At 48.3% G+C, this 72,089-nt stretch overlaps 1 protein-coding gene and 1 pseudogene across 1 annotated transcript; one reads left to right on the top strand and one right to left on the bottom strand.

Annotated features, from left to right (window-relative positions):
- Positions 1–36,073: 36,073 nt before the first annotated feature.
- On the top strand, positions 36,074–36,858 carry LOC149346019 (uncharacterized; annotated as a pseudogene).
- A 30,721-nt stretch (positions 36,859–67,579) lies between these two features.
- On the bottom strand, positions 67,580–69,886 carry LOC149346018 (uncharacterized). Its single transcript, XM_089541235.1, has 2 exons — positions 69,742–69,886; positions 67,580–68,084 (listed from the first exon to the last, which is right to left on the bottom strand). The coding sequence occupies exons 1-2, from the start codon at positions 69,884–69,886 to the stop codon at positions 67,648–67,650; spliced, it is 582 nt and encodes a 193-aa protein (XP_089397361.1). The 3' UTR covers positions 67,580–67,647.
- Positions 69,887–72,089: the final 2,203 nt, after the last annotated feature.

Raw genomic sequence — 72,089 nt, 5'->3', positions numbered from 1 at the left:
TAATACCTACTGACAGGTCATTAACCGTATCATTAATAAATATTAAAAACAGTAGGGGGCCGAGGATGGATCCCTGGGGAATGCCAGAATCGACAGGAACGTGATTGGAGCATGTTTTATGTTGTTCGACAAGCTGATGGCGATCAGACAGGTACGATCATATCCATGTTAATATCTGTTTACTATTTGTAACAAAACTTAGTTTATGAAGTAGTTTTTTATGCAAAAATTCAGGGGGGCACTTTGTTGACCTAAAGTGCGGTGAGGCGAAAGCCTTACTGCGCAGTGTTGCTGCTTGTGTCACTGATGTGTGGTTAAAATGTTAGGCGTCGCCTCTGAGAGTGGAATGCGACAGCGTCTTGCAATGCTGCCAGGGAGTCCACAGAACACCATCGCCCGTTCGGCTGTACGCCTTGCTCGTCAGTAAATTGGTTTTTGAGGAAAGTAAATGTATCTGTCTGGCATATCTCGGTGGACACCTGAACCTTGTGGTAAGGGAAGGAAGATGGGAGTGAACGAAGACACAGTATTCACTAGACGCACCTTTGTTCATTCCAAACCATCGAGCTGGCATAGCGGAGTGGTTAGCGTGCTCGTCTCGCACTCCGGAGACCCTGGATCCATTCCTCAACTCAACCAATTTCCTACTCAGTTTTGTTTATTTATCTGGTCTGACTAGAAAGGTTAATTAAACTAATCGGTTAATTAGGCAGTTAACTAAACTCAGTCCCAATTACTTGGAGCATCACCACACCATCCCTTTAATTGATTGCATGGTTACTAGCCAAAGTAAAATTGGCCCAGTTTGAAATTCACGCACTGTGACGTCACGACCATTTCGACCAATTGAAAAGCGTGACATTTCTGTCCACAGCTCCTGCTTACAACGATGAGGCATTAAAGGCTTCGGCCTTAAAACCTTATCGAAAGCTTTTCGAAAGTCCATGAACATAACATGTTTGTTTTCATTCGTTGATTGCTGTTGCAAAATCATGGATCGTCTAGACCAGCTGAGTGCATGTTGAATACCCTCGTCTGAACCCATGTTGAACATCTGCCAGTACATTATGCTCGTCGAGGAAACTAGTTAAATGCTTATGAAAGATATGTTCTAATAATTTGCATGTTGTCGAAGTTAGTGAAACAGGGTGATAATTTTCAATACACATCCTCTCTCCACTTTTATACAAAGGCTTAATTCTAGCAGTTTTCCAATCACACGGTAAAACACCTCCTTTCAAAGATCGAGTGAACAGGACGCGCAAATACTTGGAACACCACTCTGCATACTGTTTATGAAAGGCATTTGGAATATCATCTGGTCGAGGTGATTTCTTAACATCCAGTTTTAACAATAGATTTAAAATGCCCTCTTCTGAAATTATAACATTGATATAATTTGAGTTGAGGGTGATAACAGCAATTGTACTGACAGAGTGCACAGAGAAAGAGCTAGAGTGCTCCTCTGCAGAGTCACTTCGGAGGATGCCTGTGCCTGCTGACGTCTGCATGCACCATGTCGTCCTGCCATGGCACTGCACCCTGCGCACTGAAGTATCCACACAAAGCATCACGCACTGCACAAGCAGCTGCTCTTGGGCGGCTACCTTGAGCAAGCTGCACAGGGAAAAATGTTTCCTGCGGCACTGGTCCACCAGATTCTGCACTGCACAGCACATCTGTGCCCAAGAAATTGTGCAGGGCACATGCGGCACAAACATACGTGCTGACGCGTTCAGGTTTGGCTTCTATGGTGGTATGAAGGAACCTGAACCGATTTGCAAGGATCCCAAAGGCATTCTCTGCCACCCGGCGTGCTCTTGATAGCCTGCACAAGAAAGTCATCATAGCTTAGTTGTAAAGTAGTGCATACAGCTCACAGTTTCAAATATATCTCAATAGAAGTGAGAACAAGCTCTGAAATGCAGAGCCAAGGCACAAAGTAGTATGCAAAATAATTCCATATACAACAGGCTGATTGATTACCTGTAGTTGAAGATTCTCTTCTCCAACGGCAAGGTGTGCCCGGCGTATGGCTTCATTAAATTCTCCGAAAGCGGGAAAGCATCGTCTCCAACGATGACTGAAGGCATGTTCAGTACGGGGGAGTGCCCTATTTCCACTGAAGGTGGCAGTCCCGCTGTCTTCTTTTCAATTGCTTTCCGCAAAGGGGTTGTTTGCCATATGCCCCCATCCCCTTGTGAGCCTGGAGCACCCACATCTAAGTAAATGAATTTATAGTTTGCGTCCACAAGAGCGAATAAAATGACACTGAATGATTTTTTGTAATTGAAGTAAACAGATCCAGATTTTTTGGGCTTTATGATGCAGACGTGCTTGCCGTCCATGGCACCACAACAATTTGGGAACTGCCATTTTTCAGTGAACCCCTCAATGATCTTCCTCCACTGCTCTTCAGTTTTTGGTGAACTGAGGTAGTCAGCTTTCAACTCCTGGTATATGGCCAAACAGGTTTCCAGTAAAATTCCATTTACTGTGGAATGGCCTAGCCGGAACTGGTGGCTAAGGGAAAACTGAGATTCCCCTGAAAAGCAAAGAAAGCATTGAATAAGTCACATGCAATGTCAGCAAAAACCCACCACACCAGTGCAATACCATCACAAGCTAAAGTGAAAGAAAAACCAGCTCAGCTGTTGAGATGGCGAAAGAACAGAATTTTATGCTATCGAGAAGTGTGCCTGTACTCAACACTACCAGCAGTCGCAATTCAACTCTTGTCTTTCACGTCTCCCATCCCCCTTTTAATTAAATTAACAATATATACTTGCTACAGTCAACCTTTCTTTTTAAAGGCATATCCAGTAATAATGAGCTATAAACGTCTCGAATTATTGTAAATTTGTAGACATACCTTTCATGAAACTCGGTGATTTGACTCACTAGTGAGAAGCATGTCAGCTGGTTGCATGCATAATAAATACTACGGCCGCGTCTGGCAATCATTCCCTGTCTTGGTTGATCTGATGCTGAATTATCGTTTTCTGCCTAGTCTTTCCTTATTCATCGCTTGCTCCTCGTAGCGCCTGTGCACAATCCGGGAATATACGCTAATACATTCCGAAACTTCCCGAGGCTATCTTCTGCTCACGTACGGCCGGCGATATCGCTCACCTGATGCCAGGAAACGCAGGGTAACTTGAAGTCGCGTCTTTGCTGGCACTGCACCCCGCATCACTGTGTCCTGGCGCTCGATCCTTGGCTGTACACGAGCCAAGAGCTGGTAGAATTGGTCGCTGCTGAGCCGAAGCAGACGCTTGTATTCGTCTGGGTCAGTAGCCAGCAGCTCCTCATAGAGCTGGTTCTGAACGCCTAGCGATTTTCTCGTTAGCCATGGCTTGACCCAGCATGACCTCTTGGAATGTGCAAATGAAGCAGTCTTTTCGTCATCTTCCGTAACATCGAGAATGACAGCCAAGGCGGCCAAACGACGCTTCCGCTCGGTGTCCATGTTGGCAACTACTCTCGAGACCGCGCGCTCGGGCGCGCGTTGTCGGCGCGCCGGGCACTGGGGGTGAGAGTATCCGACTGGCTCGTCCGCGCTGTCGTCTGCTGCTTCCTCCCGTCGTGTGAATGCTCGGCGCGGACGGGGGGACCGCGCGTCAGACATCACGTGACCGATTGGTCCGTGAAGCGGTCCGTCGTGTGAATCCACCTTTAAGTGTATAGAAGTTACATTATATTAAATTTAAAACATTGGCTTTCTTTAGAAACTTACAAACAAGTGAAAACTCAACGAGTGTTTGCTCGCCTAAAAGTAATGCGGGATGAAATGGAATGTGTTCATTGTAAAATACCGTAAAAATTTTCTTTCGAAGTTCTTCGAGATGCGAACAAGAGATTAAAATGTGATTCACTGTGAGCTCCCGCATCTCCCACGTACAGCGGCACACGAAAAGCCGTCACGTGGACCACGGCGGATCCCACGCAGGCTACTGGGACGGAAGTGCCGTTCAGGTTGAAGGCGCCTTCCACTAGCGCTCCCTCAGCGGACGAATGGGGGCAGGTTCCCGGTCAGTTCAAGAAAAACAACCCCACTAGCCCTCATCACGCGAGATCAAGAGGTCGCCTCCGACTGGACGCCAACCTGTACTGGCTCCAGCATCAACTAATCCCTTCCCTTTTGTGGCAGTAAAGTTGTAACCCCCCCACGTCTGCGCTTCATTTGTGCTGCGAATTTTTTTATCCTAATTTAGGTGATGAAGGTGCAGAAAATCTGAAAGGGCTAAGTTTTCCCACAGAAAGATGGACCCAGTGGTCGGGAAATACACCGTCATTGCATCCCTCCTACTTTAGCTTGCCACTCGCTCTAAGAAGTCATCTTTCACGTGCAGGGGCTCACTGAGCCTGCGTGAAGCCGGCTTAAAGTCATCTCTACAGACAACTGAGAATTCAAGCTGGCTGCGGCAAACACGACAGTAACTTTGCGCAAGATTGATTTCCGCGGTCTCATTTATCGACGGCGTGAGTTCAAACCAGAAAAGCTATACGTACAGTCAACCATAGACTGAACACGAATGACGGAATTCGTCGCCCGGACTGCCGTCAGCGCCCCGAAGAGATAGTCATCGGTGCGGGATAATGCTCTCTATGTTCACTGTTCACGGTGGCTGACGTCAGCTGGTGCGCAGCTCGCTCTGACTGCTTTTTCGATTCTGCCTGATCGCCGCGAGGACAGCCCTCCAGGATGTGTGAGCACTAACGGTCGCTGAGCTGACCCGCGAACAACTCCAGAAAACGAGACGGGCACGCTGGCGCCAACTGACCTCAGCAGCGCTTCCTGCAGATGTCAGGGACTTCGGCTGGCTGCGAAGCTGGCGGGTCGTGCCCACAAGAGACCGCCTTGCGGTGTGGGGCGTGGCGCCCTCCGCCCGATGCCCGCCGTGCGGTCTCCTTGAAACTTTGCAGCACGCAATGTTTGAGTGTGTAGTGGCGCGAACCTTTTGGATATTAGTGTCACGCATGTTTTTAAGCCGCCTGGAAGCGCGCACTAGTTCACCCGAAGTGTTTCAAAATATGCTCTTGTGTGTCGGCATGTTCGTTTTGTGGCGGCAGCGTGGAGAGGCTTCATTAAATGGGCGTCCGCAAAGAACAATGTTTCCAATGTTGCAGCGCCTCCGCACGCGCCTGTTTGAACAAGCATGCGTGGACGCTCTGTCAATGAGCGAGGCTGAGGTTTTGCGCAAATGGTCGACATACTTTATCGTCCTGCGCGGCGGTCGAGTGTCGGCTTTCTTACTGCCTTACTGACGTGCTCAGTGCTGCGTCATTGCGCATGCGCTTGACTGATCAGAGCATTGAGTTCAGCTGCTTTGTTTTCTATTTTTTATGTTAACACAGAACAAAATAAACTTCTCTTACCACGCACATAGTCACCACGCGCTGATCTTACGATGCTGTACAATCAACCATGTAACAGCACAAATAAATGAGTGAATAAACGATGCCACCACGCGTGGCGGCTGTAGTGAGTGGGCGAAAATTGGAACCGAAAGTAGCTGCAGACTATTTTCCCGTGATTACTTGCGTTCACTGCAAGAACGCCCCTCAACCATTTCGCGCGTTACTCATTCATGAGACATCGTGCGCCCAGCGTCCCGCTCCAGTCGCCATCCTCTCGTCAAGCCAGTACAAAGTCGATGTTCGCGCAGCGCGGGCACGAACACTGCTGAAGAGCTTCGCGAGGAGAACGCTCAGCTCAAGTCCAGATGTGGTAAGCCGATGGTTCTGTCCAATGCACTATTTCATTCTTATGCAGTGTTCTATAGAAAGAAGCAGCTGTTCTCCTGCCGCTTCGATATCAAGTACGCTTGCACCATGAGATGTTACTATCAGATGTACGTTTGCAAGAAATCAGATGTCACAACAGAGCTAACTATGAAAAAAAAACCGAATTAGAAATTTTTTCCGCCAAGTTCATTGATCAATACTTATTGCGCATTGTTCAGCAAAACTGAGATTTATTCAAGAGTACTTTTAAGAAACTTATCGAATACTTCGTTCCTCTATTGACCATTAGATGTAGCAGCAGTGCACCATGGTTTACTCAGAAGTTGCGACGTGCGAATAACAAGAAAAAGCGATTTTGCCAGCAGGCAGTGAACAATGGTGTTTTAAGCGCGTGGGAAAAGTACACTGCGACAAGGACTACCAGTCACTACTGAAATCCACTCGACGTCACTTTTTCAATCATGACCTGACATCTCTGCTATCCAACAACCCTCGTAAATTCTGGCGCATCATAAATCCTGGCTTTCAACCCGACATTTTGCTTTCCGACAGCGACAGCGTCTTAATTAAAGAGTCAGCATGTGCACAGGTATTCAACGACGGCTTCTCATTAGTATTCACCAAAGAAGACATTAGCTCATTCCCTGATTTAGATATAATCCAAGATATTTGCATGCCTGAAATAGTTATTAATGAAACAGGTGTTCTAGCTTCATTAAACAATTTTAAATTAAGTAATAGTTCGGATCACCTCGGCTTCAACAATAAGTTGCTGAAGAACACATCCCAAAGCATTGGCGTTTGTTGTCCTGTTTGTGTTCGCAATCATTATCACAAGGATTAATCCCTAATGACTGGCTGGTAGCCAAAGTAATACCTATATTTAAATCAGGTGAGCCTTCCTCTCCATTAAACTATTGACCCATCTCGTTAACCAGCTCTGTTTGCAAAGTCCTTGAACATATAATTCACAGCCAAATCATCAGCTATCTCGAAGATCATAACATTATTTTCAGTTATCAGCACGGTTTTCGCAAGGGATTTTCTTACTCAATTAGCTGGCTTTATTAATGACTTACAATTATCACTTGACGCGGACTTTCAGGTCAACGCAGTTTCCTGGATTACCCAACAGCTTTCACAATCTGTCTCTCGTTCCTTCTCTCTTCCCTTTTTATCCCCTCATTCCCTTCCCCAGTGCAGGGTAGCCAACCGGAAACCTTTCTGGTTAACATCCCTGCCTTTCCCCCTCTCTTTATCTCTCTCTCTCTCAACAGCTTTCGATCGGGTTCCTCATCAAAGACTTCTACTGGAACTAGCACAGCTTAATATACACCCTAACGTGCTCGCTTGGATTAAGGACTTTCTATCATCTAGAACTCAGTTTACCTCCATTAATAATTCTAACTCTTCCTCTGCTAATGTGACATCTGGGGTACCACAAGGAAGCGTACTAGGGCCTTTGCTTTTTCTAATCTATATTAATGGCTGACTCTCCTGCGTGTGGCCAGTGTGGTTGTGACGAGACGATCAGCCACCTCCTCTGTGACTGCCCTCGTTTTGAGCGAGAGCGCGGTTGCCTAGTTGCTTCTCTGCTCCGCTTGGACTCGCGTCCTTTAACAGAGTCTAACGTTCTGGGGCCTTGGACGCAAACTTCCAGACAACGGAAAGCGGTGAAAGCGCTCCTGAATTTCCTAAGTGACTCGGGGTTGCATTCCCGCCTATAATCTAAGTTTTCTGTGCGCGCCCTCTGTCCCTGTGACATAGCGGTCGATGGACACTTGACAGACTCATTTCTTTGCCGCTCTTTTGCCTTTTTTCCCCTTTGTTCCCCTCCCCAAGTGTAGGGTAGCCAACTGGGCATCGCCTGGTTAACCTCCCTGCCTTTCCGTCCTTTTCTCTCTCTCTCTATATATATATATTAATGATTTACCTGCCTGTGTAACATCTAGAGTTCGCCTTTTCGCTGATGACTGCGTAATTTACCGTAACATTACTAGAGACAGTGACCGCCAATCCCTACAATCTGACCTGAACGCAGTAAGCTCTTGGTGCTCATCACGGTTAATGACATTAAACGTTTCTAAAACTAAACTGATATCTTTCACTCGCCGTTCAGCTCGCATTCTAACCACTTATATTCTAAATGACAATACTGTGGAACTAGTAACACGTTCTGCTGGGCGAGTTGGTTCATCTTGGTAAAGTAAAGGCTTTTAGCGCAAAACGACTAAGAAAGGACGGGTATAGAACACAGACACAAAGCGCTCCTTTGTGTCTGTGTTCTATCCCCGTCCTTTCTTAGTCGTTTTGCGCTAAAAGCCTTTACTTTACTGTGGAACTAACGTCAACATACAAGTACCTTGGGGTGCACCTTTAGTTTGACCTAACATGGCATCACCATATGAACCTCACCCTAGCATCTGCTAACCGCTCACTTGGTTTTCTTAAACGTAACCTCAGATACGCCCCTATACATGTTAAAAAACTTCCTTATATAACTCTAATACGCCCTAAAATCGTATATGCTGCGGCCATTTGGGACCCTGTTCAAGCTTACGTTATCGTTAACATTGAATGCTTGCAAAACCGTGCTCTTCGTTTCATATTTTCATACTACTCACCCTTCACAAGCGTTTCAGCATTAAAAAAACGGGCCGAACTGGAAGATTTGTCATATCGCCGTAAACTTGCTCGCTTAACCCTTTTCCATAAGCTTTATCACCACCCATCCCTTCGCAGTGATTTTTTTGTCACCTTATTCTATCTTTCCACACCGTGATCATTCTCTCAAAGTTAAACGCGGTAACTGTCATTCATCGTCTTATGCCAATTCATTCATTCCACGTACTATCACTGAATGGAATAGTTTTCCATCAGTCATCGCCACAGATGCTGACAAAAAATTTCAAGAGCTTTTTCGCTGTGACGGAAATGTGTAAAAGTTTGCTGTTTTTGTTAGTGTTCATTTTTTCTTTGTGTGATGCCTCATGTTTTAATTAACATTTTTCGTTACACTTATTTGTTCAAATGTATCGCGATTACTTATGATTGTACCCCCCCCCCCTATGTAATACCCTCTTCTGGGGGCGTTTAGGGGTAACTTGAATAAATAAATAAATAAATAAATAAAAAGAAATGACCGCGCTTTGTTATAGTACCGCGATGTCCACATCGAGCTATATATATTACCTACAAGAATCAAACTACTTTCGCGCCAAGGAATTACTCGTCATTCCTCATTAAGCATCTGATGAGATTAATCGTGCGCACCAAGTTGTAAAGCTAAAGAGCGTCTTTTCATCCCTTTCTTTGAAATACCAGCTCTCACTACAACCTGTTGGCCGTCTGCAAGTCTAAATTTACTCCGGTCGTAACTCCCCTCCTTTTAGTTTAGTTCCTGTTCGATTGTGTTGACGGGTCACTTGTATAGCCCCTTCTGTCCCGCATTCTGTTCTGTCATCGAAAAAAAATGCATATACTTAAAACACCGAAGGTGAGCGGACAAGGACTGCACCGCCTCCCACGCTCGAGAGCGGTACGGCAGCGGAATAAAAAGAGATAACAGCACGTACAAACAGAAAAAATTGGCAGAGGCTCAGCTTGGGTAAGCCCGGAAATTGCGAAAGCACCTTCATCCGTTTCTTAAAGGGCCCGTGCCCACCCCAGCGCAGCAGACACTCTCTACCTCTCTTTGAGCGAGCCTCCTCTCCTTCCATTCCCTCCTCGAAATTCTTCTCTCCCGCTCCTCGTCGAGTAGGCTCGGCAAGGCAAAATCACCCCTTCCTTCTCTGGTGTAAGCGGGAGGCGTGGTGTCTGTGGAGTGCGTCACAGGGCGACGTCATGGCCCCGCCTTCAATAGAATTCTTTTCTTGGTTTTTGCATTTTCTCCGCACACTGAACGATCGAGAGGCGCGATCGGCTCGACCACCTAGACTTGTTAGCGAGCGCATCCTTTCATACATCTGTTTGTCATTCCCAGTTAACGAGCCACCTTTTCATTTTCTTTTAGGCCCCCCCACCGTTTCACGAGCGGAGGGGCGGAAGTCGGTTGTGTTCGAAACACACGGCGAAGCGCGGACCCGGCAACCGCCCGTTTGCTTTTCTCCATGCGTGTTTGTGTTCTGTGTGTTTGTCTTTTCTGCGCTCCAAAGCATATGTCATTCATTGGAGTCAAGGCGTACGCAAGATGCACGAAAGATAAGCGGTGTGTGTGCGGAGCGGTCAAGTGGGCGAGCGAGGGAAAGGCTCTGCTGCACTACTAATTAAAACCTTGTTTTGGGGGGCTCGCATAGAAGAAAAGAAACTGAGAAGGGAGCGCGCACGCAGAGCGTCTCGTGACGTGATCACGGCGGGGGGGGGGAGGGGGGGGCGAACCAACTCCCTCAGTTTTACTATTTTTTTACTTTTTATGGCTAGGGTTCAAGGCTGTCGCCGCACGCTCCCTCCGCAGTTTTTTTTTCTTCCTTCATGCGGGTTTGTAGGCATGAGCCAGAACAGAAGGCGCTGCGGAAAGCCTTGTGCAGACGACGCGACGCCAAGGCTACGCCCAACCTTCTTCCGTCAGTCAGAACGATGCACCAATGGAGTGCCTTTAGCGAAAGTAGCCCCCCTTGACGTCAGCGGGGTGCAGAGTAGTGGGCCGGGCCCGTTTTTGAAGGAAGGAAAGAACGAACGGGCTTTGATTTGAATTTTCGCAGCTTTTCGGGGCGCGCATGGCTCTAGTATTTTGCAGAGGTTATCTTCGATGCCTCATCTATGCAGTGGGCTTGTTTTTCAAAAATGTCCGGACCCTGGGCAGTGGCCCTTTAAGCCCGCCGTCGTTTCCTAGATTGAGCGAATCGTTGCAGCCTTGCCTTGTACATGAAGGACGACATGGCCTGGCTGAAACGCACAGCGTGGTTACGCCGGGACGACTGCGGTTGGTTGGTTGGTTGGTTGCGACTGAGAGAAGGATGAAAAGGAAAGTGCACGGGCCTGCCAACTGGCTCAAGCCGAGCCACCACCGCTGCCACGTGCAGATAGAAGAAAGTTGAAAGATAAGAGGACAGAATAAAAGACAGAGTAAATACGCGCGTCGCAACAACCGCGTCCGCCGGAACGGACGCTGGCTGAAAAATAGATACACAGCCGCAGCCCGAAGGCTGCAAACCGAATACCACAGATATTCCGCGACTGCGACGAGCCGGGTAGCAGCCCGATATATCTCCGTTTGGCGTGATGTCATCATAGCGAGCGCCTCCTCGCGGCAGCGGCGCGCAGCTGCTGCTCGGCGCACCGTGGTTACGCTGGAACGATCGGGACGAGAGGAGTTGGGGCTCTGTCTCTCTCCGTCTCGCGTGACGTCATCATAGCGAGCGCCTCCTCGCGGCAGCGGCCCGCAGCTGCTGCTCGGCGCACCGTGGTTACGCTGGGACGACCACGACGAGACGAGTTGGGGCTCTGTCTCTCTCCGTCTCGCGTGACGTCATCACAGCGAGCGCCTCCTCGCGGCAGTGCCGCGCAGCTGCTGCTCGGCGCACCGTGGTTACGCTGGGACGGCCGTGACGAGACGAGTTGGGGCTCTGTCTCTCACCGTGTGGTGCGACGTCACAGCGGAGGTCATGCTAAAGGTCAAACGTGGTTACGCCGCCCGGACGACGGTGAAGGGCTCAAACTGCGAGCAATATTGCTTTCGCTAAAAAAACGAACAATGCGACCCAACAAGACAGAAGAAAAGCGCCACCATCCCGTGTAGCAGAGGAGGGCGGGACATTCAAACACACCACGTCCGCAGCTTTGAAAGGCTCGGGAAAGGACGGAAGTACTCTCTGAATTCGACTCTGTTCGCCAACACGACGTGCGTTTTGCTCCGATGATGTCGGTCGAGGAACTATCGTGTGCAGTTTTTGCAGAAAGAGCTTTGGTGCGGTTTCGGGCCGTCGATTCTGACTTGGAGACCGCATGCTGGTGACTGAAAATGCGCTGACACATTTTGCCTTCTCAATTCAAAAGCGAGCATAGTGAGTGCGGTGCAGATTGCGTTGCCTGCGCGAGACGTGCTCGGTCAAAGAATTTCAAAGTTGCGAGACAGCAGGACAAGCACCTCGTGTTCACATGTGCAATGCAGGGTCAACCTTGTGAAGATCTCTTCAAATCATCTGTCGTTGAGATCACGGAGTTGGTAATTACAGCGCATTGTATCCCACAAGAATTACCGTTCTTCGACCATCACTACAGGATCGCTCTCTTGGCTGGTCGAAAAGAACGCCAACGTTTTCGCACGAGCAACTCTAAAAATTTTCTGCCGTGGTCCGAAACTCGCGGGGAATCATTTCTGGCTGTCGGGCTCATCCCGCGAGGCATCCAGACCGCAGAAGACGAGGCGGGAAGAGAGATCGAGTTCCTTCATGGCCGCGGGCGTTCTGTAGTCATGGGTGGGCTTTCGAACTAGACAGATGTTAGAGCAGTCGCTGCCTGGAGGCAGGGTTTCTCGCAGTAGAAGAGCTGAAAGCGCCGCGAGTTATGGGTCGTTTTAACATCAAATTGAAACACCCGCTACTCACGTTCCTGAACGCTTTTGAATCCGCAATTTAATGTCTTCAGTGCAATTAATAACCTCTTCACATTGACATGTATGCTAAGGGGTAATTGAATATAGAATTGACATCCGTTCAGTAATGTGGAGAAAGAATTTGAAGGTGGCTTTTTTCGACGGCCGTGTTTACTGTACACTGCACACACTGCATTCGTACCGATATACTACAATAGATGCATCGCTATCCAGCGTTGGCTGAACGAGGTGATAAGCGACGCGACGCGCAATGGCCTGGGAGCTGCTGTCGCTGATGGCGCCGGTTCTTCGGTTCTGGGGTTAAGGAGGATTTCGGTCACTGCCCGGAAGCCATTCGCGAGGCAGAAAGCATTGCGGGTGCCCGACTTCCGATCTGGTTTGCGAGAAAAGTTCGTTTTTGTGTCATAGCTTCAGCGGAACGCTGCGTGAGGCTCGCTTCGTCGCGGGTATGGGTCCGAGGGGTTGCAGTTTTCTATATTGAATGGCCAACAATTCAGCGGGCTTTTTTCGGTGTTTATTTGGTTTTTTAGGAAAATAATAATTTCTACATGTAAAACTGCGTTTTTTTCTCGCTAATATCGCATTGCTTACGATATGTTGAAGTCACTTGGAGTTTATCATGACCTTTTTATCAGCACGAGCAGTCGGCTTTAAAGTAATTAATGCACAAAGGGTCCTACCTACTGCTGTGCTTACAGACTGGTGTTATCGCTATTTTAAATGTAATTAAATTCAGTGATGGTGCCTACCGATAATAATGCAAGTGGAAGGTTGTTATCTTTCATTGTTCTGCCAAAGTTCTTGCAAAAAATGAATTATTTTTTTATTTATGTACATAGTGCATACCATGGTTAGGTCCAAGCCGGAAGGGCAGGTTCACAAAAAGAAAAATGAAAGCAACAAACAGACAACATTACAGCAACAATAATGTAATAATAGAACAATACAGCAGTGCAAGACAAAGGAGGAAAAAACATAATACGCAATATTAAACATGGCTGACAAACGCAAGTCTCATTTTTCAGGGTTGATTAGGTTCGGTTAATGAGTTCCAGTCGGATATGGTGCGTAGGAAAAAGGAAAACTTATACGAATTGGTACAGGCAAAATGTGGTTTTAAAAGTTAGTTATAAGTGTCTTGGCATTAGCCTTCAATCCGACTTATCATGGAACCATCATATTGTCACGGAACCAAGGCTCACTCTTGCCTCCGCTAACCGTACTTTCAGACTTCTCAAACATAATTTAAAAGAGGCCGTGACACAGGTAAAAAAAACTAGCGTACACCACATTAATCCGTCCGAAACTCGAATATGCGTCTGCCATTTGGGATCCTCATCAGAATTCTATCGAAGTAAGACATGATGTTGGGCTAGTCGGTTCATGGTTAGAGCGAAACAAAACTGCGCGAAGAAGACGGGACAAAAGAAAGGCACGAATACACACACACAAAGCGCAGACTTCCAACTGACTTTATTTTGTAAAAGCAGGGTGCTTATAAAGGCAATCACAGCAAACTAGGAGACAAGCAGAAGCAACGTGCGAACGGCATAGACAGAGTCAACAATACCACGTGTGATTACGACGCATGAAAAGTTCGAATGTGACCATCTAAGAAATTGATTTCTTGACATGAAAGAGATAAAGAACGGGCGCTAACACACTTATCACCCCTTTTAGAAATGAAATAGGCCTCGATAATTTCTCTTTCGGTTTTTGTTTTGGCTTTAGAAAGGAACTTTGTTTTTTCCAGGTAAGGAGAACAGGTTTTCGTGTCGCAGCTCTTACAATGCAAGGGTAGATTGCTGCCAGTGCCACTGCTAAGGGATCGCCTGTGTTCTAAAGCGCGCTAATTAAAACAACGGCCAGTCTAGCCTATGTAGGAACGACCGCATGACAAAGGTATCTCGTAAACAACTTCGGAAACACAGTTTGTAAACTTGTTCCGGTGGTTCTTCTTGCAAGTGGTGGGTTGCTTTCTTGTTCCAGCCAGTAGAGGGCACACTTTTTTCAGCTTGCAGAGAGCCGAAAAAAAACAACGCGTATCCCATACCTTTCTGCTACCTTCTTGATGTTATGGGAAAGGCAATGAAAATACGGCATGACAAATGGTGGCTTGGGATCCGAGCATCCTTTATCTGTTTCATGTGAAGATTTTAGCCTTTGAAGCAGGCTTTCGCAAGTGCCAAGAAGTAGATGACGGTGATAGCCAGCGGAAAGAAGGCGCTCAACTTGACAGTGAAAACTGGATGACATGGTGTGGGTACAGGATTTCTGCAGGGCAGAGAGGCAGGCAGACATGATGATGCCACGTTTGACTAGCTTAGAATGAGCGCTTTTATAGGGTAGTAGACTTTTGTTCGACCTTGGGCTATACGACCAGCAAACGTGGGCATCAGTGAAGTGCAGATTTAAGTCTAAAAACTGTATGCGGTTGTCCTTTGTCAGTTCATGAGTAAAAAGTAAGCCTTGCCCCTCAGAGGAGAAGGCGTTAAGAATGTTAGTGACAGCACTGTCAAGGTGATAGTTATAAGAATTGTCTAGAATCACTAGAAAGTCATCGACATAACGAAACACACGTGATACAGGGTGGTTTAAAAGCTCTTTTTCTAAGCGTCTGTCTAAAAAAGCCATAAAAATGCCACACAGCACTGGAGCAACCGAAGACCCAATGCAAATTCGGAATTTTGAACCTAAAATCGTCCTTCGTAAAAAGTGGCTGTGGAACTCAGGTAAAACTGTAAAAGCTCTAAAAAATGCTCGGTACTGATGCCAGCCATATTGCGAAAAACTAATTCACCATGCTCTTGAATGCAATCCCTCACAGCAGTGTACAACCCTTATGCTTATTGTTTTTTACCGCGCTGAATAAGCGAATGGAACGCTTTACCATCAGACCTTGCCCCAGAATTTGACCTAGGTAAGTTCCAACACCTTATTCACTCATGTTTCAACAACTAAAAAAGTTTTTTTCCAGCGTTCTTTCTTCCGCCTTGTCTTATTTTTATTTTATATTTTTGAGTTGTATTTCAGCGCTCTTTTTCCGGTGTCGCCTTTTTCTTGCGGTGCTCTTATTTATTTCTCAAATTTGATTTCATTTTATTTCATGTACTGAAAGGACAGGAGGGGGCGAGAGAAAATGCTGCTTTACGGGCAGCTTGACAAGCTCGCACCCCCTATTACATATGGACAAGGTTAGACCCAGTACATGAGTGGAACAGTAGAAATTATATAAATTGTAAAGAGTTAGAGTAATTAGATAACAATTATTATCAAAACACATGACAACTCTCTAAATACTGTAATACAATGCAATTTTTACTAACCAGAAAGTGGCAATTTTCCATTGCCGTGTAAAAACTGCCGGCGTAAAACGCACCACTTTCACACACACATATACATATTGTTACAAAGAAGAGGGCAGTGGCGCGGGACGGAGCGCTCGCGCTAGGCCCACAGCCATTGAATCATATCATCTGTCATCATGTCGCCCTTTTTCTAGGCTTGCCACCTCTTAACATTTGGTGGAGGTGCGGGGTCTTCTTCGTAACAATATTAACATTAACACATTAACACAGACACACATTACACATTATGCACACATATACATCAGAATTCATATACAATAAATAAAATCAACTGTAAGGTTCCTGCAGCTACGCCCTGTACCATCCACACCTCCCTGCTCCTGAAACCCACACCAGCGGGCCGTATCTACACCCTCCAGACGCATTGTCCCTCGAGGTTCTCGCCATTGCGCATGCCCTCCAGTCATTTGCCCTCCTTCCCTCTCTCCAAGAGTACACAGTCTATTCAGACTCACAAGCCGCTATACACCACATACAGAAACGCACCCTGACCCCTTCTCTCCAACAGCAGGTCGAACGAGCGGTCTCCGCACTGCAGCCTTCCATCGTTTTCCTCCGCTGGGTCCCTGGGCATTCAGGGATTGACGGCAATGAGCTGGCCCATCAGCTTGCCCGCGACACACTTTTCCGGGCACCGTTGATCCCCTGGCCCAAGCTCTCGGAGGACGGTGGGAGACTCACCCTTCGCCGCACCATAAAAGAGGTCTACCTTGAGCTCCGCCTCGACAAACGCCTTTACCCTCCCCCTCATCCATCACTCACGGTGCCGGAGTCTCGCCTTCTTCGGCACATTCAGATGAATGCAGTTATCACCCCATCCCGCCTCTTCCTCTATCGCTATCGATCGGACCCTTCCTGTCCCAACCGCCCCTGTATCTATGCGGACCTGGCCCATTGCCTCTTCTATTGCCCGGCTGCTCAGCAGTCGGGTTCCTTCCCCCCCACCCTCTCTATCCATCCCCACCTGGCTCGACTGGCTTGACGCTGAAGGGGAAGACCAGCGGCTTCTGGTCGCCCAGGCGGTCGAAATGCTCGGCCTATAAATTTTGGTCGATAAAAGTCTTACTACTACTACTACTACTACTACATTTTGTTACAAAGAAGAGGGCAGTGGCGCGGGACGGAGCACTCGCGCTAGGCCCACAGCCATTGAATCATATCATCTGTCATCATGTCGCCCTTTTTCTAGGCTTGCCACCTTTTAACATTTGGTGGAGGTGCGGAGTCTTCTTCGTAACAATATTAACATTAACACAGACACACATTACACATTATGCACACATATACATCAGAATTCACATACCATAAATAAAATCAACTGTACAAGACGTTATTGTTTCTAATATATTCATGCATTGTATGGTCTTTATTAAAATTAATAACAGTCTTGGAATTACATTGCACAACATTTGCATTACATTGTTCGTGATGAGGGAACTTCCCAGTGTTCTGCGTGTCGAGTGTGATATGGGTGAATGTTGTGACCTGTGTTTGCTAACTGTGAGAGGAAGTTACTTTGTTTTAAGCATGAAATGCTTTTAGCTCCCTTATAGGCAATGTGGTGACGTCACGCCGAGACCGAGAGCCATCATCCGGGCACTGAATTCCACTCATCCGGGCTCTGAAACGAGAACATCCGGGCACCATACGAGATGTATCGAGATTCAACGAGACTCTCTAAGCCCTCCTACGGGACCGGCATACAAGCGCCGGTTGCTCTCCAAACGAGTCACAAAAAATAACTGCTGCCAGTGTCTTCTCAATGTTTATCAAGATATCAGTCGAGCTGTGCATTTGATAATGCACGGAATTATAATTTCCGATTTCTAATAGAGAGAGAGAGAGAGAAAAGGACGGAAAGGCAGGGAGGTTAACCAGGCGATGCCCAGTTGGCTACCCTACACTTGGGGAGGGGAACAAAGGGGAAAAAAGGAAAACGAGCGGCAAGGAAATGAGTCTTCTAAGTGACCAGCGACCACTATGTCACAGGAGCAGAGGGCGCGCACTGAAAACTTCGATTATAGGCGGGAATGCAACCCCGAGTCCCTTAGGAAATTCAGGAGCGCTTTCACCGCTTTCCGTTGTCTGGAAGGTTGTGTCCAAGGCCCCAGAACGTTAGACTCTGTTAAAGGACGCGTTAGACTCTGTTAAAGAAAATTGTAAGAATTATTACAAACTCACCTCCAATATGTTCATCTATTGCACTTCTTAAAGAACTTGACTTAGTAAACATGGAACACTGTTATGATATATGTTTATGCAAGGCCCTAGTGAACGATAAAAAATTGCGCCTGTCCCGTAACCGAGAGTAAAGTAAGCATGAAATGTTTACGGGCCTAATACAGGCTCCATTACTCGGCTTAAGCAGCTGTGACGGTGGCGGCATTGAAATCCAGGACGATGCAGAAGCGTACGCGGACACGACGAGACGCAGGCCTGACAAGAATGTATATGCAGCGCGTTCCAATACTCCGCGAGCGTGTATACATCCGCCTGCCAGAGGGGGAAAGGGCATGAAGGCCCTGCGGCCGATCTTTTACATGCGTGAGTGTAGGACCGCAGCGCCATCCTTGGGGAGCGCACGAAAGGACGCCCTGGAGCTCCCTTCTTTCTCTAAGCGGCCTTCTATCAAAGCCCATAACAGATCACGTACGACAACGAAGTGTATTGTGGCATGTATGTGCTTTTTGCACGCGTTATTAGAAATCGAAACGTTTGTCAGTGGCACTCTTTCTGGATGTAAAAGGTGCCTACGACAACGTGACCCATGAGGCCATCCTTGATGCGCTGGAAACTGTGGGCATCGGTGGTCGGATGTTTGCGTGGATAGAGAGCTATCTGTCCAAAAGATCATTTTTTATCCAATGTGAACATGGCCCGACGCCTGCGCATTGCACCTACCGTGGCGTGCCCCAGGGCGGTGTCCTTTGCCCTACATTATTTAATTTGACTCTCATCGCCCTCCCTGAGAACCTCCCCAACACCGTCCAGGTGTGTATGTACGCCGATGATATCTGCATTTGGGCCTCCTCTGTGACGCGTCCCCAGGTGCGTGCAAGACTTCAGCGGGCAGCATCGATCACTTCTTCCTATGTCCAGAAGAAAGGTGTCTGCGTTTCACCGGAAAAGTGCGCGCTAGTGGCATTTACACGTAAATGTATGACTCCATATCCGGTACGCATCGACGGTCAAGTCATTTCTTACAGTAAATCTCATCGCTTCCTAGGGATCCTGATCGACCGCAATTTATCATGGAGCCCGCATTGCACTCTACTGAAAAAAACGCTAACATCTATCGCTCATTTACTTCGATTTCTGGGAGGAAAATCATGGGGCTCGTCGGTCCAGTCAATGCTGGACTTGTACAGAGCTCTATTTGTGGGATGCTTGCGGTACAGTACACCGGTACTCTCAAACACGTGCAAAACTAACATGCGTGCCCTCCAGTCAGTGCAGGGTCAGGCCCTTCGCACATGCCTAGGTCTCCCTCGGAGCGCATCAACACTGGGTAGCATTGCACTCGCCAAAGACCACCCGATCTACTTATATTGTCCTAGACTGCTTGCGAATGCACATACGTCATATCTCAAGGATTCCACAGCATCACCTTGCGCCTTTTCCACTGCAGAGGCCACATTATGCATTTGCGAAGGTGATAACGACGCAACAGTCGTCGATCCCACAACAGTTCACCCCGGCAGCACTACCTCCCTCTCCTCTGAGGTGTACGCGGCTCCCATGTGTGCGCCTTGCTATTCCGGGGATAGCGAAGAAGTCAAATTTATCGACGCCAGCCATTAAGCAACTGACACCGTCCATGCTCCACTTCGAATATTGGGACCGTACTCACGTCTATACGGATGGATCAGTAACCTCTACTAGTTCTGCTTGCGCTGTGGTCGTTCCTGCGCGACAGACTCAAATTCACCAACAAATTTCGCATCTGACTACCTCTACTGGAGCAGAGTTGGCCGCACTTCTTGCGGCGGTACAGTATATCTCACAACAATCACCTCAAAAATGGGCTGTTTTATGTGATTCAAGAGCTGCCCTACAATGTCTTCAATCTGCCTGGAGACATAGCGACCATGAGCAACTTATAGCGGAGACACGATATCTGCACCACCAGGCAATCGAACAAGACCATGAAATCATCTTCCAGTGGGTACCAGGCCATAGCGGCATTGTTGGTAACGCCTCAGCTGACGATGCTGCTCGATATGCTCACGAGACAACCAACACTGTCCGCATACCACTGACAAGAGCTGACGCAGCAAGGCACCTTCAACTGCTCGCCCGAAACCTGACTGTAACGTCGTGGTCTGCCCCTGGAGGTTGGACACCCCGCTCGCATCACTTCAACCTCTTGCTCCAACATCATATACCATTCGGCCTCCCCCGCAGTGATACTGCGCTGTTGTGCCGCCTGTGGCTGGGAGTGGCGTTCACAAATGCCTATTCCCATCTCATCTCAATGGCTGACTCTCCTGCGTGTGGCCAGTGTGGTTGTGACGAGACGATCAGCCACCTCCTCTGTGACTGCCCTCGTTTTGAGCGAGAGCGCGGTTGCCTAGTTGCTTCTCTGCTCCGCTTGGACTCGCGTCCTTTAACAGAGTCTAACGTTCTGGGGCCTTGGACACAACCTTCCAGACAACGGAAAGCGGTGAAAGCGCTCCTGAATTTCCTAAGGGACTCGGGGTTCCATTCCCGCCTATAATCTAAGTTTTCAGTGCGCGCCCTCTGCTCCTGTGACATAGTGGTCGCTGGTCACTTAGAAGACTCATTTCCTTGCCGCTCGTTTTCTTTTTTCCCCTTTGTTTCCCTCCCCAAGTGTAGGGTAGCCAACTGGGCATCGCCTGGTTAACCTCCCTGCCTTCCGTTCTTTTCTCTCTCTCTCTCTCTCTCTATTAGAAATCGGAAATTATAATTCCATGCATTATCAAATGCACAGCTCGACTGATATCTTGATAAACATTGAGAAGACACTGGCAGCAGTTATCTTTTGTGACTCGTTTGGAGAGCAACCGGCGCTTGTATGCCGGTCCCGTAGGAGGGCTTAGAGAGTCTCGTTGAATCTCGATACGTCTCGTACGGTGCCCGGATGTTCTCGTTTCAGAGTCCGGATGAGTGGAATTCAGTGCCCGGATGATGGCTCTCGGTCTCGGCGTGACGTCACCACATTGCCTATAAGGGAGCTAAAAGCATTTCATGCTTAAAACAAAGTAACTTCCTCTCACAGTTAGCAAACACAGGTCACAACATTCACCCATATCACACTCGACACGCAGAACACTGGGAAGTTCCCTCATCGCGAACTATGTAATGCAAATGTTGTGCAATGTAATTCCAAGACTGTTATTAATTTTAATAAAGACCATACAATGCATGAATATATTAGAAACAATGACGGCTTGTACAGTTGATTTTATTTATGGTATGTGAATTCTGATGTATATGTGTGCATAATGTGTAATGTGTGTCTGTGTTAATGTTAATATTGTTACGAAGAAGACCCCGCACCTCCACCAAATGTTAAAAGGTGGCAAGCCTAGAAAAAGGGCGACATGATGACAGATGATATGATTCAATGGCTGTGGGCCTAGCGCGAGTGCTCCGTCCCGCGCCACTGCCCTCTTCTTTGTAACAAAATGTAGTAGTAATAGTAGTAGTAAAAGACTTTTATCGACCAAAATTTATAGGCCGAGCATTTCGGCCGCCTGGGCGACCAGAAGCCGCTGTTCTTCCCCTTCAGCGCCAAGCCAGTCGAGCCAGGTGGGGATGGATAGAGAGGGTGGGGGGAAGGAACCCGACTGCTGAGCAGCCGGGCAATAGAAGAGGCAATGGGCCAGGTCCGCATAGATACAGGGGCGGTTGGGACAGGAAGGGTCCGATCGATAGCGATAGAGGAAGAGGCGGGACGGGGTGATAACTGCATTCATCTGAATGTGCCGAAGAAGGCGAGACTCCGGCACCGTGAGTGATGGATGAGGGGGAGGGTAAATGCGTTTGTCGAGGCGGAGCTCTTGGTAGACCTCTTTTATGGTGCGGCGAAGGGTGAGTCTCCCACCGTCCTCCGAGGGCTTGGGCCAGGGGATCAACGGTGCCCGGAAAAGTGTGTCGCGGGCAAGCTGATGGGCCAGCTCATTGCCGTCAATCCCTGAATGTCCAGGGACCCAGCGGAGGAAAACGATGGAAGGCTGCAGTGCGGAGACCGCTCGTTCGACCTGTTGTTGGAGAGGAGGGGTCAGGGTGCGTTTCTGTATGTGGTGTATAGCGGCTTGTGAGTCTGAATAGACTGTGTACTCTTGGAGAGAGGGAAGGAGGGCAAATGACTGGAGGGCATGCGCAATGGCGAGAACCTCGAGGGACAATGCGTCTGGAGGTTGTAGATACGGCCCGCTGGTGTGGGTTCCAGGAGCAGGGAGGTGTGGATGGTACAGGGCGTAGCCGCAGGAACCTTACAGTTGATTTTATTTATTGTATGTGAATTCTGATGTATACGTGTGTATAATGTGTAATGTGTCTGTGTTAATGTGTTAATGTTAATATTGTTACGAAGAAGACCCCGCACCTCCACCAAATGTTAAGAGGTGGCAAGCCTAGAAAAAGGGCGACATGATGACATGATATGATTCAATGGCTGTGGGCCTAGCGCGAGCGCTCCATCCCGCGCCACTGCCCTCTTCTTTGTAACAATATGTATATGTGTGTGTGAAAGTGGTGCGTTTTACGCCGGCATTTTTTACACGGCAATGGAAAATTGCCACTTTCTGGTTTGTAAAAATTGCATTGTATTACAGTATTTAGAGAGTTGTCATGTGCTTTGATAATAATTGTTATCTAATTACTCTAATCTCTTTACAAATTATATAATTTCTACTGTTTCACTCATGTACTGGGTCTAACCTTGTCCATATGTAATAGGGGGTGCGAGCTTGTCAAGCTTCCCGTAAAGCAGCATTTTCTCTCGCCCCCTCCTGTCCTTTCAGTACATGAAATAAAATGAAATCAAATTTGAGAAATAAATAAGAGCACCGCAAGAAAAAGGCGACACCGGAAAAAGAGCGCTGAAATACAACTCAAAAATATAAAATAAAAATAAGACAAGGCGTAAGAAAGAACGCTGAAAAAAAACTTTTTTAGTTGTTGAAACATGAGTGAATAAGGTGTTGGAACTTACCTAGGTCAGATTCTGGGGCAAGGTCTGATGGTAAAGCGTTCCATTCGCTTATTCAGCGCGGTAAAAAACAATAAGTATAATGGGATGGCTGGCAGTTAATGCGTCTGACTTTTCTAGGACGATCGCGACGTGAAAAGATAACTGGAGGTGGCGGAAAGAATTCATCATGGAGGGAAGAATAGTTATAAAGCTTGTGGAAAAGTGATTGTGGATATTTCCCGTCTAAGTTATCTAACTAGGACTTAGACATCAATGAGGTGACGCTGGTGTAACATGAATAACCAGAAAAGATCAATCGCGCAGCACGATTTTGCAGGGCTTCGATGTTACTGATGATAGAATTCTGAAGGGGATCCCAAATGGCAGACGCATATTCGAGTTTCGGACGGATTAATGTGGTGTACGCTAGTTTTTTTTACCTGTGTCACGGCCTCTCTTAAATTATGTTTGAGAAGTCTGAAAGTACGATTAGCGGAGGCAAGAGTGAGCCTTGGTTCCGTGACAATATGATGGTTCCATGATAAGTCGGATATAAGGCTAATGCCAAGACACTTATAACTAACTTTAGAACCACATTTTGCCCGTACCAATTCATATAAGTTTTCCTTTTTCCTACGCACCATATCCGACTGGAACTCATTAACCGAACCTAATCAACCCTGAAAAATGAGACTTGCGTTTGTCAGCCATCTTTAATATTGCGTATTATGTTTTTTCCTCCTTTGTCTTGCACTGCTGTATTGTTCTATTATTACATTATTGTTGCTGTAATGTTGTCTGTCTGTTTCTTTCATTTTTCTTTTAGTGAACCTGCCCTTCCGGCTTGGACCTAACCATGGTCTGCACTATGTACATAAATAAAAAAATAATTCATTTTTTGCAAGAACTTTGGCAGAACAATGAAAGATAACAACCTTCCACTTGCATTATTATCGGTAGGCACCATCACTGAATTTAATTACATTTAAAATAGCGATAACACCAGTCTGTAAGCACAGCAGTAGGTAGGACCCTTTGTGCATTAATTACTTTAAAGTCGACTGCTCGTGCTGATAAAAAGGTCATGATAAACACCAAGTGACTTCAACATATCGTAAGCAATGCGATATTAGCGAGAAAAAAACGCAGTTTTACCTGTAGAAATTATTATTTTCCTAAAAAAACGAAAAAAATTAGGAGTCACTTTGGCGACTAAAGTGGTGCAAGGCGAAAGCCTTAGTACCGCATTCTGTCACGAATGTGGCTGTGAATGATGATTCAAGTGCTGCCAGCGAATGACGCGTCCATTGGCTGCCTGTGTGTGTTACTGATGTGTGGTTAACATGTTAAGCTTCGCCTGTAAGAGTGGAACGCGACAGCGTCTTGCAACGCTGCCAGGGAGTCCACAGAACGCCATCGCCAATTCGGCTGTACGCCTTGCTGGACGGTAAATTTATTTTTTGAGGAAAGGAAATGTATCTCTCTCGCATATCTGGGTGGACACCTGCACCTCGCCGTAAGGGAAAGGGGGAAGATGGGAGTGAACGAAGACGCCGTATTAGCTAGACGCGCCTTTGTTCATTCCAAACCATTCAGCTGGCATTACGGAGTGGCTAGCGTGCTCGTATCGCACTCCGGAGACCCTGGTTCGATTCCCCAACTCGACCAATTTCGTTCTCGGTTTTATTGATTTATGCGGTCTAACTAGAAAGGTTAATTAGGCTATTTCATATTTATATTATTGCATTTCTATCCATCGTGTTCTGTCATTAACCTGTCAATTGTTGGAACTGTCTAGGATGTTCGACACAACGTATATGAAACGAGCAACGTCGAACTGAGTGGGGAAGTGCGTGGTGGTGGAGCGAACGCGGCTTCGTACTTATCTGTTTTTTTCAGCAGCGTCTCCTTCCGCGGACGCTGTTGTCGCTGCGGCGCGCGTCTTTCTTTTCTTTTTCCTCTTTCTTCTGACCTCTTCATTATCCTCTATCTTAATTAGGCTAATTGATTAATTAAGTAATTAACTAAACTCAGTCCAACTTAGTTGGAGCATCACTATACGGTCCCTTTGATTGGTTGCATGGTTACTAGCCAAAGTACAATTGGCCCCATTTGAAATTCGCGCACTATGACGTCACGAGCATTTCGACCAATTGAAAAGCGTGACATTTTCTGTCGACAACTCCTGCTTACAACGATGAGGCATTAAAGGCTTCCGCCTTAATAAACACCGAAAAAAGCCCGCTGAATTGTCGGCCATTCAATATAGAAAACTGCAACCCCTCGGACCCATACCCGCGACGAAGCGAGCCTCACGCAGCGTCACGCTGAAGCTATGACACAAAAACGAACTTTTCTCGCAAACCAGATCGGAAGTCGGGCACCCGCAATGCTTTCTGCCTCGCGAATGGCTTCCGGGCAGTGACCGAAATCCTCCTTAACCCCAGAACCGAAGAACCGGCGCCATCAGCGACAGCAGCTCCCAGGCCATTGCGCGTCGCGTCGCTTATCACCTCGTTCAGTCAGCGCTGGATAGCGATGCATCTATTGTAGTATATCGGTACGAACGCAGTGTGAGCAGTGCATGTACAGTAAACACGGCCGTCGAAAAAAGCCACCTTCAAATTCTTTCTCCACATTACTGAACGGATGTCAATTCTATATTCAATTACCCCTTACCATACATGTCAATGTGAAGAGGTTATTAATTGCACTGAAGACAACTATTAAATTGCGGATTCAAAAGCGTTCACGAACGTGAGTAGCAGGTGTTTCAATTTGATGTTAAAACGACGCATAACTCGCGGCGGTTTCAGCTCTTCTACTGCGAGAAACCCTGCCTCCAGGCAGCGACTGCTCCAACATCTGTCTAGTTAGAAAGCCCACCCAGGACTACACAACGCCCGCGGCCATGAAGGAACTCGATCTCTCTTCCCGCCTCGTCTTCTGCGGTCTGGATGCCTCGCGGGATGAGCCCGACAGCCAGAAATGATTCCCCGGGAGTTTCGGACCACGGCAGAAAATTTTTAGAGTTGCTCGTGCGAAAACGTTCGCCTTCTTTTCGACGAGCCAAGAGAGCGATCCTGTAGTGATGGTCGAAGAACGGTAATTCTTGTGGGATACAATGCGCTGTAATTACCAACTCCGTGATCTCAACGACAGATGATTTGAAGAGATCTTCACAAGGTTGACCCTGCATTGCACATGTGAACACGAGGTGCTTGTCCTGCTGTCTCGCAACTTTGAAATTCTTTGACCGAGCACGTCTCGCGCAGGCAACGCAATCTGTACCGCACTCACTATGCTCGCTTTTGAATTGAGAAGGCAAAATGTGTCAGCGCATTTTCAGTCACCAGCATGCGGTCTCCAAGTCAGAATCGACGGCCCGAAACCGCACCAAAGCTCTTTCTGCAAAAACTGCACACGATAGTTCCTCGACCGACATCATCGGAGCAAAACGCACGTCGTGTTGGCGAACAGAGTCGAATTCAGAGAGCACTTCTGTCCTTTCCCGAGCCTTTCAAAGCTGCGGACGTGGTGTGTTAGAATGTCGCGCCCTCCTCTGCTACACGGGATGGTGGCGCTTTTCTTCTGTCTTGTTGGGTCGCATTGTTCGTTTTTTTAGCGAAAGCAATACTGCTCGCAGTTTGATCCCTTCACCGTCGTCCGGGCGGCGTAACCACGTTTGACCTTTAGCATGACCTCCGCTGTGACGTCACGCCACACGGTGAGAGACAGAGCCCCAACTCGTCTCGTCACGGCCGTCCCAGCGTAACCACGGTGCGCCGAGCAGCAGCTGCGCGGCACTGCCGCGAGGAGGCGCTCGCTATGATGACGTCACGCGAGACGGAGAGAGAGCCCCTACTCGTCTCGACCCGGTCGTCCCAGCGTAACCACGGTGCGCCGAGCAGCAGCTGCGCGGCACTACCGCGAGGAGGCGCTCGCTGTGATGACGTCACGCGAGACAGAGCCCCAACTCGTCTCGTCGCGGTCGTCCCAGCGTAACCACGGTGGGCCGAGCAGCAGCTGCGCGCCGCTGCCGCGAGGAGGCGCTCGCTATGATGACGTCACGCGAGACAGAGAGAGAGCCACAACTCGTCTCGTCCCGGTCGTCCCAGCGTAACCACGGTGCGCCGAGCAGCAGCTGCGCGCCGCTGCCGCGAGGAGGCGCTCGCTATGATGACGTCACGCGAGACGGAGAGAGACAGAGCCCCAACTCGTCTCGTCCCGGTCGTCCCAGCGTAACCACGGTGCACCGAGCAGCAGCTGCGCGGCACTGCCGCGAGGAGGCGCTCGCTGTGATGACGTCACGCGAGACAGAGACAGAGCCCCAACCAGTCTCGTCGCGGTCGTCCCAGCCTAACCACGGTGCGCCGAGCAGGAGCTGCGCGCCGCTGCCGCGAGGAGGCGCTCGCTATGATGACGTCACGCGAGACGGAGAGAGACAGAGCCCCAACTCGTCTCGCCCCGGTCGTCCCAGCGTAACCACGGTGCGCCGAGCAGCAGCTGCGTGGCACTGCCGCGAGGAGGCGCTCGCTGTGATGACGTCACGCGAGACAGAGAGAGACAGAGCCCCAACTCGTCTCGTCGCGGTCGTCCCAGCGTAACCACGGTGAGCCGAGCAGCAGCTGCGCGCCGCTGCCGCGAGGAGGCGCTCGCTATGATGACGTCACGCGAGACGGAGAGAGACAGAGCCCCAACTCGTCTCGTCCCGGTCGTCCCAGCGTAACCACGGTTCGCCGAGCAGCAGCTGCGCGGCACTGCCGCGAGGAGGCGCTCGCTGTGATGACATCACGTGAGACGGAGAGAGAGACACAACTCGTCTAGTCCCGGTCGTCCCAGCGTAACCACGGTGCGCCGAGCAGCAGCTGCGCGCCGCTGCCGCGAGGAGGCGCTCGCTATGATGACGTCACGCGACACGGAGAGAGACAGAGCCCCAACTCGTCTCGTCGCGGTCGTCCCAGCGTAACCACGGTGAGCCGAGAAGCAGCTGCGCGGCGCTGCCGCGAGGAGGCGCTCGCTATGATGACGTCACGCGAGACGGAGAGAGACAGAGCCCCAACTCGTCTCGACCCGGTCGTCCCAGCGTAACCACGGTGCGCCGAGCAGCAGCTGCGCGGCACTGCCGCGAGGAGGCGCTCGCTGTGATGACGTCATGCGAGACAGAGCCCCAACTCGTCTCGTCGCGGTCGTCCCAGCGTAACCACGGTGCGTCGAGCAGCAGCTGCGCGCCGCTGCCGCGAGGAGGCGCTCGCTATGATGACGTCACGCGAGACAGAGAGAGAGCCACAACTCGTCTCGTCCCGGTCGTCCCAGCGTAACCACGGTGCGCCGAGCAGCAGCTGCGCGCCGCTGCCGCGAGGAGGCGCTCGCTATGATGACGTCACGCGAGACGGAGAGAGACAGAGCCCCAACTCGTCTCGTCGCGGTCGTCCCAGCGTAACCACGGTGCGCCGAGCAGCAGCTGCGCGCCGCTGCCGCGAGGAGGCGCTCGCTATGACGACATCACGCCAAACGGAGATATATCGGGCTGCTACCCGGCTCGTCGCAGTCGCGGAATATCTGTGGTATTCGGTTTGCAGCCTTCGGGCTGCGGCCGTGTATCTATTTTTCAGCCAGCGTCCGTTCCGGCGGACGCGGTTGTTGCGACGCGCGTATTTACTTTCAACTTTCTTATCTTTCAACTTTCTTCTACCTGCACGTGGCTGCGGTGGTGGCTCGGCTTGAGCCAGTTGGCAGGCCCGTGCACTTTCCTTTTCATCCTTCTCTCAGTCCCAACCAACCAACCAACCGCAGTCGTCCCGGCGTAACCACGCTGTGTGTTTCAGCCAGGCCATGTCGTCCTTCATGTACAAGGAAAGGCTGCAAGGATTCGCTCAATCTAGGAAACGACGGCGGGCTTAAGAAACGGATGAAGTTGCTTTCGCAATTTCCGGTCTTACCCAAGCAGAGCCTCTGCGAATTTTTTCTGTTTGTACGTGCTCTTATCTCTTTTTATTCCGCCAGCCGTACCGCTCTCGAGCGTGGGAAGCGGTGCAGTCCTTGTCCGCTCACCTTCGGTGTGTAAGTATATGCATTTTTTTTCGATGACAGAACAGAATGCGGGACTGAAGGGGCTATACAAGTGACCCGTCAACACAATCGAACAGGAACTACACTAAAAGGAGGGGAGTTACGACCGGAGTAAATTTAGACTTGCAGACGGCCAACAGGCTGTAGTGAGAGCTGGTATTTCAAAGAAAGGTATGAAAAGACACTCTTTAGCTTTACAACTTGGTGCGCACGATTAATGTCATCAGATGCTTAATGAGGAATGACGAGTAATTCCTTGGCGCGAAAGTAGTTTGGTTCTTGTAGGTAATATACATAGCTCGATGTGGACATCGCGGTAATATAACAAAGCGCGGTCATTACTTTTTATTTCTTTATTTATTTGTTTATTCAAGTTCCCCCTAAACGCCCCCCCGGAAGAGGGTATTACATAGGGGGGGTACAATCATAAGTAATCGCGATACATTTGAACAAATAAGTGTAACGAAAAATGTTAATTAAAACATGAGGTATCACATAAAGAAAAAATGAGCACTAACAAAAACAGCACTTTTACACATTTCCGTCACAGCGAAAAAGCTCTTGAAATTTTTTGTCAGTTTCTGTGGCGATGACTGATGGAAAACTATTCCATTCAGTGATAGTAGGTGGAATGAATGAATTGGCATAAGACGATGAATGACAGTTACCGCGTTTAACTTTGAGAGAATGATCACGGTGTGGAAAGATAGAATAAGGTGACAAAAAATCACTGTGAAGGGATGGGTGGTGATAACGCTTATGGAAAAGGGTTAAGCGAGCAAGTTTACGGCGATATGACAAATCTTCCAGTTCGGCCCGTGTTTTTAATGCTGAAACGCTTGTGAAGGGTGAGTAGTATGAAAATATGAAACGAAGAGCACGGTTTTGCAAGCATTCAACGTTAATGATAACGTAGGCTTGAACAGGGTCCCAAATGGCCGCAGCATATACGATTTTAGGGCGTATTAGAGTTATATAAGCAAGTTTTTTTAACATGTATAGGGGCGTATCTGAGGTTACGTTTAAGAAAACCAAGTGAGCGGTTAGCAGATGCTAGGGTGAGGTCGATATGGTGATGCCATGTTAGGTCAAACTAAAGGTGCACCCCAAGGTACTTGTATGTTGATGTTCCACAGTAAAGTAAAGGGTTTTAGCGCAAAACGACTAAGATAGGACGGGGATAGAACACAGACACAAAGGAGCGCTTTGTGTCTGTGTTCTATACCCGTCCTTTCGTAGTCGTTTTGCGCTAAAAGCCTTTACTTTACCAAGATGAACCAACTCGCCCAGTAGAACGTGTTACTAGTTCCACAGTATTGTCATTTAGAATATACGTGGTTGGAATGCGAGCTGAACGGCGAGTGAAAGATATCAGATTAGTTTTAGAAACGTTTAATGTCATTAACCGTGATGAGCACCAAGAGCTTACTGCGTTCAGGTCAGATTGCAGGGATTGGCGGTCACTGTCTCTAGTAATGTTACGGTAAATTACGCAGTCATCAGCGAAAAGGCGAACTCTAGATGTTACACAGGCAGGTAAATCATTAATATAGATTAGAAAAAGCAAAGGCCCTAGTACGCTTCCTTTTGGTACCCCAGATGTCACATTAGCAGAGGAAGAGTTAGAATTATTAACAGAGGTAAACTGAGTTCTAGATGATAGAAAGTCCTTAATCCAAGCGAGCACGTTAGGGTGTATATTAAGCTGTGCTAGTTTCAGTAGAAGTCTTTGATGAGGAACCCGATCGAAAGCTGTTGAGAGAGAGAGAGATAAAGAGAGAAGGAAAGGCAGGGATGTTAACCAGAAAGGTTTCCGCTTGGCTACCCTGCACTGGGGAAGGGAATGAGGGGATAAAAAGGGAAGAGAGAAGGAACGAGAGACAGATTGTGAAAGCTGTTGGGTAATCCAGGAAACTGCGTCGACCTGAAAGCCCGCGTCAAGTGATAATTTTAAGTCATTAATAAAGCCAGCTAATTGAGTAAGAAAATCCCTTGCGAAAACCGTGCTGATAACTAAATATAATGTTATGATCTTCGAGATAGCTGATGATTTGGCTGTGAATTATATGTTCAAGGACTTTGCAAACAGAACTGGTTAACGAGATGGGTCATAAGTTTAATGGAGAGGAAGGCTCACCTGATTTAAATATAGGTATTACTTTGGCTACCAGCCAGTCATTAGGAATTAATTCGTGTGATAATGATTGCGAACACAAACAGGACAACACAACGCCAATGCTTTGGGATGTGTTCTTCAGCAACTTATTGTTGAAGCCGAGGTGATCCGAACTATTACTTATTTTAAAATTGTTTAATGAAGCTAGAACACCTGTTTCATTAATAACTCTTTCAGGCATGCAAATATCCTGGATTATATCTAAATCAGGGAATGAGCTAATGTCTTATTTGGTGAATACTAATGAGAAGCCGTCGTTAAAAAACCTGAGCACATTCTGACTCTTTAATTAAGACGCTGTCGCTGTCGGAAAGCAAAATGTCCGGTTGAAAGCCAGGATTTATGATGCGCCAGAATTTTCGAGGGTTGTTGGATAGCAGAGATGTCAGGTCATGATTGAAAAAGTGACGTCGAGTGGATTTCAGTAGTGACTGGTAGTCCTTGTCGCAGTGTACTTTTCCCACGCGCTTAGAACACCATTGTTCACTGCCTGCCGGCAAAATCGCTTTTTCTTGTTATTCGCACGTCGCAACTTCTGAGTAAACCATGGTGCACTGCTGCTACATCTAATGGTCAATAGAGGAACGAAGTCTTCGATAAGTTTGTTAAAAGTACTCTTGAATAAATATCAGTTTTGCTGAACAATGCGCAATAAGTATTGATCAATGAACTTGGCGGAAAAATTTCTAATTCGGAATTTATTTTTTCATAGTTAGCTCTGTTGTGACATCTGATTTCTTGCAAACGTACATCTGATGGTAACATCTGATGGTGCAAACGTACTTGATATCGAAGCGGCAGGAGAACAGCTGCTTCTGTCTTTAGAACACTGCATAAGAATGAAATAGTGCATTGGACAGAACCATCGGCTTACCACATCTGGACTTGAGCTGAGTGTTCTCCTCGCGAAGCTCTTCAGCAGTGTTCGTGCCCGCGCTGCGCGAACATCGACTTTGTACTGGCTTGACGAGAGGATGGCGACTGGAGCGGGACGCTGGGCGGACGATGTCTCATGAATGAGTAACGCGCGAAATGGTTGAGGGGCGTTCTTGCAGTGAACGCAAGTAATCACGGGAAAATAGTCTGCCAGCTACTTCCGGTTCCAATTTTCGCCCACTCACTACAGCCGCCACGCGTGGTGGCATCGTTTATTCACTCATTTATTTGTGCTGTGACATGGTTCATTGTACAGCATCGTAAGATCAACGTGTGCTGAGTATGTGCGTGTCCTGAACGCCCAACTATCTCTGGCCTTCCTGCGGCTCCTCTAGTGCCCTGGTGGCTGAAGTAGACACGGCAAGAGAGACGGGGGTCTGTCTCTCTTGTAACAGTCATGCGCAGTGCTTCTTGTCAGCGTTTCAGTGAGCGATCTGTTTTGCTCCCTTGAGTGCGCTCACAATTGCCGCCGGGCGTGACGTGTCCACGCGGACCACCCGCTCCACTGGCATGCTCCCCGGACACGTCACAATGACGCTGACAGTTGCCGAGTACGGATGTTTGAAAGCATTCCCGATGCGACATCCCCATTTCGCGCGAGTCAGTGCGAGCCTTCGAGCACTTCCCGCACGATTTTTTGATATCGGAAGCTGCACAGAGGAGACGCAACCTGATCAACATCACTGCTTTGAGCGGGAGCGATTGTGGGTTGCAAAGCCACGATAGAACACGCTTATCTTTCGGGATTGTCGATTTCTGCGTTCAAGACACGCACATACGCAGCACGGGCTCATCTTACGATGATGTACAGTGAACCATGTCACAGCACAAATAAATGAGTGAATAAATGATGCCACCACGCGCGGCGACTGTAGTGAGTCGGCGAAAATTGGAACCGGAAGTAGCTGGCAGACTATTTTCCCGTGATTACTTGCGTTCACTTCCATAACGCCCCTGAAGCATTTTGCGCGTTACTCATCCGTGAGGCATCGTCCGCCCACCGTCCCGCTCCAGTCGCCATCCTCTCGCCAAGACAGTGCAAAGTCGGTGTTTGCGCAGCGCGGGCACGAAGACTGCTGAGGAGCTTCGCGAGGAGGACGCTCAGCTCAAGTCCAGATGTGGTAAGCCGATGTTTCTGCCCAATAGACTATTTTATTCTCATGCAGCGTTCGAAAGGTAAAAGCGGCCGTTCTCCCGCCCCTTAGAGATAAAGTACGTTTTCACCCGCAACCTTGTTGACGGCTCCCCCGTTCTAAACCAACCGAGCGCTCGTGGAACTGTGTTTTCACGACAAAATTATGGTACCTGCTCTTCATTCACCTTTGGGGCAGTCATTACAAGCGGTATATGCTGTTTTTTATTTTTAAGCACGCTGCTAATCAAGTGAGGTTCACGCGTCATAGTAATGGCTCGTGTCCTGACCGTTACTGAACCGCTTTCTCATTTTTCGAGGTTCAAAGTCCTCTCCGTAGAGGTACCTCATTTATTCAGCGTGTAAGCCCCCCTACCAAGCACGGTCTTCATTTTGTTAGTGTTGATTTGCGTGTGCTGCTTACGACTGCAGGCGTAAGCAGCTCGAGGGAGCGCGCACGCCGTCGTGCAGTCGGTTCTCGCGCTCCGGCTCAGATTCGAAAAGCCGCGGGCGTATCGGTCGCGTGGTAGAGCCGCCCACAGACTTAACGCGAATGACGGAACGCATGGTCAGGTCTGATGTCAGCGGCACGAGGTGATAGTAATCGGTTGAGAGATAATGCTGTCGGTATGTTTACGGTGGCTGACGATAGCTGGTGCGAACCGCGGCAGCAAAGCGCGCAATTTTTGGTACCGGCGGAAAGAAAACTGCAAAGAGCGTTGCGGGGCCTTGGAGGCCGCGTGGGCGATCAAAAACCGCAGAAACGCCCCGTGACGAACGCGCTGTCCACGCGGCGATCGGGCAGAATCTAAAAAGCAGTCAAAGCGAGCTGTGCACCAGCTGTCGTCAGCCACCGCGAACATACAGGGAGCATTATCCCGCACCGATGACTATCTTTTCGGGGCGCTGACGGCAGTCGGGCCACGCATTCCGTCGTTCGTGTTCAGTCTGTGGGTGACTGTACGCATAACTTTTCCTTTTGGAATTCACGATGTCGTCTTATCAGACCGCGGCAATCAATCTTGCGCAAAGTTATTGTCGTGTTTGCCGTAGCCAGCTTGAATTTTCAGTTGTCGTTAGTATGACTTTAAGCCAGCTTCACACAGGCTCAGTGAGCCCCTGCTCATGAAAGATGACTTCTTAGAGCGAGTGGCAAGCTGAATTCGGAGGGACGCAATGACGGGTTATTTCCCGACGCCCGGGGCCATCTTTCTTCGGCCCTTTCACATTTTCTGCTGCTTTATCACCTAGAATTGGTGCAGAAAAATTCGCAGCACAAATGAAGCGAAAACATGGTAGTGGTTTGGTTTATGGGGTTTAACGTCCCAAAGCGACTCAGGCTATGAGAGACGCCGTAGTGGAGAGCTCCGGAAATTTCGACCACCTGGGGTTCTTTAACGTGCACTGACATCGCACAGTACACGGGCCTCTAGAATTTCTCCTCCAAAGAAATTCTAGCCACCGCGGCCGGGATCGAACCCGCGTCTTTTGGGTTAGCAGTCGAGCACCATAACCACTAAGCCACCGCGGCGGCACATGGTGGTGGTGGTTACAACTGTACTGCCATTAGGATGCTCTACCTCTAAGACCCTTTTCCCAAGCATTTCACCCCTAGAAGAGCCGAGCACCAGGCCAGGGGAAATCTTGTACCCATTAAAGAAACCGGTGGGTACCCGGCGGCACTGGGGATCGAACCCAGCACCTCCCGAATGCGAGGCGGATGCTCTACCACAAGGCCACGCTTCGGTTGGTGCTGGGGCGAGTAGAGGTCGGCTTCGAGTCGGGGGCGACCTCTTGACCTCGCGTGATAAGGGCTGGTGGGGTTGTGTTCCTTGACGTGGCCAAAAGCCTGCCCCATTCCACTGCTAAGGGAGCAAGCAAAAGTGTCGTCGGAGGGGGTTTGCTAGCACTTTCCCTTAAAATTTGGTCTTGGGTAGCGTGCGTCCCGTCACCACATTGCGGACATGCAGGGTCATATTCACCGTTAGTGATTAGACATAATCGGTAGGGGTTAAGAATTGCCTTTTTTTAGGCGTCCGAATGTCGTGGCTTGCGCCCTGTCCAGGTAGGGGTGAGGGGCGGGATACGTGCATCTTTGCTCGCGATAAAGGCCCATCTCCATGGACACATCGGAGGCGCACCAGCGCAGCGCTTACGCGCTGTAGTGCCGGCGCCCACATTTCGCTGGCGGGCCTGTCTAAACCAGCGCTGACGGCCGCCGGCGGCGGGAAGCAGGCCCAGACTTTCTCGGACAAGTCGCGACATGCAGCGTGACTCATCCCGCCGCCGCGGCGCCGACTCGGACCCTTCCTCCTCTCCTCCTCTTCGTCGGTGCGAACTCCTCCGACGCTCGCCGGCTCTCGACCATTGGTGTAATTTGAACGGTGGCCAGTGATTGGAGGATTTGAACGGCTGGCTGCCGTAACCGTTACCAGCGGCTATCAAAACGGAGCCGCGCTGAACCCGAGCAGCAGACGGGCAGCAGAAGAGCCATCACGCCGGAGCTACGCTCGCCGCCGGGGCCGCCCTTCTTCTGTGTGCCTGCCCGTGGTGCTCTTGACCCTTGTATCATGTAAAAGCCCTTGTACATACTGTACATAAAAGTCATTTGACTCACCGTCGCCTCGACCGTTTCCTGGCTCGGACACCCAGTCCCAACAGTGGTGGCAGCGGTGGGATGCCCCAAATCCCAACAGTGGTGACTGCGTTGGGATGCCCCAGTCCCAACAGTGGATGGCAGCGGCGGGATCGACCGGCGTCAGCTACCTCGGCGCGGTTGATGTTTTCCCCTCAATTCGCCAGACTGCTCTAGCACACGTGATTGTAGTCTAGAGTAGGGCTGTGTGGGTAGTACTGTAGAGAGCTTTGCTGTTTCGAGCCAAGTCGGAGCGCTTTGAAACGAAAGCTGGTGCAGAGGGAGTAAACGAGGCGTTTCGGAAAGAATTACTTGCGCGTGTCATGCTAGTAGCGCTATAGTAGTGAACCGCAAGGGAATTCTTAAAGGGCAAGCTGCAAGAGACTATTGTGCGCGATGGAGAACCTTAAAGTGAAGGAACTCATCGAAATTTGTGAAGAGCTAGGCCTTACCGTAGGCCGTGCGAAACGAAAGCAGGCGATTCTCGAGATCATGCGGAAGGAGGGCGTAACGGCTGAAGAAGCCAATGAGGCCTTGGATAAGATCAAAGAACGCCGTGAGCGCGAGGAGGCCAAATAACGCCGTGAGCGCGAGGAGGCCAAATAACGCCGTGAGCGCGAGGAGGCCAAAAGACGCTGTGAGCTCGAGGAGGCAGAAAAACAGAAGCAGCGTGAGCGAGAAGACGCAGAGCGAGAGCGACAGGAACGGCTTGAGCGGGAAGAGCGAGAGCGACAAGAACGCCTCCAATAGGCAGAGCGACAAGAACGCCTCCAAGAGGCAGAGCGACAGGAACGCCGAGAGATTAGAAAATTAAAAGAGTTGGAGTTGCTGCGAAGCTCGCCGGCGCCTAGTGTAGCTTCAATGACAGTGCAGGCTAACGGCCAAAGAATCCGAGACCAACTGCCGCCGTTCGTAATAGGCGAGGACATGGCAAAGTATCTCGTGAAATCTGCGCATGTCTGTGAGAGGAATGTCATTGAGCGAGAACTGTGGGCACAGAATTTGCTAGCTCTGCTTCCCGGGGAAGCATATGACGTGATAACGTGTTTGTCGAAGGAGGCGTTCGAGAGTTACGATGAGGTCAAAGAGGCCCTGTTGAGGAAATATAAGCTGTCACCTGAGGCATTCCGGCAAAGGTTCCGGTACGCGAAAAAAGGCAGTGAGTCGCACATCGACTTCGCGTTTAAGCTGAAAGCCGACCTAGTTGAATGGCTCAAGGGCGAGGAAGTTTATGACGATCGTGATAAGGTGGTAGAGTGCATTGCGCTGGAGCAATTCTACCGCTGCATCCAGGACGATGTAAGGCTCTGGCTGCAGGATAGGCTTACTGAGGTTAAGCTCAACAAGGCAGCAGAACTGGCTGAGGAATACTACACTCGCCGAAACTTGCACAGCAGGGCATTACGCATCGAAAAGGCGGAAACAAAGGATGCTTCTCTAAGGAAGCCTGATGGAAGGAAACCGTTCGCGCGTCGCGATTTTCGAAAAGATGCGTCCGCTTTAAAGGAGGCTGTAGGCGAAGAACAAAAAGAGTTATGGAAATCTGACGATGCTCCTAAGCAGCGCGCTGATGCCTAATGTGCGTTTGAGTCACGGAGGCCTTTGACATGCTACCACTGCAAAAAGGAAGGGCATATCGCGGCAAACTGTAGACAAAAGCTTGCTTTCGCAACGATTCGGGAGACAGACAAGAATATGCGGTTGTTGGAACGATATATGCAGGAGATAAGTGTGAACGGTAAGAGATGCAAAGCCCTTCGTGACTCGGCGGCAACTATTTACGTTGTCCACCCGTCCTTAGTTTCTCCGAATGATTTTACAGGAGAATGCGCGTGGATAAGGCAAGTAGCCGAGGAGCAATGTGCTTGCTTACCGATCGCTACAGTGATCATTGAGGGTCCTTTTGGCCAGCTCAACACCGAGGCGGCCGTGTCTGCCGCCCTCCCTGAGCATTTTCCTTACCCCTTCTCGAACAGCTCAGAGCAGCTTCTGAGGGATAAAGGCAAATCGTTCTTTGCCGGCGTGGCATGCATGGCCCTTACGCGATCTCAAGCGCGGAAGCTTTCGCAGAAACTTGACCTTGCACCGGAGAGGGAACCTCCGCTTAGGGAAGCAGATGAGCATTGTAGCCTAGATACGGTGTCGGTGGAACCTCAGATCGAGGACTCTCCGGGAAGCGGAGAACTCGCTGCTAACGAAACTGAAAACAGTTTCAACGATAGTGGCAACGAGAAGGTAACGGCGACGCTACTGAGCGAGGCGAATCCCACATTGAGCCCAGTTTCCGACACTTGGCACGAGCTAACTCAGGTTGACAGAGCGACGCTCGTTCGGGAACAGCAGGAAGATAGCTCGATAATAGCTTTGCTGGATAAAGCTAAAGGAGGAACAAAGAAAAAGAATGTTTCATTTCATCAGAAATCCGGCTTGTGGTACCGAAATTACGCTGACGCCCGTGGTCGTAAGTACGAACAGGTTTTGATCCCACAAAAGTATCGCTGTCAGCTATTGAACCTGGCGCACGAAAACGCGTGGGCAGGGCACCTCGGCGTGAAAAAGACCAAAGCTAGGCTCGCCCAAGAGTATTACTGGCCTCATTGCTGGAAGGACATTGAAGGCTTTGTGCGCTCTTGCGACACTTGCCAGAGAGTAGGCAAGTCTACCGACAAGTGGAAGGCACCCATGAAACTGGTGCCAATCATAACCGAACCCTTCCGCCGGTTGGTAATTGACATTGTAGGGCCACTGCCCGAGTCCAAGAACGGTTGTCGGTAAATTCTGACTGCTCTGTGTGTCGCGACAAAGTTTCCTGAAGCGATCCCTCTCAAGGAGCTCAATTCTCCTCAGGTCGTGGACGCCCTTCTCTCAATTTTCGCTCGTGTCAGATTTCCTTCGGAAATTCAGTGTGACAATGGCAGTGTCTTTATCAGCTGCCTAACCTCTACTTTTTTCGAAAGGTGCGGTATCAAGGTCGCACACAGCTCGATCCATCACCCGCAGTCGAACCCAGTAGAGCGTATGCACTCGGTGCTCAAAAGAATATTGCGAGCTCTTTGCTTTGAGCGAAAACGCGATTGGGAAGCCTGCGTGCCTGCAGCTATGTTCGCTTTACGATCCGCTCCCCACGAGAGTACAGGCTTCAGCCCTGCGGAGCTTGTGTACGGCCGGAGCTTAAGAACACCGCTACGAATGCTGCGAGAGTCGTGGGAGGGCGAGGAGGAAGACCCAAACGTGGTCACGTACGTCCTTAACCTGCTTCAAAGGATCGGAAAAACGAAAGATCTTGTCGAGAGCCACATGAAGGCAGCGCAACAATTGTCAAAAGAGTACTACGACAAGTCAGCAAAGAAGCGTACTTTCGAAGTGGGCAGCCAAGTAATGATACTGCGACCGTCTAAGAAAAATAAGCTTGAGGTCCAGTGGGAGGGGCCAGCGAACGTGGTATCGAAACTTTCTGATACCAACTACGAAGTTAAACTAGGTAGAAGGCCCAACAAAATCTATCACAGTAACCTGATGAAACCGTACATTCAGCGTCACGCTGTCGTGAATGTGATTTTGAATGGTTCGGACGAGGAAGGTGCAGAAATCCTGACCTCTGCGGACATGAAGGAATGCGGTTCGGCTGCATAGTTAGAACAGGTCAACTTAGAACCACGTCTAAGCCAAGCCCAGAAGGAAGATTTGAGAATGATTGTTTCTGAGTTCGAAAAAGTGTTTTCGAATCGTCCCGGAAAGACGACACTAATTGAGCACGATATCGAGCTAACGTGTGAAGAACCGATCCGTAGAAATCATGGCAGGTGAGATCAAGCGAATGTGCGACCTGGGAGTCATAGTACCGGGTGAGAGCGATTACACATCGCCCTTGATACTAGTGCAAGTACCGGGAAAAGATCCCAGACCGTGTATTGATTACCGGCGACTAAACGCGATAACCCGGGATCAGACCTATCCAATACCAAACCTTGAGGAAAGGGTGGAGACAGTGTCAAAGTCGAACTACATATCCACGCTAGACCTCGTGCGAGGCTATTGGCAAGTCCCCCTTACAGAGCGCGCCAGCCGCTACGCCGCGTTCGTTTCCCCATTCGGAACGTTCCGCCCAGTCATGTTGAGTTTCGGACTCAAAAACGCGCCATATTGCTTCTCGAATCTAATGGACCACGTGCTCCATGGTCTGTCCGAGTACGCGCTCCCGTACCTGGACGATGTCGGCGTCTTTTCTAACACATGGGAAGAACATGTAAATCACTTACGGGTCGTGCTGAGCAGGCTGAAAGATGCCGGCCTCACAGTCAAACCTGCTAAATGCCAGCTAGGTTGCGCCGAAGTGACTTACCTAGGGCATGTGGTGGGGCGCGGCCGGCGTAGACCGTCAGAAATCAAAGTAGCCGCTGTCGTAAACTACCCCCGGTCAACCACTAAGACCGAGATAAGGGCCTTTTTAGGCTTAGCTGGATATTACCAGCATTATGTAAAAGACTACTCGACGCTTGCCAGTCCTCTCACAGACGCGCTTCGAAAGTCGGAACCCGTGAAGGTGACATGGGACCAAAAAAAAGAGAACGCGTTTCAAATGCTGAAACAAGCCTTGAGCGAGGAGCCAGTTCTAATGGCGCCTGATTTTTCAAAAGGCTTCATAATTCAATGTGATGCCAGTGATCTGGGCATGGGAGCTGTGCTATGCCACGAGGATGATGAGGGCAATGAAAGGCCAGTTTTGTACGTAAGCCGTAAGTTGACTTGCCGTGAAGAGGCGTACAGCACTTCTGAAAAAGAATGCGCCTGCCTGGTGTGGGCAGTTCAGAAGCTCGCCTGCTACGTCGCCGGTTCCAAGTTCGTAGTAGAAACCGACCACTGCCCGCTAACTTGGTTAAATAATATGTCATCTAAGAGCGGCCGGTTGCTGAGGTGCAGTATGATACTCCAGCAGCACAATCTTTTCGTTCGTTATAAGAAAGGCAAGTTAAACGCGAACGCAGACGCACTAAGCCGTGCGCTCTGACGAAGGCTAACTTCGAACGCCTCGCTATTTACATTTTGTCACTTCGCGAACGCTTGTTAAGTTCGCTCGTAAATCGGGGCAAAATTGATGTCCCCATTCGCGGCCTCAGCCGATTGTTTTCCTGCCCAAACGATCTCGTGGGACCCCGTTTACAATTATTTCATTCCTTGTGTTGTTTGCGTTTGACACTTTGTTTGAGTTTATTATTTTAAGAGTTCTGGTATCCCACATGTGTCTCTTGTTGAAGAGGGAGCGAAAAGGGGACAGAACTATTGCTAGCGGAGTTTTGTGACCTTTAAGTCTTGGCCGCCGCGGTGGCTCAGTGGCTATGGTGCTCGGCTGCTGTCCCAAAAGACGCGGGCTCGATCCCGGCCGCGGCGGCTGGAATTTCTTTGGAGGAGAAATTCTAGAGACCCGTGTACTGTGCGATGTCAGGGCACGTTAAAGAACCCCAGGTGGTCGAAATTTCCGGAGCCCTTCCCTACGGCGTCTCTCATAGCCTCAGTCGGTTTGGGACGTTAAACCCCATAAACCAAACCAAACCAACCAAACCTTTAAGCCTGGTGTGTTGACGGGTGACAGAGGGCACTTGCTCGTGTTGGGTGTTGCCTGTTGTCGGTCGGTTCTTCGCAACATGCAGAACGATCAACGACCGATGCTGAGAAGCAAGCTCTTCCGAAGGACCGAGCGAAGCTGATCCAGTCACCTGGGCGACAAGGCGGCGGAGCAGTGATCCTGTCCTGACGAGCGGGACCCGTTCTCGGAAAGGAGCCTGGAGCTACCTGCGGCTGAACACCGGACGAGAACTTGGAGGAGCCTGGCGTACGAGCGCGCCCCGCATCCGAGCCACGCGGAAGTAGCTCGTCTTCGTGGCGCATTGTCCGGCGGCGGTGGTGCTGTAGTGCCGGCGCCCACATTTCGCTGGCGGCCTGTCTAAACCAGCGCTGACGGCCGCCGGCGGCGGGAAGCAGGCCCAGACTTTCTCGGACAAGTCGCGACATGCAGCGTGACTCATCCCGCCGCCGCGGCGCCGACTCGGACCCTTCCTCCTCTCCTCCTCTCCGTCGGTGCGAACTCCTCCGACGCTCGCCGGCTCTCGACCATTGGTCTAATTTGAACGGTGGCCAGTGATTGGAGGATTTGAACGGCTGGCTGCCGTAACCGTTACCAGCGGCTATAAAAACGGAGCCGCGCTGAACCCGAGCAGCAGACGGGCAGCAGAAGAGCCATCACGCCGGAGCTACGCTCGCCGCCGGGGCCGCCCTTCTTCTGTGTGCCTGCCCGTGGTGCTCTTGACCCTTGTATCATGTAAAAGCCCTTGTACATATTGTACATAAAAGTCATTTGACTCACCGTCGCCTCGACCGTTTTCTGGCTCGGACACCCAGTCCCAACAGCGCCCAGCGCCGCACCGCGACAAGCGTCGAAAAACACATGCAACTCGATGGCCTGTTGCGGCTACCGCGTTCAGCTCGGCTCGGCGAAGCAAACGGCGCGAAGGGCCGTACCGGATGCCGAGAGAACTACGTTCTCTGATTGGTTACACCGACCGCAAACCAGCGAGTCACTTCCGGCGCCGGCGCGAGCGAGGCGCGAATATCTGACATGGACAGATATTTGCCAAGCGCCAGCGCCAGCTCGCGTCGGCGCGTCGCGCATGCGCAGTCCGGCTCCGGCGTACGCTGGTACGCGTAGGCGCTGCGCTGGTGCGCCTCGGATGTGTCCATGGAGATGGGCCTTAAAGCCCCAACTCCATCGACGCTTTTCGGCGAGCGTCCTGCGCGCTGGGGGGCTCACGCGCCGGCCGGAGGAAGTCTGCGCATGCGCGACGCGTCGGCCGCCGCCGCGCGCGTCCACGACGCTCGCATCCGACAGTGCCAGATATTTGGCGCGCGCGCTACTCGCGGCAGCGCGCGTGCTATTTCCGGCGCGCCAGCGCCAGCCAATCAGTGGACGTTTTGCCTCTGCGTCTTCCGGAGCGGGTCCTCGAAGCATGTTTTGAGAAATGGCGGACCTCCACCTCACTGGAAGCTTTTCGTCGGTCACTGGCAGCCAAATGAATCAACTAAACAACGAGTTGCTCATCGCCGCCCTCGAACCACGGCGGCCACTATGGCTCGCGGGCCACGCTCTGCACAAAAACAAGCAGGTAGCGGCGACCATGTGGAGAGAAGTGGCCGCGGAACTTTTGCCGGGATGCCCGCGCGAAGGTAGGATGCCAAACTTTTTCATTCGGTGTTCATGTCGCGCGCCTGAACGAAAAAACTGAAGTGTATGTTCTCATGTTTTTATCGCAGAGGCCGTAAAAATGCTACAGGAAAAATCTGTGGGAAAAATGCTGTGGAAAAATCTCCGAGATAAGTTCCGCCGATTATTTACGGCGGAACAAGACACCAAGAAAAGCGGCGCCGGAGCGGATGATGTAGACGGCAGCGCAATCGTGTGGCCCTACTACACACAGATGATGTTTTTGAGGGACACGATGGACTGCAGACCGTAAGTGGGCAAAATTTTTCGCTGCTATCAAAGTAAATGGGAATTATATGCCACTATAAGGAAAGCACCCGTTTGTTTCGCCCGTGATGGCTGAATTAAGTGGCGATAGCTGCGGGGGCGAAAAAAGTGTCCAGTGAGCGACTCGTTTTTGTTTATAGTTCACATACTGGACAAACTGTGTGAAATCGTAATGTACTAGCTTCACTACGAGCACTGTGCTTGGCCATTATTTGCGTAGCTACAACAGTGTGTGCCGAACTGTGGTCTGTGAAAATCGCTCCTGCAGGCTTTATTATTTTCCGCCAGTTGTCCCGCTGGCAAAACCTCTAGCGCTCTAAACAAGTCTGGCTACACGTAAACCCTACCCACCTCTAAGCAAACGTGTCATTGTTTGGAATGCTTGTGCGGCGCGCCATTCGAGTCGATGCAGACCAAAATGAGGTATTTCATTTTGGAAAGCGATGCCAGTTTACAAATTATTAGTATAAATAAGAGCCATTGAAAATTAAGTTAGGCGAGATAATATGGAGCAATGCAAGCTTGTAATTTGTTAATAAATGCCAAGGGGAATGCAGTGCTACATTGTTTACAATCCTAGATAATAGTGCACATTCTATCCTAAATAATAGTGCAATGTGAGGTGCTGAACAGCAATATCAATCTCTGTTCATATGTCCAGTGGGGTTAATGGATTTTTAATAAATTACATATTATCATCAACAGTTGTTTAGCAATGTGAGCCATGATGAGCAATTTACATAGATGAACAACTCTTGACACATAATCATCATCATCAGCCTGAATATGCCCATTACAGGGCAAAGGCCTCTCCAATGTCTCTCCAATTAACCCTGTACTTTGCCAGCTGCGGCCACCGTATTGCCGCAAACTTCTTAATCTCATCCGTCCACGAAACTTTCTGCTGCCCCCTGCTACCCTTGCCTTCTCTTGCAATCCACTCAGTCACCCTTACAGACCAGCGTTTATCTTACCTTTGCATAACATGCCCTGCCCAAGCCCATTTCTTTCTATTGATTTCTGGTAGGTTCCATTAACCCGTGTCTGTTCCCTCACTTACTCTGTCCCCCTCTAGTCTTTTAATGCTACAGCATTAAATTTTCTTTGTAGATTGCTGCGTTGTTCTTAACTTAAGCTGAACCCTCTTCCTTAGCCTCCATGTTTCTGCCCCACAAGTGATTGCTGGTAAGACACAGCTGTTGTATACTTTTCTCTTGAGGGATATTGGTAAACTGCCATTCATGATTTGAGAGAACCTGCCGTATGCGTGCCACAACCTTCTTATAGTTGTTTCCCTCTCATGATCCGGAGAGGTGACCACTACCTTCCCTAAGTACACACATTCTCTTACAATTTCCAGCACCTCGCTACCAATTGTGAGCTGCTGTTCCCTCACGAGACTGTTGAACATTACTTTGGTTTTATGCATATTAATTTTAAGACCTACCGTTCTACTCTGCCTGTCTAACTCATCGATCATGCTTTGCAGCCCATCTCCTGAGTGACTTAGCAAGGTAATGTCATCAAAAAGTCGCAAATTACTTAGGTATTCTCCATCAACTGTGATCCCCAACTGTTCCCATTTCAGGCCTCGGAATACCTTCTGTAAACAGGCAGTGAATAGCATTGGCGAGATCGTGTCTCTCTGCCCAACACCCTTCCTTATTGGAATTTTATTGCCGACTTTATGGAGGACTATGGTAGCTGCGCAGTCATTATAGATATCTTCAAATATTTGCCCATAACACTCTTTACATCCCGATTCTGCAATGCCTGGATGACAGCTAGGTTTGCACTGAGTCAAATGCCTCAAGATCAATGAGGGCTATATATAGGGATTGATTATATTCTGCTCATTTCAACATCACCTGATTGATGTGAATATGGTCTATTGTAGAGCATCTTTTACAAAAGCCTGCCTGATCATTTGGTTGACTGAAGTATAAGGTTGTCGCGATTCTATTTGCGATTACCTTAGTAAATACCTTGTAGGCAGTGGACACTAAGGTGATCGGTGTATAATTTGTCAAGTCCTTGACGTTTCCTTTCTTATGAATGCATGTAATGTTAGCGTTCTTCCAAGCTTCTGGTAGGCTCAAGGTCACAAGACATTGCGTATACAAGGTGGCTAGTTTTTCTAGCACAATCACTCCTCCATCCTTGAAGAGATCTGCTGTTACTTGATCCTCAGCAGCTGCTTTCACGCTTTGCATTGCTCCTAAAGCTTTCTCTACTTCCTCTTGTTACTGGTGGGATGCCCCATTGATCAGCACTACTGCCTCTCTCATTAACAATCTGATCACACTGGCTACTCTTTTTCCCAGGACCTTCACATCCTGCAGGATTCCAGGGTGAGCACGTGGTATGAGTCTCGCTATTGGGGCTCTTCCATGTCCACTCCCTCTTGTTTTGTTTCTGGAAGAAGGTATTAAGGATCCGTAAATTACTTCTCTCTGCGAACTCAACTTTTAACACTACACCCCTGCTATTTGTGGAGCCTATGCCATAGTCGCCTACTGTCTGGTCTCCACCTACAGCCTGGTTGACCACAGGTCTCCTATATATGCTGTGCAAAGGGGCATATAGTGAACAAGGAATGAAACGAGTATCAGAGCAGAAAATTTGTATATTATGCTCCAGTGGTTGCAGCTGATTCTTGGCACTGTAAATCAGTCCTGCTTGCTTGTGCTACATGACATGTTCAAAATAAAAACAGCACTACAGTGATAACACAATGCAATAAACACCACACACACACAATAACAAAATTAAACCACTCCAAATGTATGAGGGGGTACCCAAAAGAAACCGGACTTATTTTTGTTTGAACTTATTTGTTCACATTTTAAGCACAGACCTTCAGTTTCCTTCAAAGTATTCCCCACTTGCAATGATACGCTTGTCGAATCTTTCATTCCATTTTTCAAAACATTGTTTAAATTCATCTTTTGTGATGCTTGACAGTGCCTCCGTCGTTTTTTTCTTCACCTCAGCAACATCAACGAAACGCTTTCCATTCACCTATTTTTTCATTCTAGGAAACAAAGAAAGTAGCACGGGGCAAAGTCGGGAGAGTATGAGGGTTGAGGAATAGGGGTCATGCCATTTTTGGTCCAAAATTGTCGTAGAAACAGGGGCATTGCCATGATGGAAAAACCAGTCACCCGACCGCAACAAATCTGGCCGCTTCCACCGCACACTGTTGCCCAATCTTTTCAAAACATCCAAGTAGAAAACCTGGCTAACTGTCTGACCCTGCGGAACAAATTCTCAATGGACGACTCCTCTCACGTCGAAAAAACAAATCAGCATTGTTTTGAGGTTTCGTTTCACCTGACGAGCTTTCTTGAGGCGAGGTGAATTTGAAGTTTTCCATTGGCATGATTGTTGTTTCGATTCAGGATTCGATTCAGGAACACTTGAGTTGTCCCCATAGCTACGTCCTTGTACGTCTTTCTTAATAGTTCAAGAGTTTCCATTCAACTTTTTCCGAGCAAAAATCAGAATTTCACCGGCGCACGCTGTGCACGAAAATCAGCCATTGCAAAAACGACATTCACACAAAACAGTCCATGGTAGAGAGAGGGTGCGGTAGATGGTCCTTGGCGATCACAAAATGAACAAGGGAGGGGAAAACCTCAGGTTGCTAGAGCCAACGTTTCGACAAGGGGACTTGTCTTCGTCTGGGCAAAGCGTTCATCATCGGCAGGGATTAAATGGGGCCTTCGCTCCGAGGAGGAAGGCCCCGGGGGTGGGGAAGGAAAGTGGTGTGGGAGGGGATGCGTGTCAGGAAGGGGAGGGAGGTGAATCATGATTCGTTAGGCTGCAATAGTGGAACAACTTATATCCGGGGGGGGGGGGGGGGGGGAGGTGTAATGAACAAAAGGCTTTGAAGGGGCTGCGACGGGGGGGGGGAGGCGCTGGGTGAACCTGCAAAACTCAGATAAAAGGATTAGTCAGCGTGGTGCACACGATGTGCAGTCAGACCAGTTTTGACTGCACATCGTCCAATATTATCTACATGCTCCAGTGCTCCTACTGCCAGAAACCAGAATGCCCCACAACCGGGGCCTTTGAGGTAATAAATAAATAAATAAATAAACAATATATCGGAGAAACCGGACAAACAATGAGTGCCAGATTAAACGGGCACCGGGCTGACACAATACGGAATGAACAGAAGGCAGTGTCGACCCATTTTAATCAACGCCATCACAAATTCGACGAACTCAAATTGTTCATTCTTCAGTCAGGCTTCAAATCGACAAGGGACAGAAAATACAGAGAAGCATTCCTAATCCACAAATTTAAAACACTGCAACCAACAGGGATTAACATGTCCAGAGGAAACCTGGAATCTCTCAGGTACATTCCAGGGTCAGCATAATTTTAAATTAACAAATGTCTTGCACGTGGTCAGACTATTTCCTAGAACCTCACATAAGTATATTGTCGCTCCTTGCACCCTTCCCACGTCATATCTTCCACCACATTTCCGGCCTTGTCACCCTCTCCCTTTGTTCACCTTTTTTTTCTCTCTTCTTTTTCTCCTAATCCCCTGCTACCAGTTCTCGGAAACCATGACACTCCTGTTACTCCCTCCGCCCCCACTTTTTGGCTTTGTCTGAACACGAGCCATTTCCCCCCCCCCCCCCCTGCCTTGTCCTTCCTTGGAAATTATTTGAAATACTGCGGACCATGCATGGTCCTAGCAGGAGGGGCACATTCAAACACTTTTCAATACAAAAAATGACAAGCATATGCATAGCGAAAAAAAATAAGTCAGACAATCAATCAGAATTGAACATATAGACAGGCATCGCAACACAAAACAAACAAAACTCATGAAATAAAGAGATGACGTTCCAACTCTGCTACAAAATTGCTGGACAGAAAAATATGAGAAGGTAATGCATTCCATTCGGATACAGTTCTAGGGAAGTAACAATTTTTAAATGTGTTTGTGCGGGCGAAAATTGGTGCCAGTGAGTGTTCCTGCGTATGCCTGGTTCTTCTCGTAAAATGAGCTTTGACGCAATTAGCCAACTTCATTTTTATTTTTCCTTGCAGGCAGTGATGAAGCAAGATGAGGCGACTAACCTTCCTTCGGGATTCTAGGGTGTGAATGTTGTGTTGCTTCATAAGCGTAGATGGGGAATCGTGTCTTCTATATTTTCCAAATATAAATCGCACAGCTTTTCTTTGCACACGCTCTAGTTGTATGACATTTTTTTTATTATGGGGGTCCCATACAACCGCCGCGTACTGAAGTTTAGCTCTTACGCAGTTGTTATAGGCAAGACACTTAGTACTGGCAGGAGCATTCCTAAGTTTTCGCTTAAGAAACCACTGTTTGCGAAGTGCAGCAGCAGAAGTTTCTGATATGTGTTTTGACCAAGTTAATTTATTTGTAAACGTAACCCCTAAGTATTTATATGAGTCCACCTCTAAGATATTATTGTTGTTAAGCTTATATGTAAAGGAACACGGGTGTATTTTCCTTGTTACTCTTAAAAGTACCGTTTTATCAGTGTTTAACTGCATACCCCAATTTGTACACCAGTGGGAAATAGCTCCTAAAGTATCCTGTAAAATTTCTTGATCCTTTGTGCACGTAATTTCTTTAAACACAACACAGTCGTCGGCAAATAATCGGGCAGAAACCTGCGCAGGAATAACATCTAACAGGTCATTGATAAAAACTAAAAAAAGGAGCGGGCCCAAGACACTTCCCTGAGGCACACCAGAAGTAACATCTAACATCCGAGAAGAACAGTTCCTAATGGTGACGTATTGTTTCCTATCACTAAGGTAGGCCCTGATCCAGTGGACAACATTTTGAGGAATACCGATACATTCCAGTTTAAACAACAGTTTTGCATGTGAAACCAGGTCAAAAGCTCTAGAGAAGTCTAGGAACAATACATCGAGTTGACCGTTCCCGTCTAACACACATCCCAGTTCATGCACAGTCGATAGCAGTTGTGTGACAGTTGAGAGCCCTTTTCGAAAACCATGTTGGAATTCAGATAATACCTTGTTCCCTTCTAAGTGTTGCCGAATATATGATGCTACAATGTGTTCCAGCATTTTACAGCACGTACTTGTGATCGAGATTGGTCGATAATTCGCGACAGATAACGGTTCACCTTTTTTGTAAACTGGGACAACACGTGCCGTGCGCCATAGTGCTGGTATTTCACCTGAACCTAGAGATAACTGAAAAAGGTTAGTCAGAAATGCCGATATCTGTTCTGCGTACCGCTTTAGAAAAGCATTTGGTATTTCATCCGGTCCTGCTGATTTGCTATCGTCAAGTTCTAGAAGCATGGCTACGACTCCTTCACGATTTACTGTAATACTTTGCGATTCTGTACAGATTGAATACTGAAGTTCATATTGTTCAGGCTTTGAAAAAATGCTCTGGAAATACTTGTTAAAGTGTTCCGCTATCTCCCAAGCGTCAGCAGTTGAAGTTTCCCCAATATTTATTTTCTCGATGTCAAGATTGCTCTTTTTCAAATAGCGCCAAAACTTTTGGACATCGTTGCTAATGAACTTGTTTACACCATCGGAGAAGTAACTTCTTCTGGAATCGTTTATTTGACATAACATGCTATGTTTTAGGTTGGAAAAAAGGGGCGTTGATTCCTTGTTTTGCTTCCTTAGCCTCCTAATTTTACGCTTAATGTGAATAATTTCCCTGGTTATCCAAGGGTTACGGCTACGCTTGCGAACTTGTTTCGATGGGACATACCTATCGATACAAAACCTAACTGCACCACAAAGTTTAGCCCACAAGGCTTCGACATCATCTTCAACTGCATTAAGAACCAAGTCCAGGTGGTCTAAAATCGAGGTGTCATCTGCCCGAAGGAAATCTTTTCTAAGAACGACTGATTTAGGTGGTTTAGCTTGTTTAGATGGTAACATGAAGGAGAAGTAAATTAACTTATGGTCCAATAATTCGTTTTCAACTTTCACGGACGCGCCTTGAAATATTTCAGTAATAAACAAAAGATCCAGAATAGAGGTGCCACGAGTGGTTTCATGCACCGTTTGCTGCAAGTTTAATGAAAACATAATATCTAAAAGCGTATCACTCTGCAAGGAAGTTCCATAATTGATATGGTTCCAGTCAAACGAAGGAAAGTTAAAGTCACCGGTTACCCTTCCTTACCCGGTTACCCCCCTTCCTTTCTCCTTCCAGTGCCAGCCTTTTTTTTTTCTTGTTCTCATTTCCCTGTACCACGCTGACTAATCCTTTTATCTGATTTTTGCAGGTTCACCCAGCGCCTCCCCCCCCCCCCCCGTCGCAGCCCCTTCAAAGCCTTTTGTTCATTACACCCCCCCCTCCGGATATAAGTTGTTCCACTATTGCAGCCTAACGAATCATGGTTCACCTCCCTCCCCTTCCTGAAACGCATCCCCTCCCACACCACTTTCCTTCCCCACCCCCGGGGCCTTCCTCCTCGGAGCGAAGGCCCTATTTAATCCCTGCCGATGATGAACGCTTTGCCCAGACGAAGACAAGTCCCCTTGTCGAAACGTTGGCTCTAGCAACCTGAGGTATTCCCCTCCCTTGTTCATTTTGTGAACACAAAACAGTCGTCACTCTAAAACTCTGCCTAAACTAGTCTGACCTCCTTCAACAACGGCACTCGGCTTACTGACTCTGGAATGTTCGTTCTATGCGCTCCGAGTGGCAAAACGCAGTACCACAGAAGCTTTGCCGACCAAAAAATTTAGTCCGGTTTCTTTTGGGTACCCCCTCGTACAACGTCAGTATGAAACCAAATCTGGTGCATGTTACATGTAATTGCTTCATAGAGTAGCACCAAGCGAGAAAACAAGATGAAAGGCACATAGACAGCAGCTATATTTTAACCCATGAGTGAAGTGAATTTGCGAAGTACACAACATATATGCTTCTTAGGTCACACTGACTTCTCTAGGAATGTCATTCATTTGCAGTAACTTAAGCGTACCACAAGCCTAAAAGCGGACACTTTCTCTTTTTGACTAGTGTGCTTGAATGAAATATCTGGCTTGCACAAATCGCAGAAATTTCTTAACTGTGCACAATGGATTTCTGCTGTGCTCCATTTGCATCATGGCCAGTTACCAACAGAAACAATATAAGCCGTTTTCTTGCTACACTATTCACTCTAATGCACTTTCACTCCAATAGGCACAGTTCTTTCAGGTTAGATAACGAGTTAGCAAGTATACTCTCTTCGCCTTTGTGAATATTTACTGCCTGGTCAAATGTCCTATTCACCATTTCCTACCCACTCACATTTCAGAGTAAACACTTTTGGAGAGGTTTTCACTTGCCACTTTTAAAATCACAGTGTGCACCAGAAGGAAACACATCAATACAGTGTGCAGCAAATTATTTGAACACCCAGCTCATGGTATGCATACATATTTTTGTTCAGAGGACCTCCGGGAATTTCACAAAAAAGGCCAGCAGAAACTGCCTTGCTGTCCAGGCACAGCCAGCTGGTACTGAAGAGGCCAGCGAGCACATCAATCTTGCAGCAACAGATGACAGTGATCAATTCGATGATCTGCCGTCACTGCTGCAAGACGCATCACCAGCAAACTTTCATTTGCCAAGCTGCATAGAGTCGTCGTCATCATCACGCCATTCGCAAGATTCTGCAACGCATGAGTGTGTACAGCTGCTGGAGAGCGTTGCATCACAAGAGCCCAGAGCGTCACAGCAAGAAACAATGGTGTTACAGGAAGCAGCATCACAGGAAGCAGCATCACAGGAAGCAGCATCACAGGAAGCAGCATCACAGGAAGCAGCATCACAGGAAGCAGCATCACAGGAAGCAGCATCACAGGAAGCAGCATCACAGGAAGCAGCATCAACACAGGCAGTGCAGACATCTGGGAATGCGAAACGCAAGAGAAAAGCAGCATTGGAAGAAAACGCTATTCTTGCGCAAGTCGCCAACATAACTGATGTGCTGCGGTCATCTAATGATTTTGATGAGTGTGATTCGTTTGGCATGACAGTTGCGAAGATAATGAAGAAATTTCGACAACAATATCACAATAGCCTACGGATAAAAATTCTTGAAGTTTTTGACTTATTCCCTGCCCAATAAAAGTGATGTGTTTGTTAGGATCAAAATTGTTTTCAAAAGGTATCACTGAATTGCCACAACACTGAACTGAATGAAACACTGGAATGTCTAGTTTACCACAAGACTCTTCTAGGGTACATTGGCAGTGAGCTTGAGAACTTGTAATTTGATCAAATGAGGGTGATGGACACTGTGTGATAGTCCCGTTAAGCTACGTTTGGCCTCAAGACAGAGTGAGTCCCTCGCTAACACAATATGCATAACAGAATAAGGGCGTATGTGTTCTTGGTTGGTTGGCTTGTGGGGATTAATGTTCCAAAGCAACTCAAGCTCTGAGAGATGCCCGGCGCGCATTCTTGTAGTAAATATATGTACCTTCATGGGCATGAATGGCGCTGCTGCTGGTTCACTCGCTGCAAGGCTTTCTCCTTGGAGACACCTGGCTATTCCCACTGCCAGGGAACCTCCCCGGCCTCGCTGAAAAAGTATGCAGCAAAGAGATCTCGGGCAGCAGCAGCACTGGCATGGTGGTTCCGTGCCTGTGTGGCTTCTAGCGGGAAGTAGTGAGGCTCCCCGTTGTTGGCCAGCACCCCTTGGATCCCTTGCCGCCAGCGCCCAGACACAACGTTCCCAAGGCTGTCCTCTCTGTCAGCGAAGGTTTGTGATCTTGGATTATGGACAGTCAGGAAGTTGTGCAGCATGCAGGCAGCCTTCACAACATAGTCTGCGTTCTCTGGTAGCAGGTTGATTGTCTTCAACAGAATACGTCACCTGGCCGCGGTGATGCCAAATGCATTTTCGGCACATCGTCTCTAAAGAAAAATACACATCATTAAAAACTAAGGACGACAAGGGTTTCTTTTTCTTTTTTGCAAGCTTCTTGTCTTCAAATTCTACGAACCCTGATAAAATAGCACCAGGTCATACCTTGCTCTGCTTAATCGGTAGTTGAAGATTCTTCTGTCATCCTCAAGGTGCCTGGCAGGATACGGTCGCATAAAATCTTTTCTTAGCTGGAAAGCTTCATCGCCGACAAAGGCGTATGGAGCTGTTTGGTTCGTTCCAGGCAGTCGCCCAAGCTCGGGAATATCGAGCGTGCCATCCGTCAATGCTATCCCAAATTCACTTCTCTTAAATGTGCCGCCATCACTATTTCTTCCCTCTGCACCTACATCAATGAGCACATATTTGCAATTGCTGTCAACAATTGCCATGAGCACAATTGAGAAGGTGCCCTGAAATGGGAAAGTGTAGCACAATAAGCACGTGTCATCTCAACACATCCGTCAGAAATGCTTAAAGCTTAATGTGCCCCTAATGCATTCTGTTAAGCATGATAGCGTCACATGATGACTTAGGCCAGTATACTGGAAATATTTCTTTTACAAGAAAATCTCAACACTAGAAGGAACACTACCAGACAGCACTTGCAACATTGCAGTAAAGGTCTATACCACCCATGCAAAAATTTCAGTGCCTAAAGCATTTGGTCTAAGCTGCATGTAGTAGATGTCCTTCGAGACAACCGCTGTTAAGATGAATTCTCACTTAAAAGAACAATGTGGGACGATTTAGTTGGTTTCCCACTGGAATCAGTGTAAACAAAATTGGCCTAAGCTGAACAGTTTTCCAGTAGATTTGCTTAAGATGATATTTTGCAATAGCACTGAACGCTGGCAATGCCACTCATATCATATGGTGACGAGGTTAACATGGGTGTTGTACAGTCCTTTTTGAATACACCTAGGTACATTGCTGCTATAAATACCTAATCATTTTCTCAGACCAAATTTTGTAGCACGACAAACTTTGCAGATTGCTCGCATTCAATGTTCCCATGTCTCACCATTTATTTAGTGTCTGATAACGTACACCGAAATGAACTAACATGTAAGGTTCATTTTATCACAGAATAAATGCCGCATATGTAATACATGTCTATAATGTGCTAAATTTTACCTTATAACTGAAGAATCTGCTCCCAGAATTAGGCGGGCAGACAATGGCAACATGCTTCCCATCAACTGCTCCTAAGCAGTTGGGGAACTGCCAGCGTGCTGCAAAGTCTTGGCCAATTCTTCGCCAGTCTTCTTTCGAGGGCGTCTGGAAGCAATCAGCACTAGTGTTGTAAGTGAAACAGTTGCAATCCTGTGAAGGTAAACATAAAATGACGCTTTTGATGCAATGAAATTTAACCACTAATCTTTTTCACTTGTGCTCTCCTTAATGACTGTTGTGGAAGTAAATTTATTAATGTTCTACTCAAGCCAAAGTCTCCTAGTATTCAGAACTTTTCTAACCATGTATCAGGTGTACATTTTGTGGCTAGTATGCCATTTGTCTGCTTATACAGAACTGTAATGTGCATTTTTCTAGCGATTGTTTGTATCTTCACAATTTGGACGGCTACAGGTGGATAACATCTGACATAATTTATTTATTTACTTTTTATTTACTGCAATTCCAACAGCACAACAAAACAGCATTACAATAAGGGAGAGAGAAGGGGGGGGGGCAACACACAAATGAAAACAGGCAGCAAACTGCTAAACAAACAATTCAACCGTGACACATCGCCGGTATACCCCAAAAGCACAAGAGTTAAAAGAGCTATAGCATAGTATGTCCCTTTAAGTAATTAATTCCACACGAACAGGGTGTTGTTAAACAGTAGTAGACAGGTTGCATATAAAATTCTGTTTGCTGCAAGTTAACACAACATTTGACTGTGCAAAGCTGTCTGTTGAAGAGTTTCAATAGCCATAGAAAGGCATTTCTATCACAACAATAGGCACAAATTTGACATGCCATGAACTTTAACTAGAAGCAAAGATTACATCAGATTTTTTTATATCCTGTAAAAATAAAAATCAATCAATCAATCAATCACCTTTATTTCTCTTCAGAAGGAGGAGTGCGGGACTAAAAGCTCGGGGAGCTTGACGAGGTCCCGACCCCTTACTGGTTGGCAAAAAGCAAGATGACGGCCAGTCATACATCACAAAAACAGACAATATCAAAGACACACTAAAAAAAGGGAAACACAAAAGAAACTCAAACAAAAATGCCGGTACAAATCAACAGAAGCTGTCGCGAACAAAATGAAATTATTTTAGTCTTGCAAAAAAACAAGTCGGCAAAAGTGTTTGACGATGTCGTTTTGGTTACAGGTGGGATCAAACTCCACACGGTTTAGTAAATTTAGCAATGAGAGCAACGTGTAAGATAATGATTGTTCATCGTAGGATGTCCTAGGGGTGGGCACGGACCATATTTCTTTGTATCTGGTTTGACGATCACTTGTGTTCACCTGTAGTCTTGCAAGACGAATTGCATAATTCATATGAAATTTAACGAAAGCTTTATAGCGTACAATCAACCTATAATTGTATAAACAAAACACAGGAAGAATATCAAACTTTGAAAAAAGAGGCTTCGTGGAGAAAGTGTAATGTACATCAGCAATATAACGCACTGCTCTCTTCTGCAGTAAATGTAGCCTGCGCAAATTGGTCACACCAGTTGTGCCCCACACCATGTTACAGTACTGCATGAGAGATAGCACTAAAGCATTGTAAAGCATAAGTTTCACTTTAGCAGGGATAAAGCGCCGCACACGCGCAATGGCACCAATGGCAGATGACAACTTAGATTGGAGGTAGTCGATATGCTCATTCCAGGTAAGATGCTTTGAAAAATGTACTCCAAGACTATTTACAGAGTCCACCATCTCTAGCTGTTGGGAGCCAAGAAACAAATCCATCTGTTCTGTCAACACTTTGCCTCTAGGCGTATACAAAATTACTTTTGTTTTAGTGGGATTTATTTTCAAACAATTCACCTCAGCCCAGACCTTTAAATCAGCCAGCGTCTTGTTGGCCTTGCTTTCAATATCTTTGCACAAACTGCCTGTAATAAACAGTGTTGTGTCATCAGCATAAGAAATAACCGAAGAATTTTCTGTGCAGTGTACAATGTCATTTACATAGATTAAAAATAAAAGCAGTCCTAAAATGCTTCCTTGCGGCACACCAACATTAACCGGTTTCATTGCGGAAACGACATTGTTGGCATCTACAAATTGCTTTCTGAAAGAAAGATAAGATTTAAAAAGCGCATGTGCTATTCCCCACACGCCGTAATTTTCTAATTTGTTGAGAAGGATAGAATGATTGATCAAATCAAATGCCTTAGAGAAATCAATGTATATACCTAATGTCATGTGCTTACGACTTAATGCATCTATAATAATTTCTTTTTGAGTGAGGAGGGCTGTTTCGGTAGAGCGGTGCTGTCGAAAACCATGCTGGAAGTCATGAAGCAGGTTGTGGCGATTAAAAAATGATAGTAATCTTTCGTGCATTATTTTCTCAATACCTTTTGAAAATACTGGAATGATTGAAATCGGCCGATAATTAGTTAGGTCAGTCTTATCACCGCGCTTAAAGACTGGAACAACGCGGGCAATTTGCATTTTCTTAGGGAATACACCCGTAGACAATATTATGTTATAGATATGGGTAAGGACCGGGCTGATAATATCGAGCACGTACTTTACAGGGCCAATCTGGATACCATCGGCGTCCAGTGACTTGCTATTTTTTGTGGCACAGATGCAGGAAAAAACTTGAAGTGATGTAGTTGGAGCAAGGAAAAGCGATGTTGCATTCCTTATAACTGGTAGAAACTGCAAAGAGTTGTTCAGGCTAGGATCGTCGTACTGGGAAGGTTCTATGGTGAAAACTTCATTAAACATTTGTGGAATTGCGTTTCCGGAAAGTTGCTGCCCATTATAATATAAAACATCTGGAATACCTGAACTCGAGGTGGGATGCAATAATGTGTTCAATTTGCGCCAAATTACATCACTTCGTTGATTCTCAGGGTTACTAAATATACCTAAAAAATAAGAATCTTTTGCTGCCCTAAGCTTATTTGTCAGGCTGTTCCTAAATTTTTTAAACTCAGTAAACAGCGTTGCATCTCGACTTTTCACAAAACGTGCATACAAGGCATGTTTATGTTTAATCATGTCAAGAAGCTCGGTAGATAGCCAAGGTTTCCGCGCTTTAGATGTGCTTGCAAGTTTCTTCAGTGGGAGGTGTGTATTATATAAAGTTTTGAAAATATTTACAAAAGATGAAGAGGCAGAGACACTATCTTGTGCTCCTTAAACGGTTTCCCAAGTTTGCTGGGCGATTGCACAGCGAAAAGCCTCAAGATGTGGTGAAGTAATAGACTGAACATAAACCGGTTTCTTCGTTTTCTGAGTTACACAAGGGGTTTTATTCACTACCAAGATAATACCCAGATGGTCACTAATGTCAGTGTACACGGCATCAGCCTCCAAAGAATCGGTACTAATGTTTGGTTTGGTTTGGTTTGGTTTATGGGGTTTAACGTCCCAAAGCGACTAAGGCTATGAGAGACGCCGTAGTGAAGGGCTCCAGAAATTTCGACCACCTGGGGTTCTTTAACGTGCACTGACATCGCACAGTACACGGGCCTCTAGAATTTCTCCTCCAAAGAAATTCTAGCCGCCGCGGCCGGAATCGAACCCGCGTCTTTTGGGTCAGCAGCCGAGCACCATAGCCGCTGAGCCACCGCGGCGGCATGGTACTAATGTTTGAAATGAACACATCCAATAAAGAGGCGCTATCAACAGTCACACGCGTTGCAGTAGATATAGTGTTTAAGAAACCTGAACTTGTAATTAGAGACTGAAAATCTTTTTGTACCTGCGTCGATGATAGCATGTTTATATTGACGTCGCCTCCTAAAACAAGGTTCATTTTTTCTTCCGTTACATAAATAAAGAGCCTTTCAAGGAAAGCAAGAAAGCGGGTTGCATCACCTGACGGCGGTCTGTACACAACAGAGAACACATTTGTCCGGTTTTGCAATGTAAGCACCTCATAATCAGGAGTTGTATCAGTGAAATCGTGAACAAGTTCAGCAACTATACCTTCTTTGAGCATAAGCGCTACGCCTCCCCCTCGCTTATCTCGACGGTTACAGAAAAAGGATTGATAACCAGAAAGCTGGAACCTATGCGATGTGGGCGTTAGCCAGGTTTCGGTTAACATTATAGCAGTAATTGGTATTCCGAAGCTGTGGATTAACATTTCTAAATCGTCTGTCTTATTTGCTAGAGATCGCACATTTTCATGGAAGAAGGTCATTGCTGGTTTTTTGTCTGATATAAGCTGTTTTAGTTCAGAAGGCAGATAACCCATATCTAAAATAACGAAGTGCAACAAAAGTTTTCACATTTGTTTTTCCTACGTCATCTTATGCAGATCGTCATAGTGGGCAATGGGAACAATGGCGCTGCCTTCAGATTTTCGGGTGAAGATCTTGCCATTTCGGCACCATGCAAATTTCCAGCCGAGTTCTTTCTTTTTGCTGTTTGCAGCACCAAACAAACGTTTCATGGCTGGACATAAGTGCTCATTGATGTAAATGGGAGTGCTGGGCTGCAATTCTGTGTCAATGTCCTCGGTTGTCAGTCGTTTTTTTCGAGCTTTTTCTAGAAAACAGTCACGCTTAGCCCTGTGTGTGAACTGTACCACATTATTAGGGCTTTGGTCGTTGCCGGCAGTCCTAACCCGGTGGCAAGCTTCAACATCACCCTCCTCAAAGGGGGCATCAAGGGCCACTGCAAGTTTCCTTGTTATTTCGAGAGTGTTTTCCTTCGGCCCAAGAGGTACACCTTTGATTTCTGCGTGGAAACACCTCGTGTGCTGTTCATTTTGCAAGAGTCTTATTTCATGATCTTTGAGTTGTACAAGCAGGGCCTCTCTGTCCTTTTCCAGAGCCGTTACTGTGTTCTTTAGCTCTGAGTTCTCGTTTTCCAGCTTACTGACTGATGTTTTCATTTCCTCGTAATTCTCGTTCGCAAGTTCCAAGAACCCCTTCATTTCTCTGATTTCTTTTCTTATGTCTCTTTCAAGACATTAACGCAGTTCTTTAAATTCATTCTTCACGCTTAAGTTCTTCGAACAATTTGGCAAGCTCTTGCTTGCCTGACATTGCCAAGAAAATGAGAGCCAAACGAAAAAATAAGCGAACGTGATAGCAAGCGAAAGATGTTTAGAAGCACCGAAGTACAATAGGATAAACACTTGTGCAACACAAATGTGGCAGCAGCAGCAGCAGCAGCAGCAGCTAAGGTAGAATGTCTATCACACTATACAAAGCAAGCATATAAAAAATTACGAACCTGCGTTGCGGAAAGGAACGGCTCAATACGCGTGCACACGGCCGCAACTGCTGCTGCCAACTGATGCGAAGGGGCTTCCTGCTGGGCTTTTAACCGTGAGGCTTGGGATCCCGCGCATGCGCGTTGCTGGAGATGCTGCGCAAACTTGATGCTTTGCTCTGGTGATAACAGGTGCAGTCAGGGTCGATCCGAAAGTTCTCTTGCCGGTAGCTTCTTGTAGCTGTATTCCGTTACCTGCGTTGCGGAAAGGAACGGCTCAATACGCGTGCACACGGCCGCAACTGCTGCTGCCAACTGATGCGAAGGGGCTTCCTGCTGGGCTTTTAACCGTGAGGCTTGGGATCCCGCGCATGCGCGTTGCTGGAGATGCTGCGCAAACTTGATGCTTTGCTCTGGTGATAACAGGTGCAGTCAGGGTCGATCCGAAAGTTCTCTTGCCGGTAGCTTCTTGTAGCTGTATTCCGTTACCTGCGTTGCGGAAAGGAACGGCTCAATACGCGTGCACTCGGCCGCAACTGCTGCTGCCAACTGATGCGAAGGGGCTTCCTGCTGGGCTTTTAACCGTGAGGCTTGGGATCCCGCGCATGCGCGTTGCTGGAGATGCTGCGCAAACTTGATGCTTTGCTCTGGTGATAACAGGTGCAGTCAGGGTCGATCCGAAAGTTCTCTTGCCGGTAGCTTCTTGTAGCTGTATTCCGTTACCTGCGTTGCTGAAAGGAACGGCTCAATACGCGTGCACACGGCCGCAACTGCTGCTGCCAACTGATGCGAAGGGGCTTCCTGCTGGGCTTTTAACCGTGAGGCATGGGATCCCGCGCATGCTGGAGATGCTGCGCAAACTTGATGTTTGCTCTGGTGATAACAGGCGCAGTCAGGGTCGATCCGAAAGTTCTCTTGCCGGTAGCTTCTTGTAGCTGTATTCCGTTACCTGCGTTGCGGAAAGGAACGGCTCAATACGCGTGCACACGGCCGCAACTGCTGCTGCCAACTGATGCGAAGGGGCTTCCTGCTGGGCTTTTAACCGTGAGGCATGGGATCCCGCGCATGCTGGAGATGCTGCGCAAACTTGATGCTTTGCTCTGGTGATAACATGTGCAGTCAGGGTCGATCCGAAAGTTCTCTTGCCGGTAGCTTCTTGTAGCTGTATTCCGTTACCTGCGTTGCGGAAAGGAACGGCTCAATACGCGTGCACACGGCCGCAACTGCTGCTGCCAACTGATGCGAAGGGGCTTCCTGCTGGGCTTTTAACCGTGAGGCTTGGGATCCCGCGCATGCGCGTTGCTGGAGATGCTGCGCAAACTTGATGCTTTGCTCTGGTGATAACAGGTGCAGTCAGGGTCGATCCGAAAGTTCTCTTGCCGGTAGCTTCTTGTAGCTGTATTCCGTTACCTGCGTTGCGGAAAGGAACGGCTCAATACGCGTGCACACGGCCGCAACTGCTGCTGCCAACTGATGCGAAGGGGCTTCCTGCTGGGCTTTTAACCGTGAGGCTTGGGATCCCGCGCATGCGCGTTGCTGGAGATGCTGCGCAAACTTGATGCTTTGCTCTGGTGATAACAGGTGCAGTCAGGGTCGATCCGAAAGTTCTCTTGCCGGTAGCTTCTTGTAGCTGTATTCCGTTACCTGCGTTGCGGAAAGGAACGGCTCAATACGCGTGCACACGGCCGCAACTGCTGCTGCCAACTGATGCGAAGGGGCTTCCTGCTGGGCTTTTAACCGTGAGGCATGGGATCCCGCGCATGCTGGAGATGCTGCGCAAACTTGATGTTTGCTCTGGTGATAACAGGTGCAGTCAGGGTCGATCCGAAAGTTCTCTTGCCGGTAGCTTCTTGTAGCTGTATTCCGTTACCTGCGTTGCGGAAAGGAACGGCTCAATACGCGTGCACACGGCCGCAACTGCTGCTGCCAACTGATGCGAAGGGGCTTCCTGCTGGGCTTTTAACCGTGAGGCATGGGATCCCGCGCATGCTGGAGATGCTGCGCAAACTTGATGCTTTGCTCTGGTGATAACAGGTGCAGTCAGGGTCGATCCGAAATTTCTCTTGCCGGTAGCTTCTTGTAGCTGTATTCCGTTACCTGCGTTGCGGAAAGGAACGGCTCAATACGGGTGCACACGGCCGCAACTGCTGCTGCCAAAATGTGAGCTTCTTAACCAGTAGGTCTGATACAAAGAAGACAGTGGGCCTACAAAAGACCACTCATCCTGTCTACTCCCTAACGTCGTCCCGTCCTTTGCAGTTTCCCTTTCTCCAAAATTAAAATGGCTTCTACCTATTTGAAAGTGGTTTCAACAAGTGACAGACTTCGCAGCAAAGGGTCAACCAACCTGCATGAAATGATCTTTGAGTTGTTCCCAGATGGCCCGACATGCCGCATGAATGCACCGCCGCGCGGTTTCAATGTCAACACGGTATGCCAGAGCAATATTACATATGTCCTGACCCGAAGCCAGGTAACTGCAAGAGAAAGATGACAATGAATTCATGTTGAGGCACTTGCTTAGCACTTCTGCTGGTGTCATGTCCTAGTTTTCTATAATTTTATTCTGTAAACACACTGCCAGGACTTGCAACTTCAAGATTTTGCAAATGCAAGATTGTTGGTTTAGAATATTCGTACATTCAAGTAATCCCGTCAAGACTACTACTACACAACCTAATTTGATGTACATGCTCAGTGTGTGTAAAAACCCATATGGCTGAAATGTATGCAGCCCTTCACTATGCCATCTCTCATACCTGCAAAGGCTTTGGGACAAACTTTAGAAACCAGCCAAACTTTACACCGGCCCAAAAGGGAGGGAATACATGCAAGTAGAGTAGTAGTAACTCTGAAGAACCACTCATTTATTTATTTATTTATTTATTTATTTATTTACAATACCCCTAAGGGACCTCGTGCGAGGGTATTACATAGGGGGGGGGGGGGCGATACAATCATAAAAATATGGCACAGGAATTTGAACAAAATACACGTAATAATGAATTAAAACTAGTAATGTACACGAATAATAACAACAAACAACGCAGAATAAAATAGTCAGTAAATGCACATAATACAACAAAAATACCAAATCTGTTAGTCCGTGGTTTGCTTTAGCGAATGCTGAAACGATTGTGGGTTAACCTCAATAGCTATGTGTGATGGCAAGTTATTCCAATCTATTATAGTGCGAGGAATGAATGATTTCGCGTAGAGCAATGAACGGCATGTGATGCGTTTTATTTTGTTAACGTGGTCACGGCGAGGAAAGACTGCAGGGTGTGGCAAAAAGAAGTCGTCGTGGAGGGTGGGATGGTGATACAGTTTGTGAAGCAAGGTTAGGCGAGCGAAATGGCGTCGACATGATAGCGGTTCCAACTCGGCACGTTGTTTTAATGCTGTGACACTGGTGAAGCGTGAATAATCTGAAAAGATGAAGCGAACAGCACGGTTTTGCAGGGATTCAAGGTTGTTTATGATGTAAGCTTGATGAGGGTCCCATATGGCAGAAGCATACTCAACTTTCGGGCGGATTAGCGTGATGTAAGCAAGTTTTTTTAAATGTGAAGGCGCGTGTTTGAGATTATGCCTAAGAAGGCCGAGTGCGCGATTTGCTGATGCTAAGATTAAGATTAAGATTAAGCATTAAGATAATCTTATTCCTAAGAAATATGTAACGTGTATATGGCAATGTCTCGTGCCACGCACAAATGCATAAAAAGTAAACGCAGTATGCAACTTGTGCTAGGCAGATCATACGAACATGTCAATGTATGAATTGCATTAAGTGTTCTCTGATAACGTTCCACTTCCTGAAGTGTGTACATTGAATACGTTTGGCTTATTAGGCTGTTTATGTACAGAAACGTTGGAAAACTGAACAAACTGCAGTGAGTTTTGCAAGTATTTCATTACACTGCAAATTTTAGCAGATTTTACAGCTAACCGAGCATTCTTGCTAACCCATATGTAATTTAATTTAGCGCCTTAAGCAGGCAGGCAATCTCAACATCTGACAGGTGTCAAATTCATGTCCACACAGGATATTAACACAAGCACACTACATGTTCAAACACTCCTTGCAAATCAAAACTCGGACACACCTCAGTGCTATTGCTAGCCGCTCGCCTGGTTCCAGGGGCTCTCTTGCGACGTATTGCCTGGTGAGGTCGGGGGCCACATAGCTCAACAACTCGTCAAAGAGCTGTGGTGTCATTCTATAATATTTGAAAAAAAAAACTTGTGGTCCCCTTCTCTCATGCGACGCATCTGTTGACAAAAAATACACAAAACGTAATGATGCAAAGACAGAAATAAAGCCTAGCAGGAATTTCCTCAATATTACAAGTCAGTGGTTTACTACAATACGGCACCCATGAAAACCACTGAGCTGAAATTCTCCTGAAACTTGCCTCATTGAGTGCTCTGATAATGGGGATGCAATTTTTCTTTTTTTATGACCCTTCTTCACTGTTGTGTAGTCATAAAAAAAAAGTGATGAGTGGAAGTGATGAGTGACTGATCAAGTCGGGCAGAACTCATTTTTGGCGCTGATGAAACAGTGTCCAGTATGCAGAAAATTATTTTTGTTGCCTTTTCCGGCTGCGGATGCATGGAAACACGCACTATCCGAACGGTTTGCCCCACTGCAGTGGGTATATTGTACAGCTAGTGCCCTAGCTTAACTACAGCTTCAGACTGGGCCGCATCCGACCAGGAGCTAATTTATGGGTCAGTCACGGAGGTGGTGGAGGAGGGGTATTGCAACAAAAATCCTTTTGTTTTATTGCAAGAATGCGGTCTAATACGGTATTCCTACGTGTTTTTGAAGGGACGGGTGCTGTCCCCCTCCATCTCCACGTCTGTTCCTGCATCAGGTGCAAGAACTAAGGACTGCTACAGTGCGGTTTATTTGCTAACTGCAACCATAAGGAGTGGCAGTGAAAAAAAAGCTGTCACGCTGCCTTAAAAATGAGAGGCTCCGCCGAGACAATTCTCCCTTCTGTCGCTACTGTACTCTACCATGGCTAGCCTCGACGGGCGATGTAGGTCCGGTCGGGCCGCGACCGAACAAAACGCATCGTGCGCTGTTCACTTTTACCGTCACAGCACAGGCGCAAAATAGTTTGCTGAATGGCGCTGGGCACGCTACCCTTTGATTATACACTTATAGTAAGCGAGGGTACTTACAGCCGTGTGATACAGTCCTTCTTGCTTGCGCGCCGCGAAAACAGGCCGCACCCACTTCTCCGCTGTTGCCGCGCCTGCCTCTTCTTCAGCAATAGAAGCAACAACGCTCTCTTCAAAAGCAGCAGAAGTCGCCATTGTCTGTTTACCGCTGGCATGACGATCAAACCGGCACTCGAATTGTTGTTGTGGTTGTTATTGTTAGCCTGCCAGCTGAACTAATAGCCGCTGCTCGTAATCGGTACTCGGACCAACGCAACTTAGTTGCTAGCATTGGGTAATGAACCTGTACTGCTCCGCTGAACACGCACTTCTTGAAACTAAATGTACTTTTTAATTTCAACTCCTACGATCCAATGTGTTAATCAACCAACAATTTGGCCTTCATTACGTTCCTGTTTCAATAACAAGGAAAGCCTAACGACCATTACATGACAGTTCAAGGGTTTTGGTTTTGGCCGGTTTCGGTTTGTTTCGTGGTTTGGTCTAGCAACGTTACCTGCAGCGCGCGACCGGGCTAACCGGGCGCGCACTAGCGCCATGAGCTTGGAGTTGTGCAGCGCGTTTTTCGAGCGTCGGGGCGCGGCGCTCAGCGCGCAGTCGCGCGCGGCGAGCGGCGCGCAGGGCTTATGGAGTTGGGGCTTCAGGCTATGAGCCATGCCGTAGTGAAGGGCCCCTGAAATTTATACCATCGGGGGTTCTTTAACTTGAACTGACATCGAACAGTACAAGTGCCTGTAGAATTTCGCCTCCATCGGAATTCGGCCGCCGCGGCCGGGATCGAAGCCGCGTCTTCCGGGTCAGCAGCCGAGCGCCGTAACCACTGAGCCACCGCGGCGGGTATATATATATATATATATATATATATATATATATATATATATATATATACCCGCCGCGGTGGCTCAGTGGTTACGGCGCTCGGCTATATATATATATATATATATATATATATATATATATATATATATATATATAGCGAAGTATACGCTTCGTTAAAGGAAACATATTTATTCAACTCGACGTTTCGATCGGAAGACCGATCTTCTTCAGGAGTGATTTTACGTTGTTAATGCATCCCCTTTTATAGGGGCGGGCACAGAACAGGTAAGTGGGAAACACTAAGCACATAGCAGAAAAATCCGCATTTTTTTTTAAACTTTAAACTGGTATAAGCCATCAGGCGTCACGAAGGCGGTCTTCTCGCGGTCCTTTTCATCAACGGCAATTTGCCAGTACCCCGATCGAAGATCAATTGAAGAGAAATATTTGGCGCCGTGGAGGCAATCTAATGCATCATCGATCCTTGGGAGTGGATATACGTCTTTTTTTGTGATGCGGTTGAGGTGCCGATAATCAACGCAGAAGCGCCAGCTGCCGCCCTTCTTTTTCACCAGGACGACTGGTGAAGCCCAAGGACTTGACGAGGGCTCGATTATGTCTTTTGCGAGCATCTTGTCCACCTCTTGATTTATGACGGTGCGTTCGGCGCTGGACACTCGGTACGGACGTCTGCGGAGGGGAGCGGAATCACCGGTGTTTATGTGATGCGTCACCACAGAGGTCCGAGCCAAAACACGGCTATCAAAGCCGAAGATGTCGCGGAAAGATGATAAGAGGCACCTAAGATCGCGAGCTTGCATCGGCGGTAGGTCAGAAGCGATCATGTCTGCGTAGTCGTCCGTTGGGTTCGCTGTTGATGGGGCCGCAGGCAGCCGACATTGCTGAGTGGAAGGTAAGCAGCTGTCCACCACTGATATTACACATTCGGCAGCAGGGCACAGCGTGGCGAGTGAGATGCCTTGCGGGAGCGGTTGGATGGATGAACCAAAGTTCAGGACCGGAAGGTACGCTCGGTTGGCCGACGTTGTAAATACAATGTGCGGAAGCGCAATGCTGCGCGTCAGGGCAACGTCAAGTTCCGGAGTGACTACGTAGTGACCATCAGGTACAGGGGGAACAGATGAGAAAGAAATGTAAGTTGCGGCTTGAGGCGGTAGGCGGACAAAGTCGACAGCACAAAGACGGTGTATAACTGGGGACGGCGACTCAGCAGAAAGAGGAAGGTCAAGCTGAACAACATTACTGGCGCAGTCAATGAGGGCTGAATGCTCAGACAGGAAGTCGAGGCCAAGAATGACTTCATGAGGGCACTGGTCCAGAACAGAGAACAGAACGGATGTATGGCGGCCGGATATGGTCACACGGGCTGTGCATAGTCGAACAACATAAGGCGTTCCGCCGTCGGCAACGCGGAGAACGGCTTTGGGTGCAGGGGTCAGTACTTTTCGGAGGCGGCGTCGTAGGGCTGAACTCATGACGGATACGTGCGCGCCTGTATCGATCAGGGCTCGCACAGGCACTCCATCGACATGAATGGCGAGCAAATTATGGTGTGCGCGAAGGGCTAATCGAGGATTTTGGGACTGGGGCTGTACTGCAGCATCACCTCCAGACACTGCAGCGTCTAGTTTTCCGCTTGCGAGCGTCCGTAGGGGCCAGGAGAGGAGCGACGGCGTTGAGGCGAACGAGACTGTCGACGCAGGGGGGACGGGGAGCGGCTGGAGCGGGGAATCTGGCCGTCGACTGTAGCACTGTGCTGGGCTGGAGGGGGCGTGTAGTGGCTGGGCTGTTCGTTGTCGCGGTGGGAGCTGAGAGGACGTATTGTAGTGAATCGACAAGTGGTTGGCGAAGAAGAAGGAACGAGCTTTATTAGCGGTTAGTAGTTTTATAGCCTCTTGGCTAGTGACGTCACCGGGGCCACTGCCGATAACAGATGGCTTGGTCGGTGGGCCTCATAAGATAAGCACGGCACGTGTCAGTAGCGCATTCGGTTCACAACAATTCTTCCCCCTTAAGGAGCGAAGCGGTCCGGGGGCCGACGCTGCCGTTTTGACCTACGCGGTGCGTCAGCGCCGTCTGTTCCCTGTGCTTCGTTTGTACAGTCTTCGGCTTGCGCGTCTGGCGTCGTTTGACTGTCCGGTCCTGGTTGGGACCCACTCTCCCCACTGCCGTGACCTTGAGGCTGCGAGTCCACTGATGCTCTTGCGCTGTCCTCAGCCATTGATGCTTCCGTGGGTGCCTGGGGCTTAACGTCAGCCCCTTCCACACTGGTCCTCCTGGTCTTTAGTTGGTCGAGGTGGCGGCGATGTTGCTCCCCATCTGCTGTCCTTACGGTTGTCATGCGTGAGCCCTCGGTGGACTCTACCACGCCTGGTTTCCATTTGTCGCCCACTCCGTAGTTCTTGAACCAGATTTCCTTGTGCAGCGGTTTTCCGGTGTAGTATTCATCTGCAGAAGGAAAGGATCGTGATACCACATTGTGTAATAAACAGCGTGGCTGATATCCGAGAAGCATGGAAGCCGGAGTCTTCCCGTTGGGAAGGGGAGTGCGCCGATAATGAGAAAGAATGTGGTCCAGGCGAGATTGCAAACTACCTCGCGTGTTTTTGTTTAACCCGTGCTTCACAGTCCGTACCGCCCTTTCCGCCAGACCGTTAGACTGTGGTTTGTAGGGAGCGGTCCGCATATGACTGATGCCATTGCGCTTCATATATGCCCTGAACTCCTCGCTAGTAAACTGCGGCCCGTTGTCCGTCACACGTATCCTCGGCAAGCCGAATCGGCTGACCATAGTCTGCAGTGCTTCAATTGTTTTTCCCGAGCTGGCTGTCTTCATTAGAGTGACCTCGATCCATTTGGTATGAGAATCTACCACAATCATCAGCATGTGACCTTCCACAGGACCTGCAAAATCAACATGAATTCTAGACCACGGCTCCGCTGTTTCTGGCCAAGGCACGGGTTGTCGTGCTGGGGGCGTGCTGCCCCATTCTATACACGTTGGACATGCGCTAGCCAGCTTCTCAATGTCTTGATCGAGTCCTGGGTACCAGAATACAGAACGGGCCAATCTCTTCATAGCCGCTACTCCTTGATGAGCATCATGCAACATACGCAGCATTGGTAGCCGCGCACTCCTCGGAATTACCGCTCGATGGCCCCAGTATACAATTCCATGGCTGGACGTCAGTTCGTCCTTCCTGTGCATGTATGCGCGTAAAGGCTCCTGAGCAGGTTGCAAGTATCGTGGCCAGCCGTTCTGAATGTAATCGCGGACTTGTGCGAGTTGGCTATCGTCCGCAGTCATCGTAGCCAGATCGCTCGCCGACAGCGGGCCGGAGTCTAAGTGATCGGTTAGAAGGACGTACTCACTAGCGTCCTCTTCTGCAGCCTTAGCGTCATGCGCCTGCCGTACAGGTAAACGGCTGAGGGTGTCCGCCGGAATTAACGCCTTCCCTGGCTTAAACTCTATTGTAGGCGCTTAGTAGGAGTGACCAACGCTGAATCCGTGCAGCGGCCATGGCTGGAACGGGCTTAACAGGGCTGAAAAGGCCGAGGAGGAGCCTGTGATCTGTGACGAGCGTGAACTGATTCCCGAGTAGATATTCCCGGAACTTTGTAACACCGAAGACCACAGCCAATGCCTCTCTTTCGATTTGCGCGTAATTCCGCTCAGCTGGTGACAGAGTTCGTGATCGGAACCCGATTGGTAGATCTTGCCCATTTACTCTGTGATATAGCACTGCGCCAAAGCCACACGAGGATGCATCGGTTTCCAAGATAAGGGGCTTATTTGGATCGTAATGCACCAAAAACTTTGCCTCTTGTAGCAGCCGCTGGGTTAATCGGAAAGCGTTATCTTGTCTCACTCCCCACTGCCAGCGTGCGTTCTTTCTTAGCAGTTCATACAGCGGCTCCAAAACAGTAGCCAAGTTTCCCAGAAATGCGGGGTAATAGGTTACGAAGCCCAAGAATGCTCGCAGTTCCGCAACACAGTTTGGCTTCGGCATCTTTGCTATCGCGGCCATGTTGTCTGTCTTAGGTAACAATCCGTCCGCACTTATACGATGTCCCAGAAATTCAACTTCTGGTTGCCTGAACTTACATTTCTGCGGATGCAACTTGACACCGTGCTGCCGGAAACGTTCGAAAACTTGACGCAGCGTCTCCGAGTACCCTCGTTTCTCCGCGATTACCACATCGTCCAGGTAAACTTTAACGCCCGGAATGCCTTGCAGGATGCCTTCCATACGTCTCTGAAAAATAGCAGGGGCGGAGGCTACACCAAAAGGAAGTCGATTAATGCAAAACAGGCCTTTCTGAGTGTTTACGACCAAGAGCTTCCTGGTTTCCTCGTCGAGTGGCAACTGATTGTACGCATCTTTCAAGTCGATGGTGCTGAACACTTCAGCCCCGTTTAGGTTGGCAAAAATATCCCGTATTTTTGGCAATGGGTACTGCTCTGTGACACATGCAGCATTCGCGGTCACTTTGAAATCGCCACACAATCGAATGGAGCCATTCTTCTTGATAACGGGAACGAGAAGCGTGGCCCAGTCCGCACTGTCGATAGGCGATAGAATGCCTTCTTTAACAAGCCGGTCTATCTCCTTAGACACTTGCTCTCGCATTGCATATGGCACAGAACGAGATTTGCAGAATCACGGATGCGCATTTTCATGCAACCGCAAATGAACTGCGGGACCACCAATGCGTCCTAGGCCTGGTGTAAACAGATCGCTAAACTCTTCTAACGGCGCGCTAACCGAAGCTTGATGTGGAAAATTCCTCTCACCCGTACTTGCCTCGCTGACAATGCTCAGGACAGCCCTTCCGTTGCGTTCAAATGCGCTGATAACGTCGCGTCCGCACAAGTTCGGACCATCACACTGCAGCACGGTTAGCTTCGCTTCCAGAGTTTTACCCGAGTACGAGACAGGAAGCCGGAGCTCCCCCTTCACGGGAAGCTGCGACGGGACCAATAATTTCGACAGTGGCGGGAGATGTGGCCAATGCGGGCGCGACACCGACTGTTGCACGATGTTCACCCCGGTATTGGCCTTCCAGGTGCTGTCGTACTGGCTCTCTGCTGGTACGCGCCGTGGCCTGGACCCCTGCCCATCACCTACACTGCACTTTCCGGATTCTTCAGCTCCGTGGATGCCTTAACAGTCATCTGCTGTATCAACCGGACCTGACCGCCCATATTTGGCGCCGCTCGACGCCTTCGCCTGGAAACCACCGCCATCGACTACGTCATCAATCACATGGCCAGAGGCAACAGTATTTAATCTGCGGCACAACGTCAGCTCGGCGGGGCGCGACACCGACTGTTGCACGATGTTCACCCCGGTATTGGCCTTCCAAGTGCTGTCGTACTGGCTCTCTGCTGGTACGCGCCGTGGCCTGGACCCCTGCCCATCACCTACACTGCACTTCCCGGATTCTTCAGCTCCGTGGATGCCTGAACAGTCATCTGCTGTATCAACCGGACCTGACCGCCCATATTTGGCGCCGCTCGACGCCTTCGCCTGGAAACCACCGCCATCGACTACGTCATCAATCACATGGCCAGAGGCAACAGTATTTAATCTGCGGCACAACGTCAGCTCGGCGGGGCGCGACACCGACTGTTGCACGATGTTCACCCCGGTATTGGCCTTCCAGGTTAGTTACCTAGACTACGCTAAGGAGACTCGTAGTAGCGATCGTTGTCTTTTCGCGGTGTCGTGCCCCTACGACTTGAAATGGCGCACTGCGCTGCGTGTGTTATGTGACATACTTGCCTTTGATTTGCTATCTGAGCTAATGCTGCTGCTTTCGGGAGATGTTGAACTTAATCCTGGCCCCGGACCAACCAACCTTTCCGATGTTTTAGATGCTCTCAAGCGGCTAGAAGAACACCATGCAGCCATGCGTGCCGACCTTGATCAATTGAAAACAACCCAAATCAGCCATGAAACACAACTAACTGCACTTTCAAACCGAGTAGCAGTGCTCGAATTAGACGAGCGTAAAACAGTATCACCATCAAAACAGGTAGAGACTAGCCAGATTAGGCAGGACATCGCTGAACTAAAGGCCGCCAACAGAGACGCGAAGAACAGAATGCGCCGAAACAACCTGCTCTTTTTCGGCTTAGATGATAGCGACAAAGAATCGTGGACTGAATCGGAGGAAAAAGTTATTGCGCTGTGCAAAGAAAAACTAGATTTGAATCTAGAACCAAACGCAATAGATCGCGCCCACCGCATTGGTCAATTCTCAACGAAAAAAAAACGGCCAATAATAGTTAAAATGAATCACTACAAGGGAAAAGAAAGAGTGCTTGCATGTGGTCGTAAATTGAAAGAAACGCCTTACGTTATCCGAGAAGACTTCGAATTCGCCACTCGACTCGCTCGCTCCAAATTAGTTCAATTCATTAAGCCCCGAGGGTGTAGCTTTAAACTT

The sequence above is a fragment of the Amblyomma mixtum genome, chromosome 4 (genome assembly GCF_055824585.1).
Source record: "Amblyomma mixtum isolate Tamu chromosome 4, ASM5582458v1, whole genome shotgun sequence".
In the NCBI taxonomy this organism is placed as follows: Eukaryota; Metazoa; Arthropoda; class Arachnida; order Ixodida; family Ixodidae; genus Amblyomma; species Amblyomma mixtum.
The sequence above is the reverse complement of the archived record's forward strand: the minus strand, read 5'-3'. Positions and strand labels throughout refer to the sequence as shown.

What these genes read in the sequence shown, in the direction of transcription:
- LOC149346018 (XM_089541235.1), bottom strand. Translation starts at nt 69,886, where the DNA reads ATGGAAGGCATCCTGCAAGGCATTCCGGGCGTTAAAGTTTACCTGGAC. An exon ending in CAAGTTGCATCCGCAGAAAT is followed by an intron (nt 68,085 to 69,741) that starts GTAAGTTCAGGC and finishes TTCCTTCTGCAG; the next exon opens with ATGAATACTACACCGGAAAA.